Genomic DNA, 72,089 nt, shown 5'->3' with positions numbered 1-72,089 from the left:
TGTTGGGACAACAGACATTGGGTAATGTCCTAGAACTGAAGAAAGATCTGAACGAGCAGTCCTCAAGAAGGACAGGAAAGAAACAGTTCCAAGAATTTCAGTCAGTATCTCACAGATGAAAGAAGAATGACTCAGCTCCAGCCACCACTCGCCACTGAAGACTAAACTCCCAGGGAAGAGTCTGATGGAGCTAACCCAGGTCATGTGCTTGCCACCTCTTGGATAAGAGAGTTGAAGGCCAAAGAGTACTTAGACCAATAGGTTAACCACATTAAAGAGGGGACAGAGGGTTCCCCTAAAAGAAAGCAGATTGCTGCTACCAAATGGAACGAACACCAAGTTTGCAAGATGACCAGTGACCACCATAGACAGAAGAAAGCCTTTCCAAGTAACAAGCTGCCAGGGGCAGGGCATCGTGTGTGGAGGACAGCAAAACATCCTCGCCATAATAATGACATCTGATACTTAAAATGAACCTGGAGAACCATTGCAGATGCAAAAACCAAGAGCTGGATGAAGAAAAATAGTACAAATATTAATATGAGGAAATAATCACCCCACACCAGACTGTGTAGGAAGAGATAAGAATAAGCCACACCCTGTAGGATCAGGCTATTTGGAAACAGTTGGAAAAGAAATTTACAGAACAGACCAAAAAGAGTACTATTTTCTTAAGAATAAATATTTTACCATTTATCTTGAAAGAAGCAACTTGAAATTTATTCAAGAATATCACTCCAAAAACATATGTCATTGCTATATAAAAGTATGTCTAGGCTACCCATGTAGAAAAATATACATAATTCTCAATTATATGTGAGTTCATCTATTGTCAACTAATTTCTTTATGGTCTTCACAATGTCCCCAGTTAAAGAATCCATCCTGCTATTACTAAATATTGATACCTTGACTGGATATCATTCCAGGGAAGATTCCGAGCACCAACATGGGGAAACCAGCTAAGCATGGACACTTAGAGATGGTGTGTCAAGACTTATTTCTCTGTATGTGCACTGCATGTGCATAAAAACTGAAATGTAGAGATTTAAAAACAAAAAAAAAGCTATGTCAGGGCGGTATTTCTCAAACTAGTATCCTACATATTAGCTCTCTGGGATTTTCTTGAGGGAAGGGGAAAGAACGGGGTTTTATGAATTAAAGGAAACAGAGCCTAGAAATCAGAAGTCTCCCATTAGAAGACCACTGAGATAGCTCACTGGCCAGGTCTTGAGGACCATGATAAGAAAAGTGACTGAAAACAAAACAGAAACAAAAAGCTATACAACAGCTGAGTGAGGTATCCCATATAGGAAGCAAATCATCAAAGGAGTGGGTAGTAGTGACCTAGGGCCTACAGGTCATATCCCTTTGTTCAACCATAAGCTTATCTTTCCTTTTCAAGAGTAACTCATTCAGCAATGATACGGATAAATCTCAGAATAATTACGCTGAGTGAAAGAAGCCAGACAAAAACAAGTATATGATTCCATTTAAATAAAATTCTAGAATATGCAAACTAATTAAGAGTGACAGAAGGCAAGCCAGCGGTTCACTGGGTAGAAGAGGGTGGGGTGGGTGGAAAGCAGAGGGCTAACTTACAAAACTACAGGGAAAACTTTTGGTGGTGATGGATATGTTTGTTTTCTTCATTGTGGCGATGGTTTCACATGTAGTGATGTCAAACACATCAAACTGTACACTTTAAATATATCTATGTTCCTGTATATCAATTAGACCTTGATAAGGCTCTTTTTAAAAAAAGAATATGTGAGCTTTAATATATAACAGAATTTCTCAGCCTCAACTATTTGGGGCCAGACAATTCTTGGGGGTGGGGGGCTGTCTTATATCATTGGTATTTGGCATCATCCTTGGCCTCTACCCACTACTATGATAACCAAAAATTACTCCAGAAATTGCCCAGTGTCCTCTGCTGGGAAGGGAGGAAGGGGGAGAAACACCCCCGGTTGAGAACCACATGTCTGTAAGGATTCAGCAGTTTACAAAGGAGGTAAAGGAAGAGACCAACCCCAGGGAATCCATTCAGACCGAGCCATCGGTGCTGTGGGTTGCACAGAGCTGCAAGTCAGAGGGCAGAGCAGGGGTGGCTGGAAGACCGTGAGGCTCCTACTGGCAATGCTATGAGATGCCAAAGCCAGTGCTAGAGGAGCAGAGAAGCCTTGGATGATAGCAAAGACTCAATGGAAAAGTGAGAAGGATGTTAATATTAACTTGAGCTTGTTCATATTTCCCCGAGTTATTTTATTCATATTATCTTATGGGTCTTTGCAAGGTGCATGCAAGGAGAAGAGAGGCGAATATTACTCTCCTCATTTTCCAGACCTAGAAAGAGTGTCCATCAGTCTCTGAGCTCCTAGGTCGCTGAGCACAGTGTTAGCAAAGGAGGATTAGATGACCCCTCACCTAGTTAGAGTTGCCAGATAAAAATTCTGAAGGGCTATGATTAAGGATTCTTAATCTCTGATGGCAATCCAACAAGTAAAAGGCTGTGAAATTGCAGGTGAGGAATTTAGTTTAGAAAGTTTAGCTTAAGGAAGCATTTCTGGGGTGAGTCTTACCACACAAGGAATGTATGATTGAGAGATGTTGAAGAACATCCTCTTCTGGTTCTTAAAAATAGGAGGAACTTACTTTACTGGGATGACTTAAAGTTACTGACAGAGGCAGAACGATAAATCAGAGGGCCCTGCCCAGCCCTTCCAGCTCTGCGCATCTTTGTACAATGTAAGAGGAGGGGAGAGAATTCAGGAGTGAGGGACTGGAGGTCGTTTGAATTGAGATGCTAGATTCATCCTCAGCATGTTTAGGAAGACGTTAGATTTCAGTGCATCCAGAACCACCCCTGTTTTCTGCACTCTTTCTTCACAGATATTGAAACCTTTCCTTTGGAAAAACATAATCATTTATATGTAGTGGAAGGTCACAGTGCCCCGCCTTGAACAGAAGAAAGCATTGCTCCCCAGAAGAACTGCAGACCTGTGCAGGAGGTAGAGAGAGATTTGGGGAAGAGGCCTTCATGAACCACCCAGGTGATACCACGTATTCCACGCCTCCCACAGCTCCAAAAACCCTGTTCATCCTCATCGCAGGCTGACCATTGCAAGCAGTACAGTGCTGATCACAGCAAGAGGATTCACTTCACCACACCAACATTCTGGCTGGAACCTAGTTATCAGAATTTAATGATGCTCCTTGGGTGTGTTTATGATGGGCGAATATGTTGATGACCATGCTTTCATTTTTGGAGTGCCTTTCTTCTCAAATAGTTCAAGGAATATTCCATGTGGGCTTTTTAATATTTTAATTACATAGTAACAACTTTATGATGAAATATAAGCAGAATCATAAAAAAAGAAAAATCCCAGCCCTTTTCACCGTAAAACCTAAATGAATGTCAAGATACAATGGTCTCTCCTTCCTTTAAAACTGTACACATATAATTTTTTGCAATTGCAGTCAATGCACCCATATTATTTTAAGATTTTACAGGGGTTCGTGCATAGCAAAGCCATTCCCTCACTGTGATCTATTGAAAGTCAGCCCTCAACATGAGGGTGAAAAACAAAAAAAGACAAACAACAAAAAAAAGATTTTATTTTAGTTAACATTACAGAATCTAGATTTTTTTTTTTGCCTCCCTACCTCATTTACGTATTTTAAAAGCCATGTGGTATTCAGTTTGTTAATACACCAGATCATTTAAACAAAGTGCCATGGTTTGGTCATTCATGTTGTTTTCCATAAAAGAAAGAAAAGTCCTAATGAGAATATTATCACTATCTCCCAATACTTTGACCATTCATTCATTCATGGAGCAAGATGGCACAGAAAGATGGAAAAACCTTGAGTCTTTGGCAGCATCTTATTGCTGTCATACTGGCTCTGGGCTGCCTACCACCTAAATCCCTACTTCTTGAAGCCACGTAATGAAGTTTTTAGTTGCAACTAAAAGCAATCCTAACTGATACATCCCTTAACCATTTCTTTATGTCCACCCCTCCCTCCTTCCTTTGCTCAAGTCTCTGAGGGGGAGGCACTGCTCTTGCTATTGGAACTAGCCCTCTATGTGCATTCTTGGTCCCCATCCCCTCCCCTGCCTCCACTTAGACCATGTTCATGATGTCCTTTCTTATTTGCATCCTCTATCTCTCCCTCCACTCTGGCTCCTTTTTATGTCTACTAAGGAACCTGTTAGGATCTCCCTTCCCTTTACCCAGCTCACTCCTAAAGTAATGCTCTCTTCCTCTTCTTCCTTTTGCCACCTAACTTCTTGACCAACTTGTCTGTGCACACCCAATCTCATAGTCTCTTCCATGCTGTCACCCCCAAAACTGTGGAACCAGCAATAAGTTCACCAATGACTTTCTAGTTAGCAAGTCCCACAGCCTTTTCAGTCTCTATCCTCTCCAGCTTTCTGCATATGGCCCTTCAGATCACCTTTTCCTTCTTCTTTAAACTTTCTTTGAAAGTATAAATACATTATGTAGATTTTGAAGAGAGTTATTTTAAATGATTGAAAAAAAATGAACACAGAACTGCACCCATCTATTTCCTTTCCTTTCCTAGAAGCCACTACAATGTAGCAAGTTCTTTTTTTAAATACACTCTCTCCACCTTCCTCCAAAAAAAGGAACCATCCAAAGGATAAACACAATGAGAGAGGAAATAGTTTCTGGTAGCCATGAGACAGCTCAGGCCTCCATCTATAGGAGTGTAATTGACCAAGGGCCCCCTGCTGGGTTTTGAAACCCACCTCCACAGCTGAGTTGCCCAGGTCGTGCTTCCCCAAGGCGGCTGTCAACTTACGAATGAGCATGGCATTCCCAGGAGACATAGGACCTCTACAACAGTCACCTTTGGCTCACGTGTTTCTGCCAGTCTAGCTGACCAGCCTTACACTACACTATGGTCTAGGGTGCTTCCACCCAGCCTCCTTTCCTTCTCTCCCTCATTGCCATCTCTCTGCGATGCTCTCTCAGCCTTTTCTGGCTCCCTCCTCACTTTCTCTCACTCAGATGATTTCCTAACAAAATCCCTGATCGTCAGGGATCATCTTGGAATCTGTCTCTTGGAAGACCCATACTAATTCATAACTGCAGGTGAAAGATTTCAACAAATATTTGGAAGATAACAAGCAGACGGAAGAGCAGTAGCTGATGTAAGCAGTGTGACCCAAAAGCCCAGCGGGAAGGAATGCCGATAAGCATTAAGCTAATTCCACTTGTAGATCCACAGAGTCTCAGGACTTAAAAATGTAACTTATTGCAGAAGCTGAGGGGTGGCTGTGGCAGGGGGTTGGGGGGGGAAAGTGGGGCTAAAACCAGCTGTATTCGTAGAAAATCTATATCCAGAGAGATTAGGCCATTAGATCCTCTCCCCAACCTTGCCCACCCTCTAACGGTTAACCCATGCCCAAACTCCTGACCCATAGAAACTTATAATAACAACTATGTGTTGTTTTTAGGGTGCTTAATTTGTGGTAATTTATTATACATTAATAGAAAATTAAAACAGCAAAAAAACATGTATTATTTAGAAATGAAGCCAATGCCAGGGTTTTAGGTGAAGGAAAGATGATGAGAAAGTATTCTACTTTTCAATATTAGGTATGGCTTTATATTTGGATAGTTCTAGCAGGGATATTACTTTGATGGGAAAAAATTGTTTATTTTTGAGGGAAAGAGGGGATTTGGGGGAAGGGGCAGAGAGAGAGTGGGACAGAGGATCCAAAGCAGGCTCCACATGGGGCTCAAACCCACAACCCGAGATCATGACCTGAGCCGAAGTTGGACGCTCAACCACCTGAGCCACTCAGGTGCCCCAATGCAAAAAAAAAAAAAAAAAAAAAATTTGTTTAAGTAAAATCTTAAACATACTATTAAGTGACTGTTAAGGTGGGTGCTACTACCTGAGATTGCCTAAAACTGCAAAAGTCAGTCCCAGCAGAGTCTGAGGGGAAGGTGAAAGCCCAGAGCGGGAAAGACCAGACGCGGATATAAAGTGCAAAGGGTCAGAGGTGGTCTCCTAAGCTCCATAAAGAGGCAAGGGGTAGAAGGAAGACTTGGAAATCAAACCAGCGAGGAGGGCAGTTAGGATGTTTACAGAGCTACCCTGGCCACCTGAGATTCACATAACTGCTCAAAACACCAACTGGTATCTGCGACTTGCCTTATACATTGCCAGGCACACAGAGCATGGTGCTGATTTAGACGTGTGGGACTAAGACAGAAAATGACTCCATTCTTCTCTCCTCAAAGGAACATGTTGACATTATTGGACATACAATGTAAATATTGGTTTAGATCCTTTCTTATTTGACATATCCAACTCTCCTATGTTTCTAAATAAGTCAAATTATTACAAATTACTTTTTAATATTTCAGTGATTGTTTCTTTGATTAAGTGAATCATAATTTTTTTAATCACTATAATACTGGTTAATATTCAGGTCATCTCATATAAATACTCCCATACTGAACATCTTCATTCTCATGGCATTTTTATTCTGTTCAATCATTCGCTTTGGAAAAGTCTCAGGTTTAGAATCCCAGGGTTGAGGGGCATATACATATGTCTGGATCTAGATTAGAATTACCATATTGCTTCCCAAAAGGCTTAAATCATTTCAAACGAGTTAGTGTATTTGTTTTACAATTATTACTCACTTGGTGTTTCCTTTAAGTGGCCCTTCTCTTGGCTAATTTAGTGTAAGTCAGGTCATCCATAGGGTTTTAAGTTTTGTATCTTTAATTTCAAGGTAGAATAAACTTTTCTTTTGTGTTGGCCTATCATTTGTCTTACTGCTTGCATGGATGGTCTATTCCCTCTAGTCTACCTTCTGCCTGGCTGTCCTTGAACCCATCTGATGGCTCCCCTGATTCTTCCTCCCTCTGGTAGATATGCCAGGCTGCCCCACTTCTCATCTACCACTCTCTCCCTGGAGTTCATCTGCTATTCTGGAGCAGAGTTTCTCAGAGAGGGGACTGGGGTCCCTTCTCCAAAAAAAAAAAAAAAGGCACTTGAGACACTTTGAAAATGCATATTTCCTGTCATGATGCCAAAGGTACAGAAGCAGACTCTCCCAAAGTACACCCCCTTAAGTCTCCTTCTCAAGCAAATTCTCTAAAGTTTGAGAATCGCTGATGTAAGATCCCCAGTGTGATTCTGCCATTTCAGTTTCCCTTGCCTGGCACCAGGGCAAGTCAGCTGCCTCCTGGATCCCTCCAGTCAGATGCCCTTCAAGCTCTATATATCATCTCCAGCGCTGCCCACCCCTCATGGGCACCCTCCGAGCCTGCTGATCCCCTTTTGCTGAAATCTGTCCTTCCAGTATGTCAGCCCCACATGCACAATTCAGTACGGATGGCTACTTCCAAACTAGTCTCTGAAGGAGAATCCCCTTTTGATACAGGCCTTGCAGACCCTAGAGTAATAACTGACCTCTCTGTTTGTCCACATGCCACATGATGTCCATAAAGCATAATTCAATGTGACAGAAATTATCAGACAGATATTAGCAGCTTCAGGTTGACAGGCGGGCATCTCTAATGGAGTCCTACCAAGTCTCAGCCGCCCGAGCCCCACACCGAGCCCCCTAGGGCAGGATGAACGCAGGAAGGGAAGAGAAGAGGGCTGCTGCCTCCACACAAAGAAGCCTGGAGTTTCCTTCACTCCCCAGCCTCCAGGCTCTGTTCTGGATGCATCTGAGAGCAAATCCAAGGTCCTGATCCTGGCATAGGTCTGATGGGAGGAAGCTTCCTGCAGACACTCCCTGCCCTCAGTGAGGTGCACCTAAGCTCTACACACCCAGCGTCTTCACACCACCTCGGGCCTTCAGAAACTATTCTGCAAGTATATAATCGAATGAAGATATAATGAATCAGATGAAGATATAATCGAATCAATGTGCTCCCACCCTGTGCTTTATTTTCATTTTTAAAAACAGACAGGGTAATATTTAACCTACAGAGATATACTGATAACATTGGGATTTATAAACCCTGAATATCCACATTGAAAGATGGAGGGAGAGGGGCACCTGGGTGGCTCAGTCGGTTAAGTGTCAGACTTCCACTCAGGTCATGATCTCATGGGTTCATGTGTTTGAGCTTCACACGGGGCTCTGTGCTGACAGCTCAGAGCCTGGAGCCTGCTTCGGATTCTGTGTCTCCTTCTCTTTCTCTCTCTCCCTCTCTCCCTCTCTGCCCCTCCTGCTCGCTCTCTCTCTCTCTCTCTCTCTCTCTCTCTCTCACACACACACACACACACACACATACACACTGTCTGTCTCTCTCTCCCAAAGCTGGATAAGCATTAAAAAAAAAAAAAGATGGAGGGAGAAGAAGATGGATCCATGCAATCTCTCCTCTCACTACTAAATCCACACATTATATCCTTCCAGTTCAGTGAGGCGGTTCTTTGCCATAAAGTCAGACACCTGAAAATTTGTGAATAAATCCTTTTTCTCAACATGGATTCCCAAGTCAGTATTCTCAAAGTGTGTCCTGAAGAAACATCTGTCCCCGTCTATACTACAGCCTCTTAGAGCTTCAGAATACATGTTAAAAGTTCTCAGAAACTGTCTAGTAAAAAACTTTAACTTTTTTAACCCAATTTTTCCCAAATTGCTTCAGTTTGGACACCTTTTCCCTAAATACTGCCAATGAGCATGGCAGGCAACCAGTATCCTGTGGTGTATACATTTTGATAAATTCTACATCCATTTTTTAAAATTCAAATCCTGTTTCCTTGTTGATTTATTGCATCATTTCAGAAAGTTTTCTTTCCTTCCTTCTGTTGGCTCTACCTAATATTTTAGCTTGAAATTTGATTTCTATACCAAGGTCACAAGTTTACTAGGAGGCCTTCTCTAAAATGGAAAGAAAATGCTTGGTGAATTATTTAGTGAAGTGCAGCTTCTCTAAAAAGAAGAATAACGTGGCTCTATGCCACTACCTCTTTGTGCACTCATTCAGCATTCATTCATTTGTTCATTCGCTCCTGCCTCCAGCCCATTCCCAGAAGCACAGTGATAGATACTGTCAATGCAAAGGAGAAAAATTCACTTTGCTTGTGACGAGTCCTATGACGGAGGTAAGAACAGAAAAGCCCCATTTCTTTCCTGAGAGTGGGTGGGGGAAGTAGCGAGTCAAAGAAAGGTCAGAGATAGTAGAGAGAGTAGAGATTAGAAGTTTGGGTTGCAGGTAAGAGGCTCAACTCCAATGAACTTGATTCAGCAAAAGAGGGAAGTGTGGGCTCATTACTTGGTAAGTCCAGGGGAGGAGCTGGCCTAAGACTATTTGCCCACATAGGTCTCTCATCTCCATTTTTCTCCCTGTAGCTTTAGCCACTGTCAGAGAGGCATTTTTTTCATGAGACAAGGAGGACAGCAGCCCCCAATTCATTCACATCACTTCCAGTCACATGATGACCAAAAGGGCAAAGCCCCTTCTCTAACCCTCTCTGTGGGTCAGCCTTAGAGGAGTCTCATGCCCAAGGAACAAGGAACGTCTCACCTACCACTCCCAGACCTACCCTCAGGGCCAGGGCCAGGGCCCCCATCAGCCTGCAGCTTCTAGTTAGTTCCCCCTAAGGCCACACTGGTGGTGGCACATCCAATCACATCTCTGATTCCACACCATGTAGGCAGTGAAATGGAAGATGAAATTTCCAAGCAAACTACAAGGCGGGTTGCACAAAATTTCTGAGTGTAACTTTCAGGGATCACCTTTTTTCTTCTGTTCTGTTTTGTTTTGTTCCAGGTGGTAAGGTGAGAAGCTCACAGGTGTAACTGTATTTTTCTTTTCTTACACATTTTTTTCCCTCTGCCCTACATTCACCTTTTCTTCTGAGGGAAAGGTAAAACTACTGCTTTTAAGAGGAACAAGTATCTGTTATGGTACTTACAAACAGGACATATGTTCAAGAACCAGAAAATCTTGCCTATTCCACTTGAGGTTTTTTTTATTATTTTGTCCACTTCCTCCAACTCCAATGTCTTAGCATGACATCAAGTGTTACTGAGTTCTGATCTAGTCAGGCATAAAAACAGGATCCATAATCTTGTGAAATTGCTCACCCCCTCCCCCCAAAATTAAAATAAATTTAAATTTAAAAATTAAAATAAACTGATAGCTACTTAAAAAAAAACACATCTGGGGATGCCTGGGGGGCTCAGTCAGTTACACATCCAACTCTTGATTTCTGTTCGGTTCATGATCTCACAGTCATGGGACCAAGCCCCACATCAGGCTCAGTGTTGATCTCAGAGCTTGCTTGGTATTCTCTCTCTCTCCCTCTTTCTCTGCCCCCTTCCCTGCTTGTGCTCTCTCGCTCTCGCTCTCAAAATAAATAAACTTAAAAAAAAAAAAAGCGCCTCAGCATTACAACCAGTTGAGCAATGTTACACACACTCGTTCACACACACACACACACACACACACACACACACACACACTCTACTACTACCACTATTTGTATGCATGTGCTTACATACACCAGGTTTCTTTAGCAATGCACCAAATTCTTAGGCTTCTCTCAGAGTCCTCAGTAAGGATTCTGGAGCTTTGTCTTCCTAAGGCAAATTTAATTCTAAAATTGCTACTTTAGCATTTCACCAATTATGCTCTGGGTACCTTATGAATCAGAATTACACGGCGGGAATCTTGTTAAAGTGCAGACTCCTGGGCCCCTCTCCATTCCAACCAAATCAGAATCTCTCTAGGGAGGATGTTCCAGGAGTCTTTGTTTTTAAAATTTCCCAAATGATACTTCTGCACCCTAAAATGTAAGAAGCCCTGTTCCAGAATTTTGGAGAGGTTTTTTTTAGGATTCCTGAGTTGTGCTGTCAGATACTTCTGTAGCTCTAAGGATAAACTTCTTATGAATTCCATGAACTCTAGTTTGTCAGTAAAATATAATAGCAATCCTCATGGGCCATGCTTTTTTGAAGTTCTATAACAGAAGTAACTATAAGCATAGTTATAGTACACAGAATTCCTTCAGATTTAAAAATATCTACTCTGGGGTGCCTGGGTGACTTGGTCAGTTAAGTGTCCAACTCTTGATTTTGACTCAGTTCATGATCTCACAGGCTCTATGCTAACAGCAGGCTCCATGCTTGGGATATTCTCTCTCTTTCTCTCTCTCTCTCTCAGAATAAATAAACTTAAAAAATCTACTCTAAATAAGTCACATATTAATGAGTAGGATAGGCCAATTCCATTGTAACAAACTTTTGTGATTGATGAACAATTCAATGTAATTTTGTTAAAATAGGTACATTACAAGAACTGACATAATTAAAATCCAACTGAAATTAATCACAGAAAAATTTTATGAAAACTCATTAAGGTTGTGAGTTTTCTTTGAAATGAACAACTTCCCCTGTTCATAAACAGGCCTTTATCTCCAATCCAAGACAAGCAATAAGAGGTCAATATACACAATCTGACTCCATCCACCATGAATACAGTAGGAGCTGTCCACAAAGTCCTTGGCATTTTAAAGCTAGAAGAGACTTGGGGTGCCTGGGTGGCTCAGTCGGTTAAGCATCTGGCTTCAGCTCAGGTCATGATCTTGTGGTTTGGGAGTTCAAGCCCCGCGTCAGGCTCTGTGCTGACAGCTCAGAGCCTGGAGCCTATTTCGGATTCTGGGTCTCCCTTTCCCTGTCCCTCCCCCGCTCATGCTGTCTCTCTCCCAAAAATAAGTAAACATTAAAAAAATTTTTTTGTAATAAATAAAGCTAGAAGAACCTTGGGGATTGTGCACTCCAACCCCCTCTCAGATGAAGAAACTGAAGACCAAATCACACTGTCAATGACAGAACAGAAAAAAAAAAAAAAATCCAGATGTCCTGATGGCCCAGCCCCCAACGATACCCAAGCACAAAATCAAATGGTTCTTCAGGGGTGAGTGGAAGCAACCATTCTTTTTACATAGCAGATATGCTTTGAAGTTAAAAAAAAAAAAGCCACATAAGATGTAAGATTTAAAATAAATACCACTGAGGCACCTTGAGTTATTCATTCCTTCTCTCCTGTAATTCAAGCTACATGGTAGAAAGGCTTGAAAAAACCTGGTGCTATTCCAACTTCCCTACCAAAATCTGATAAATTAAAAGAGGAGAGAAGATGTGACCCCAAAGTAGTCATGAGTAATCACCTGATACCTATCCAGACTGATCCAGTGTGGTTGAGAATAAATCAAGCAAGGCTGTTTAAGCACTTCTCAGATGATTTACTAAACATAGGCTATAGGTCTGTACTTGGGTTTCATTTTTTCATTCTATTATTCAATAGATATCGACTGAGTACCTACCTACTAGGTGCTAGAATCTATGACATGTTCTAGCAATACTAAGATGAACAGACAGGGGGAAGGACAACTAAAGCTATATCATTACAATGTGTTATATTACAGACTATAGAATCAGGTGTCATGGGCACAGACTCAGGTTGTGTCAAAGAAGGTGTTACAGTGAAAATGACATTGAGCTAAGTCTTAAAGGACAAGCAGGGGTTTCATTAATGGAATATGCAAAAGGAAGAGAAAATCATTCCAGGCAAATGGGTAGCATATGCAGAGGTATGAAAGAGAGGTATGAAGAGAACAAGTAAGCAGTTGGAGAGAGGGGTCCAAAAAAGAAAGACAGTATTATAGACATTAGCTTTGTTTTTTGTGCCATCTAGCACAACATGGAAAAGCCAATTTTTTTTTAATAATAATTTTTAAAAATCTACCTTCCTTGGGCCAAAAACTCACAAGAGACTGCATACTGGTGACTGAGACATCTGACCTTGAGAGCTGGTTTCAAACAAGAAAGAAGGATATCTGTTCTTTCTTTTCCTGTCTCTAGAGTCTTAGACACTTTCCAGGCTCTCAAAGTCCACCTCTTCCAGAAAGACTTCCAGGATTTCTAGAGTCTAAACAGAGTCATTGTAAGACAGGGCACGGTGGGGGGGGGGGGGGGGGGGGGGATACAGGGGAGGGGGGGAGTGCTTTAATGATGAAATTAAATAAGGGAAATTATGCATCCCATAGTTAACCGTAAAATTGTCTCCTTTCTAAATCCTTGGTATGCAGATCATACAGTAATTTTTTGCACTGGTAAAAGAAAGTGGGTGATAGACCTAAGTTCAAACAAGTTTCCACTACTTAATAACTGTGTGACTTTGGGGAAGTCGCATAACATCATTTTTCTGGTTGCAAACACCCTGCTAGTTTGTTGTGAAGCTTAGACATGACTTGAGGGAGGGCACCTGTCACAGGGTCTACCCTGTAAGGGCCTCTCCGTGGGGCAGTCACTGTACATTATCATAGCATTTTCATTCATTCAACAAATCTTCATTAGAGACTTAACATGTAGAAGCCAGGAACAGACAAATAAATCTGAACTGGATTTTGTTCTCTAGGATGTCACAATCTATAGTGGATATATAGATATAGAACGGGCTCAAATGACTATAAGGAAGAAAGTGCTTACTACCAAGAAAAATACAGAGAAATTGCTTGGTAAGTTGAGAGGTCAGAAATTACTTGTGTGGAGAGAGCTGGTGGGGGAGAAGGGAAAAGAATTTGGGGCTGAGAAGGAAGAAGCATCTGGGCAGAGCAAAGTATCCATCTGCCCCTTTCACAGATGAAATAAGAGACGTTCCTGGAAGTGACAGCATTCACCCAACGTCACACTCCGTTACAGCAGAGTCAGGGTGAGGACTCAGAGCTCCCTACCCCTCGTCCAAAGTAGTCACCATTACCACACTACTTCCTATAATTGGGCCATTCGCAGATGTAGAGGACAAGGCCGACCAGGGAAAGCAGCAGGGAAAGGAGGGGATGGGGTCGCAGGCCACTACCCCCAGGTTGAGGCAGAGCACAGTCTCAGCAGTGGAGGGCGGGCGGGCACGGGAGAAGGGGGAGGGCAGGCCAAGGGGCGGGGAGAGGGGCGCGGGCGGCACTCCGGGGCTGGTCAGGGCACCCGCCCAGCCGCAACAGCCCGCGCTCAGGCTCCGCCAGCCATGGGGCGGCGGTTCCACGCGCTGCGGCCGCTGCTGGCGCCGCTGTTGCTGCCGCTGCTGCTGCCGCCGCGGGCGCTTCCCCGGGCGCACTGCCCCAAGCCCTGCAGCTGCCCGCCAGACGGCGCCCTGCGCTGCCCCGGCCCACAGGCCGGCCTCACCCTACTGTGAGTACGCGGCGCCCCGCTCCAGAACCCTCGCTCCCTCCTCGCTCCGGGCCACTCTGCTTCCCTACTCTTTGGCTCCTTTAACCTGGAAGCTTGGGAAAAAAGGCTGCGCCCTGTCAAACTCCACCACCTTTTAGAGTGATGAGAATGCAAAGCTTGGGGACTGTCTCTGCCATCCCGTCCCAAGCCGCGCCTTGGGTTAGGGCCCCTCCTGCTGGCACCCCCTGCAGCCCCTGGCGGCCCCAGGGCCGTGATTTCCCCCACCGGGGCTGCGGCAAGGGGCGTGGAATTGCCCAGAAGCCACAAGGGAAGGCCTGCTCCCTGCCACTGCTGGAAGTCGAAAGTGGCCTTGACCTTTGTGCTAGCCAGGTCGGTGAAGGTTACTGTGACCTCTGACACCCTGTGCTCCACTAGGAATGGGGTGGTCAGGCCCTACGGCAAGGGGTGACCTGGTCACTCGCCTGGGATTGCTGGTTCGCCCGCCGCCTCCCTAGTGTACCGCTTAGTAGGCATACGAGTCACGGCCCTACCCTTTCTCAGACGTACTTGCATTTCAATCTGCTGGTCTGATCAAGGTGTGCCTTATGTCACGCCTCCCACACGCGACCCAGCCCTCCACGTTTACAGAGCGGGTTGCAAAGGAGGTTAAAAGAATTGCATACATCAGCAAGTAGGGGCAGGAAGAGGTTTGCTGAAGTGATGGGGTGAAGAGAGGAGGGGCCTTCTGTACTAGTGTATCAGAGTGTCCCCTGTCTCCTTTCTTCGATTTAGGAAAAGTACCACACATTATATGATTCTATTATATGAAATGTCCAGACCAACAGAAAGCAGATTAACAGCTGCCAGGTAGGGGTGAAGGCCCAGTGACTGCTAATGGCTGTGGCTTCTGGGGGTAACAAAAATTATTTAAAATTAGATTGTGGTGATGATTGCACAACTCCTCCCTAGACATACTAAAAACCATTGCACTGTATACTTTAAATGGGTGAATATTATAGTATATGAATTATATCTCAATAAAGTTGTTAAAAGAAGAAAAGGAAAGAAGAGTACCATAAAAGTAGGTTTTGGTTATGTCCTAACCATTGGCAGTGATGGAATCTCATTCTTGGGGAAGAAAGAGGCAACCCCCCCTCCCCACTTCCATGGGCTGAAACAGTCTGTCAGGGATCCCCCCCCCCCTCCTGAGGGGCTGAGCCTCTCCCCTGAAAGAGTTAGTGGCCTACAGGGAATGTTTGAAGCTGAGAGATACAGTTTAAAGGCTGAGGGGTTTATATTAATTAGTTTCCATTAATTATCTTGTCAGCTCAATTCCCTGAAGGTGAGGACCATGCTGAAAGAATTTGTTTCAATCAATCAACAGATTCATGGAAGCTGCCTTCCTAGTCCCAGCCCTTGTCCTTCCCTGACAAACCTCCCTTCTTGCTCTTATGAATGATGGTGCCACTAACAGCCTTTCTCACTCGCTCAGTACTTATCATAGAGATTTCAAGAAACTAAGATCCAAAGACATGGAATAACTTGGCCGTGGTCCCCTTTTGCTATTGAGTAGCAAAGACAGGACTTCATCTGTTAATTGTGTTTTTATATTTGCTTGTCTTTGTATTTAGGAAATTACCTTTTCCTAAATACACACACACACACACACACACATGTAAATGTACACACATACACATACATACATATATACATTCCCAGGTCCTCTCAGATTCAGCTCTTCACTGAGCTCTCTCAACAATTCCTGCTGCCAAACCATGTTGGCCTCAGGAGACTACCTCTTCCCTGGAGAAAGCTGAAGTGTAAAGTACAAAACAAAAAAAATTCTCCCACTGCCCCATAGCACAGTTTAGAGAAGCCTAGAACCCCTCAAAAAGATTTTAGGGGTTTGGGGGTAGAGGTGGGAGGCAAGCACAATAGAAGAAATGCTAGCATGCTGAAGCTGGCTAGTCCCACTCCCAAAAAGGAGCTAGTCGTCCCGGCTCTGACACCTTTGGCCATCCCTGAGGGATTCTGGAGAACCCTCAACTTCCTCCCTTCACATGCACTATCTTGGCATCCACACCAAGAGTATCTTCTAGACATTTAGACAAGTAAGGTTGGCAAGCATGCTGACCCTCACAAGGTAAGGCTTCCTGAGAATCAGTTAATTGAGAGATGACCTCCTCCTTTAGGTGAGAACCCTATGGGCACAATAAGGTGACCTCAACATCCATGTGCCAAGAGAAATACATAAGAAGGGATAGGAAGATAGTCACTTTAAGGCAGTGTTACTCAAAGTGTGGTCCTAGGCCAGCAGCGTTAGCATCACCTGGGATGTTAGACATGCATACTCTTGGGCCCCATCCCCAATCTACTGCATCAGAAGCTGTGAGGATGTAGTGCAACAGCTGGTGTTTTAACAAGATCCCCAAGTGGTCTGGTGCATGCAAACGTTTGAGAACCAAGATATTGCTCTCCATGAAGGATATAATCTTGTAGAAAGCAAAAGTGTGTTTTAAACTTCCTGTGCCATATACTTCCCCTCTCCATATGCCTCCTCACACACATACATACATACACAAAATACCTATTTATTGCAAAAGGCACCTATGATCAAATTAAAGCCCCAAACTCTGCTACATATGGAAAAAATACAGGATTGAGAAAAAGTTTTGCTTTTGTCTTCAAAGAGGAATAAGGGAAGGAATCCATGGAGAAGGACAGACTGAAGACATAAGGGAGGGGGAAGAATGATATTTGGTGAAGTAAGGTCTCAGTGAGGGTGGGAGGACAGTGTCAGTCTCAGATCATAGAAGAAGGGTTAATCCTAGGGAGAGGGATGCTTCTGAGTCCTAGGGAAGAAGACAAATGGATAAAGGTGTAACTTAACATTGAGGCAGAAGACAGGAAAAGTGAACAGCATCATACTGAAATCCTCTTGATGATGAATGAATGAAATGGTAAACACTAATCACAAGATAGAAAAAAAATGCTATGGATAACACATTATCAGGAGTTCATAAAGAAGAGAGAGCTGAAATTATGAAATAAGGCACCCAGAGAGATGTGGTCTTGCATGAAGTCATGCACAGGGTCTGGCTCTGAAGAAAGAAGGGGAGCACTCATGTTTCTGGGGGTTGGAGGAGACAAGTACAGCACAGCATTTTAGACTTCATCATTGGCCCCTCAGTAGATGCTAATTTACATTTTAATCATTCCAGGCCTTGGTAGTCCTGCCTTGTAAGATTTCATGTAAAGTCCACTATTTGGTTTCAACAAGGGGAAAAAAAAGGAACATGGAGTGTAATTGTTTGTCATTGACAAGCCCACTGTTTGCACATTTTGAAAATGGCACAGTTCCATCATTCATATCTTTCTATACTTTCCATGTTTTATTAAAAACTGAGGTATTTAAAAACTAAAATATGATACAGAAAATAGCCTCCCACATGCTCACTCATTTTAATTGAGGGGAAAAAGGTAAAAGAAAAAAATTGATTTAAAACATTTCCTTTTCCTTGTCTTATTAGTTCCAGACAAGTGGAAGAAGAGGGGGAAAAAAATTCTCACCTTGCCCATGGTTATATAAAGATCTTTGTCTCTATGACAACAGAAAGGTTGATCTTCTTGATATGGAAACAGCTTCTAAAAAATCTGTTAGTAAGAAAATGCTAATAATAATAATGGGAATTTATTTTTTGCATGTTGTGCCTACTGAACAGAGATTAAACTTTAAGCTTTATTATAAGACACAGGCCAGAGACTGAAAAGATAAAATTTGCTGTATCTATCAATCCAGTGTTACAGGAAGATATTAGTCTCCTGACATTGTTCCTGAATGTCCTTCTCCCTCTCTCACCTTCAGTGAAAATCAGGGTCCAGGACGGTGTTCAATGATGCAGAGGAATTAACAGGAGGAGGGCATGGCCCCAGTCCTTGAGAAACCCACAATCTAGGTAGAAACATATGCAAGAGACCAGTGTGGGCAGGGAAAGAGGCAACAAGGGTCTAGGAATTCAGGACGCAGAGCGATTACTATGGACTGAAATGTGCAAGGGAAGGTACCTTGGGCAAATGGTTATGGGGCTGAACCTTTAAGGAGAGATAAGAAGAAGAGTCTTGGTGGAAGAAACACAGATTAGAGTAGATTCAGATTCCTGGCTGGGTAGAAAAGAATAAAATTGAATGGATCCTTCCTTGTTGAAGCCGCTCCCAGGCTTTTGGGGAATTTTTTTTTTAAGGGAACACATACAAGTCATCAGAAATACTTACATTACCTAGAGGGTTGTGCAAAAAGAAAAAAAAAATGCCAGTGTATAATTCTTGACTGATAGGTTTCCCACCAGAGTCATTCTTGGACAGCTGATTACAAAGGCATTCAATAAAAATCATGACTTGGAGTCACTTCCCCATGAAGCTCTCCCCAGCGTCTCCCACTCCCATACACACATCATTTGATACGCTGTACTGACCTATATTTTTGCATATACCCTGCCATAAGGTAACCATTTATTCAAAATAAACCTCTTCGGCCAGAGCAGATATTTCAACCACAGCACACTTGACAACTGGGGCGAAATAATTACATGTTGTGGAGGGCTGTCGTGTACCCTACGGGATGCTTTGCAGCAGCCCTGGCCTTCACCCACTAGATGCCAGTAGCACTGCCCTCCCAAATTATGACCACCAAAAATGACTCTAGACATTTGCCAAATGCTCCTATGGGAGCAAAATCCACCCCCCACCCTTGGTTTTGAATCACTGTGCTAAAGTGAGAACCACTTGAAGAGGTCTTATTCAACTGGGGAATCCCCAAATTTCATGGGTATTATGGTCAAAGTGTTTCTTGAACTACTATGATATCAAACTGAGCAGATAGCTGAATAGGAACAATAAACCAATGCAAAAAAAAAAAAAATGTGTATTAGTTGGGATGTACCGCATCTAAATGTCATTTTAAAAATCTCCATCCTAGAGGATGGGGAGGTGAGGAGGTGCTATGGGTAGCGGAGGGAGTTGTGTTAAATCGGCATCTATGCTACAGATTTTGCAGACCCCCAGTCTATCCTTTGAACGGGCATAGTACACATATCAGCTTCAGAGAAGCCAGAATGGAAGCTTACCCATATTGGTATGTCCCATCCAAATTGTTTTAGTTTTTGTTATTTGTCTGTTTTAACTCACTCATTAGAGAAAAATCCATCCTTAGCCCAGGATCCATTAAAACAAACCAAAGAGAGAGACCACCACCCAGAGAGCCTGGAGTGAGACCCATGGGTTCCCAGTCCAGGGCACAAGGTAAGAGTTCACAGGACATAGAGAAGCCTACCAAGTTCTTGAAGGTACAACAGCTTGGCCCTGCCCTCAGCTTCCATGCAGATGGGCCAGATGACAATAAACCAATCAATCAATCAATCAATCAGTCTCAGAATTCATAAAGCTCTTGTCCTACCTCCCAACGCCACTTCTCCCACACACCCAACCAAAGCAAAGGCCCAAGATAGAGGTTGATCTTGAACCTCAGTTCTGACTCAGCATTCCCAGCTATACCTGCAAGCAATTCTTAAACCTGGCTGTGCCTGTAAACAGACTCCTTGGGGAAAGCTTTGCAAGGACCAGATTTTATTAGTTTAAAAATCATCCTTCTGGGGACAGTGAATGATGGCCCCTAGCAAGACACTAAAAAAGCAAGCAACAGAGTTCCCAAAATCTCAGTGGAAATGTAGAGCCAAAAAGGTTCACACACCAATTCCTCTGGCATCAGACCCAGCTCCCCCCTTGGAAAGCAATAATTCCTTGAGTTTTTTTTCTGCCTTATTTTTTTTTTAATTTCAAAAGCAGTAAGTCCGATTAATTTAGGGCTCCATTTCTTCTCCTTCACCCCCTCTATCTTCTTCCCAAGCCTCTCAGTTTGGCTTATTTTCCATGTCTTGAACTGAGGTACAAAAGCTTTTTTTCCAAAATGTAATCTCTCATTGTAGCTGCACCAGACGGTGTCTTGGCCATGTATAACTGTGATCTTACAGATGGGATTTTAAAGCCCCGTGAGTCATGGTGATAGAGGGAGACCCTGCTGCTCACTTCCAGACCCAAAGGGGCTGGCTCCATGGGAACATATGTATTCTGTTCTGGAAGCTTCCCTTTGGTGTGCAAAAAATCATATTTAATGCAGATTTTAGCAAATTTCTCACCAGCTATTTTTTAAGAGGGGAATTAAAATAATCCCACCCACCAGACAGGTGGGCTTTCTGACTTGGTGGGTAGCTTCTAGCAGCTTCTCTACATGGTCCTCATTTACTCCTACCTTCTGCTGCACAGGGAGATGACACCCCCTCCCAGCCAGCAAACCACACACAGCTGCCCTCTGTGTGGTCATGAACCACAGCTCTTTAATGCCACTTGAGCCAAACTCAGAAAAGTCCAATTTATAAGTAAAACTCAACTTTCAGAATGAAGGGTTTGTTTTGTTTTCCCCTGCTGCCGTTACATTTCTCCTTGACTCTGATGAAATCAGGTGACTCCTGGGTTCCTAATTCTATCTCATGAGCAACAGCAGACACCATTCCTGAGCCCACAGGGGTAGTGGCTGCTCTGGTATGACAAGGTAGGGTCCAACACAGCCCTCAAACTATGTGAATTGATCAACAGGACAAAGACCGGGCAGACCTGAGTTCTAGCACAAGGTCCCCTTTCCCTAATTTGCACTGTGGGTTCATGCTAGTGATAAAACCTCTGTGCTGTCTATAAAAGGGACATGACTGAGTGGGGCTGACTGTGGTGAAGATACACAAGATGGCAGAGCCAAAAGTACTGGGAAATAAAGGTTCCACATAACTACAAAGTATGATTGTAACAATCTGATGCTACAGAGAAGACTACAAACCCACAGCTGGTGCATGAGGTTGAACAGAAACTACCTATCATCCAAGGGGCAGGCCTGATGGAATAGTTTTCTTCCTGGGAGGTGTTAATTAGAGAAAATGACCCACTAGCTCTTCTCAACTTGGAAGGTGAATAAGTTAGAATCCCAAAATAGCAGAGCTCATTATTGCCTGGAGTCTGATAGGCTAGTCGTGTCAGGCCAGGCTGAATTGCCTTTCAAACATGCCACCTAACACCTGATTATAGGCTGTTTTCTATCATTCCACTGGATTAGTCGTGTCTCTCCAGCTAAAGCGTCTGAGCCTTTTCTGTTCCCCATTCCCCATCCTCAGCCTCAGGCTGACACACAGAAAACCCTCAGGTCAAACCTGTTTGCCATTGAGGAACTCCATACTGAAATGTACAGGACAACTTGTAGAATCCGTAGACACCGCCCCTGCCCTCCAAGAGCTCCCAGTCTTCAGCCATGGGAGAGAGAGGTCTAATTCTCAGATGACTGCAGGGAAATGCAGAAGGTGATAAAGTCTTGTAGGAGTTCAGAAGAAGGAGCCATCCCTTCTAGTCTGAGTAATGAAGAAACCTCAGTGGAGGCATCACTTGAGCTGTAGATCTTTACACCTTGCAGTGTACCACCTGCAAGACCACCTCTACAGTGGCAGCCAGGCCAACGTGGTCATCCCAAAAGCTCAGTCCTGGTCTTTGACACCAACTTAGGCCACTGGGGACTCACGATTAAGAGCCTTCAGCTCTCTCACTGACCACCAGCACACACCCTATGTTATGGATCCCCAATGGAACAGGATTACTTCCCCCAGGAAATCTTAGGTGGGACTCTGATTAAGGTTTTTCTCATTTGTAAGGACCAGAAATCAACTCTGACATATTTAATCATGATAGAAGAACAAGGAGGTAGAAGGATGTGGGCAAGATCCAGAGAGAATGTGGCATTTTAGCAGCAAGAGGTCAGTTCCTTTTTCCCAAGATTCCACCTTTACAGTGAATCAGCTCCATGGAGTCCTGCCTATGACAAGTGTTAAATTCCTAAGAAAGAGAATCTGATTGCCTCAGTCCCCACCCCTAAGGCAAAAGCATAGGGACACAGTCAATGAGACACTCCACCCAGAGGCAACCAGCCAGGAGGTGACTCTAAAGAAGGGATATTGTGGGGACACCTGAGTGGTTCCGTCAGTTGAGCATCCAACTTCGGCTCAGGTCATGATCTCACAATTCATGAGTTCGCTGCTGTCAGTGAAGAGCCCACTTCAGCTCCTCTGCCCCCCTCTCTCTCTGCCCCTCCCCTGCTTGAGCTCTCTCTCAAAAATAAATAAACATTTCAAAAAGAGGGGGGGCAGTTTTGAGCCAGGCAACCACACAAATTGGTGTCCACCAGAGAGCTGAGGAGTTAGCGAAAATTGAAGGCACACATGCCAGTAATTTCAGGCACTTCAAATCCATCCTTAGATTAATTAGAAGTATGTAGTATTTTAGTTGCAACCAGCTTTTATGGGCTCATTTAAAAAAAGAGTTTTGGGGTGCCTGGGTGGCTCAGTCAGTTAAGGGCCGACTTTGGCTCAGGTCATGATCTCACGGTTTGTGGGTTCAAGCCCCACGTCGGGTTCTGTGCTGACAGCTCAGCGCCTGGAGCCTGCTTCCGATTCTGTGTGTCCCGGTCTCTCTCTGCCTCTCCCCCACTCGTGCATGCTCGGGCATGCTCTCTCTCATACTCTCTCTCAAAAATAAATTATAAACATTTTAAAAAAGGTTTTTAAATGTCTAGAACAGGAGCTTGTAATGGAAGAGTTTCCTGAAGCATATCTGCATTGTCACTGTCCTGACAACATAATATTCTCTGCTTCTAAAAAATACTTTTGAGAAATCATTACAGATAATGCAGACATTCCCTGGGGAGAATTCAACATGTAGTTTTATTTATCAGAGTTAGTCTTGTCATGTTATGTTATTGCTAGAAGAATTCAGTTTAGGGGGTAAAGATTGGGTTATTTTGCTTGTGTCTTTAGAAAACTTTAAATGGGTTTTGAGTAAGGGCTTAGATGTGTTTACCATTTTCCTCTGAGGCTTTATATTTTTAATTTAGTTGTTGCACAAATGACTTGGAAAATCCATTATCTAGGGAATCTTCTTGAAAATCTTGGTTCACAGTATAATTCATAAACTCCTCACAACTTCTTAGGTGCTCTGGAAAGTCTGTCTGGGAGGAGAGTCTCTCAAGTTGCACTTTCCAATTGGAGGGTTCCAACTGAATGAGCAAATGAGAACTCTGCAGGGTGGCTCTCTAGAGTTGCTATATATATATATATATATATATATATTTAAACATTTATTTGTGAGAGACAGAGAGAGACAGAGTATGAGCGGGGGAGGGACAAAGAGAGAAGGAGACACAGAATCCAAAGCAGGCTCCAGGCTCAGAACAAGCTGTCAGCACAGAGCCCAATGCAGGGCTCGAACCCATGAACTGTGAGATCATGACCTGAGCTGAAGTTGGACCCTCAACCGACTGAGCCATTCAGGGGCCCCTAGATTTGCAATATTTAATGGGAGGTTGTTCTTTATCATTTTTTTTAAAGGGCTATCAGGTGACACCTGTAAGAGATACCTGAGCCCAAAAGAAAGGTACCATGTAGGAATGCCTACCATCCCTCTCAGGTGTCTTATCTATAATCAGCAGAGAGTCAAGAGTCAGGGACAAGTCACAGATATTTTATAAAGTGTGACCCCTGACAAATAGAAGAGTCCATTTCAAAGTACTGAACCCACCCTACCCCACCCCCACTAATCCTCTACCCTTGACAAGGAAGTTAAAGTTGTCACTAGAAGCAACAGGGGTAGCTTGAATCTTTCACATTAAGTGAATTATAAGTACTTACTGTGCTCTTATCTTGTGCTAGATGCTGTATTATAATTGTATAAACATTTCCTTATTCAGTCTCAAAAATCTCTGGGGTAGTTAGTGTCATTATTTTATAGATGTGCTATGATTTGAACCCAGGCATTCTGGCTCCAGAGTCTGTACTCTTCACTGTCCCACTGTGCTGCTTCTAAAGAGAAGGCATATGCAATTGGTGATGAAGGCATGTTCTATAAAGTATATAGCACCTGAAAGAGACCTTTAGCCAAGGGTAGAATTTGACCTGCAGAGAAGGGTATATGTGCCAGATGGTGTCTGAATGTGAAAGGGTGAATGAAGACAGAAAAGGGTGGGGCAAGTTCAGGAAGTACAGTAGTCTGATTTATCCAGATGGCACTGTCCAGTAAAAATATAATGCCAGTCACATGTGTAGTTTTCATTTTCTAATAGCCACACTTAAAAAGTTTTTAAATGGCACAATTTTAACAAAATGTTTCATTTAATGCAACTGTACAAAATATTATCATTTCAATATTTAATCAGCATAAAAGCTATTAAGGAGATACTTTATATTCCTTCTTCTTGCCAAGTCTTCAACATCTGGTGTGTATGGTACATGTACAGTGCATCTTGATTCGAACTGTATTTCAAGCACTCAATGGCCACTTGTGGCTGATGGCTGCCTGATTGAACTGCACAAGTTTAGTGTATGGGTTATGTGAGAGGAATAGTGGGTGGTAAATGAAGTTTGAGGCTTTATTTGCAGGGCCTGAATGCAGGGCTGAGGCATTTGTAGATAATGGACAGGCAAAGGGGAGGCATAGAAGATTAAGTGAAAGAAGAGTAACATGGTAGGAGTTATCAGGAAGATTAATCTGGCCCAGTTAGGGGAAAGCCAGGATAGGCTCAGAGGAAACCAACTCAAGCACTATGGAACAGTCTGGGGTGGAGAAAAGAATGCCTGAGAAAAATGGCAGTGAGAAAGAAATAAAGGCTGGAAGCAAGAGACAGTATGAAGGTAGAGTCCACCAGAGACTGGGTGTTCAATGGTGGAACAGAGGAAACATTCATACAGGGTACCTGGTAAATTCTCAAATAACAGTACAAGAAAAAGAAAACTGAGTAGTCATTCTTGCTGAGGAAGACAGGGGAAAGAAAGAAAACCCACTCAGGTAGTCCCACGGAGGAACAAGAATTTGAGCAGCATCTTTGAAGTTTAAGACTGTGATCACATCCCTCAAGAAACTGATGGTTCTATCAGAAGGCTGGGTTTTCACCAGAAAACCAGAGGATTGTGTAGCAGAGTGTATCAACAAACCCCCAAAGAAACAGCACTGATGTGCTTTGTTTGGTGAAGGACACAGCACAGGAACGAAGCGACCTATGTTCTAGTCCAGATTTGCCACTGAATTGCCACGTGGTTTCAGGGAAATCATTTCAGTTTTCTTAAGATTCTTCATCTATCAAGTGAGGAGCCTTTCACCCTGAGTACTTGAGTCTAAAACAGTGTTTAAAGGAGTAGCCAAACAATGAAAACCACCTGGATGATTTTTTTTTAATGTTTATTTATTTTTGAGACAGAAAGAGAGAGAGAGAGTGCACACAAGCAGGGGAGGGGCAGAGAGAGAGGGAGACAGAGAATCTGAAGTGGGCTCTGAGCTGTCAGCGCAGAGCCTGACTTGGGGTTCAAACTCACCAACTGTGAGATCATGACCTGAGCCAAAGTCCAATGCTTAACCCGCTGAGACACCCAGGAGCCCCTGGATGTACTTTTAAGAAACATTCCAAATTTTCTGATGTAAAACTGAACAAATTGCACGTCCATCTATACTGACTTAGTATTTCAGGTAACATTGACATCTCAGCTCCCTCTAGGTAAATGCTGAAGACAAGAGGCCAATAAAGGAAGACATACCCAGTAATGAAGTTACCAAGTAGATCAATGCATTTGAAAATGCAATGATTTAAAATCATTTGGAATGGGGAAAGCCATTTTTATTTCATTCCAAGATGAAAGCAGGGTAATTATAATTATTGAGCAGCTTTGAAAACAACACAGAAATTCTTAAGTCTCTATTCTATTTAGAACAAGTTCTTATGTAAAAAATACAAAAACATTAATATTCTTTTTAAATAAAGCAATGCTTCCCTCTCCCATTTCAATGAGTTCATTAGGCAAAAAGGCTTTGAGTGTCTCTGATTTCTGTCTTTTTTCCCTCCTTCTGATTTTATAGCATTTTAAAATTCAGGGTGTATAGCTCTAGCAATAAACTAATTGTCTGTGAAAGATGGATGGATGTTTGTAGCTTTCTTAAATCGATAATATAGATGGCTTTTCTAAACAATTAGGGGGAAGTGAATAAAAATATTTCACTTCTGCTGTGCTGGGCAGAAGGATAGGTAAAGGCTCTGTCTGACAAGATGACCTAGAACTCCACCCAGTCTTTGGGGAGTCCAGACTGCTGCAGGACATTTTCCCTGGCTCTCATCTTCCTCTGGCCCTGCTCAGCCTGTGTGCTTCATAAGGTGGTCCTGCCCTGGAAATCCTTATGCAATCCGAGCTCTTAAAAACCAAGGGGAGGTAGGGAACCTACAGTCGTAATTGGCTTCATGCAATACCTATCTTTAAAAGGAGAGAGTATGTCAATTGAACTCTATTTTCCCTTCACCTAGGGAGTTTGCTATTTAAAGGTACCTTCCATGGAATCATTTTGTAGAACAAAGAATCTTTTGAAAATGCAAATGTATCCCAATTGATAGGTTTTTATAAGCAAGGATTTCTAAATCTTGTGTTTCACTGAAGGAGGACACAACCCTCCAGACTGAAATTCTCCAGCTAACTTTATTTGAGGGTTCATTAACAAGCCAGTGAGTAGACAAACGGGCTCCTACCAAGGTCATCTGTGTTATTAAACTCAGAAGAAAAAAGTCAGAGGGTGTCAAGCCCCACCCTTGAGTATTCCAGAGGCCCTAGGAACAATTAAGGAGGACCTGATAATGTGGCATTATCCCTCTTCAAGGTGACTGAGTTTATGTGAGTGCTATTTGCTTATCTGTAAACTGTCCCCTGGTGCTGATTTCTGACACAGAGTGCATTGGTGACTTGGTAATTGGGGTTGGCTGGGAAGGGGAGTGAGTCTGGGGCCCAGGTGAAAGAGTGGATGGGAAGGAGCTCTGAAAGTGGGATGGCCCTTCTGACCAGTCCCACCTTGAGGCAAAGAGGCCAAGCCTGGACCCTGCATTGGCCAGTCACTGGATGCATGCTGCCCAGGAGAGAAAATGTGATCTTGGGTGACGTGGCAATCTTTGGCTGAGGGTAATTCCAGGGGAGCAACTCAGCCAGGAACTTCAAGCTGCCCCCTCTCCCAGCCTCTGGGGGAATAAGTGCCTCAGTCCTGAAGGGTGATTTTGGCAGCCCACCACAGCATCCTCTACAAGAACTAACCCAAATGTACTGGCAGCCTCAGCACAGAGTCTCCATCTGTGCCAGGGGCCCAGTTTGAAAGTCAGAACCTAGCAGTGAGAGATACCAGGTTGAACCTAACCAGATAGCAACTAGGAACAGTTCTGGGTTAGCAGTGTCTTCTAAGAGTCAGGAATGTAGGAATCAGGATCTGATGACTAAGGAGAAGGGTGGTCAGGGGCTCCGCTTCTAGATGGACTCTGAGGAGACCAGACAGGCTGCAGGATAAGGAATCAAGGAAAAAATAAGGACCAACATGAGGTCAGGGGGAACAAATGTAACTCAAGATACTGCAGGTGTACTCCTGCCCTCTAAATATTGTTAGGTTTAGTGTAGACAATGCAGAAAGACACAGGACTTCACCAGAGTCATGATCAATCACAGGATCCCAGAACTAGAGTGAGTGCTTAGTTCCAATGCTAAAGGGTTGTAAAGAATGCTTCTATGTTAACTTTAACCTATAACCAGAAGGGTTGGGGGCTTGCAGACAGGATTCATGAATAAATGGAGTTTTCATAATGGATGAAACTAAGGCACACTTTGCCATCTTGTCTAAGTATTTGTTTCAACATCTGTGGCACAGGTGCTTGAGCAAAATGGGATCTGGCCATAATCCAGGTGTCACCATGTTGTATCATCCATTCATTTAAAAATCAAAATTTTAAATGGTAAAAAGAAAAGACAGGAAGGGAGGGAGGGAGGGAAGGAGGGAGGGAGGGAGGAAAGGGAGAGAGAGAAAGCAAGAAAGCAAGCTGTGATATGTAAAAAATACAAGTATCTGGATTGGTCCACACATACATGAACTTCCTTCTCATTCACTATTTAGGAGGCAGAGAAAACTTTCTATCCCGCAAGTTCAACCTCACATTTGCCCAAGAAGCCTGGCTCTTTACCACCATCTGAGCTGCATCATTTGGAAGTGTCACACTCTTTGTCTGAGACAGAAAAGGCTCTGCCCCTTTTATTTGTCTTTGCTTTATGAATAGCTTTCATTCCCTTTTTTGACCCTGGACAGCAGAGCCGCTGAATTGTCCTTGCCTTTGGTCTTTTTTTCCCAGTTCTCTCTGGCTGCTGCTCTATATCAAATCATATTGACTAGGCCTTTCCACAAGAGTTCCTGAAGTTCACACAATTCTTGGAATACATATAGGCCTAACTTCAAACACAGAAAAAAAGAAGGAAGTGGGGAGGGAAGGGAAAAAAAGGGAACTCGATACATCAAAACAAAAAACTTTTCTTTTTTTGTCTCTCAGATGCAGACGGTTAAGTCAATCACACTTCTTCCTTCAAGCAACATTATCACCCGTCCATTCAAAGTCACTGTTTTCAGTTATTTATTTTACCCCCTTCTCTCATTTCCTTTCAACTCGCCATAGGCAACCATCCTAATATGTGCTTAGGTGTTTTCCCTTAAAATGTCTAATGTTTAGTGTGCATGTATTTTAATTCTGCAAGTAGGATTTCATATCATTACTTTCTTATTGCTCTCAGCACCATGATTCTAAGGTCCACACAGGCTGTTCTCTGTGCCTTTAGACTCCTGCTTCTAACTGCTGACCTGTTAGTTAGGTATGCACTGTCCCCACTACCATTCTCTCACTCAGTAACGGACACTCGGTTTGCATCCACACCCCGCCCTCCCCCCACCATGCCACAGTGCCATGAAGAAAATCCTTACATAGGTTACCGTAAGTATCAGTGTCAGAATTTCTCTGGGGTGTATACAGGAATAGAACTGCAGGGTTATGGAGGCAGTTGTTCACATTGCTAAAAGTTTCTGGCCTCATAAAAGCACCCATCAGAGAAAGAAGCACCTTCAAAGGGAGTACATTCAAATGGTTATTGGCAACCACAGGCCACATGAACAAACGTTTAAATGCAGGAGACAGGCCTTTGAATGCTTAGAAACTGCTGCCAACTGAAGATGAATCAGGAATAAAGACATGACATCTACAAAATAAAAATATAAGTCAGTGGGAAAAACAGCTTTGAATTCATGGAACCACATTCTGCATCTCACTTCATGAGAACACATCTAGCGTCAAAAGCTCAGTACACCTGCGTCACCTCACCTGTCTCCCCATTCCCTGGCCCCCAGGCCCCTTCCTCCCCCCAGTCACATCCACACAGCTACCCACTGTTTGCTCAGTGGCTCCTTTCTGGTAGGAACTTTATTTTTACTCTCATCACTACTGCCTTTCCTGAGCTGCAGCATCAACGTCAACTGCAAAATTTCATCTTGCACCAGGGCTGTTCTGTAGTCACTGGGGACGGTCAGTGCATGAGCTACAGCTTCTCTCACTTCTGTCCAGCCTTTGCTCCTCATCCCTCATCCCTACATCAATCAAAAGCTCAGGCAACCTCCCTGGTCAAATCTGAGCCAAGTGCTCTCCTGGGAACCACACCATACTCCCTTTTGGATGGGGAGGCTGCCTGCTGAGAGGCTCCAGCTTCTGGCTTCCATTTGCATGAATAAACAGCTCTGAAGGGTTCGTTTTAAGCTTTTATGTAAACACTCTCCAAAATATGTTCTGCACTGCATTATCCCTAGCAATAAAGATTCTGGAATCAGAATTTGGCTGTCAGTTTTATTGATGTTGCATGGGGTACAGTAGAATACAGCTTTCTCTTCTGGAAATTTATTGACTTGGCAGGGCAGAGAGCAATAAAACTGTGTTTTTAATCAGTAAGCCAAGCGGACATGATTCCAGAAGAAATATAGGAAGCAAACATGCCATCGTAAGAAGATTTCTCCCCCCACTGTCCCTGTTCTTCTTGGATGCCCTGTTAAATAAGTTTGGGTATTGAACAATGTGCTTGGTGGGACCCAGTTTGGATTACTTCCTCTAGGTTGCACCATCTCTAAGAGACTGTTGAGCAAAAGTATTTTTCTGAAATGAAGTTTCTTTGCATTAGCCCCTGGAGAGGAACTGTTGGTAAGCTGTTTTGCAGGAGAAATTGTGAGAGTGTGGCATTTCTCCTCTCAAGAGAAACAAGGTCACAATGCCTGTCCCTCCACCTTGCTCACTGAGAGAGAATAGATTACCTGGGTATATATCAGAAGGAAATAAAATCATGAACTCTACGAGATCTCTGTATCCCATGTTCATTGTAGTAGTATTCATAATAGCCAAGATGCGGAAACAACCTGAGTGTCCTTCAATGGATGAATGGTAAATACACACACACACACACACACACACACACACACAGAGGAATATTTTTCAGCCATAAAAAAGAAGGAAATCCTGCCATTTGTGACAGCATAGACCAACTTGGAGGGCATTATGCCAAGTGAAATAAGCCAGACAAAGACAAATACTGTATGATATCATTTATATGAAATCTAAAACAAAACAAACAAACAAACAAACCAAAAAAAGTCAATTTCCTAGAAACAAAGAAGAGAATCATGGTTTCCAGGGGCTAGGGTGGGGGAAATGAAATATAAATCAAAGGGCACAAACTTTGGGGCACCAGGGTGGCTCAGTTGGTTAAGCATCTGACTACGGCTCAGGTCACAATCTCTCAGTCTGTAGGATCGAGCCCCGCATTGGGTTCTGTGCTGACAGCTCAGAGCCTGGAGCCTGCTTCAGATTCTAGGTCTCACTCTCTCTCTCTCTGCCCTCACCCGCTTATACTCTCTCAATCTCTCCTCAAAAAATAAATAAACATTAAAAAAATGTTTTTCTAAAAGGACACAAACTTTGAGTTATAAGACTATGATCTGATTATCTAACGTACAGCATGGTAACTATAGTTAACAATATGGTTTTATATATATGAAAGCTGCTGACAGTAGATTTTAAGTTTTTTCACCTCCTGCCCCCCAAAAAAGAAGAGTTAACTACGTGAGGTGACAGATACGTTAATTATTTTGATCTCTGTAATGATTCCACAATGCATCTGTATATCAAATCATCACATTGTACACTTTCAATATATACAATTATATTTGTCAGTTATTCCTCAGTAAAGTTGGGAGGTAGAAAGGGACTGGGTTAGGAATCACATACTTCGGCCCAATATCTCACCATAGAAAGAACATTTTGGGCTCAGTCTACTTGCTCGTGTTACTTTGTTTGGGCTACTGAATCTCTTTGTGATCTAGTTCTTCTGCTATCGAAGGGAAATACCCAACTCATACCATTGTGTGCCTGTAAGGTTATAGGCAGGTGTGCACAGCTCATATAGCACCTTATACCATAGCAAGTCCCTTCCAAGACTGTAAGACAGCTCACTGATTAAATGCACTCATGATACAGAAGATGTTCTTTCCTGGCAACTAAGACAGTGTGCTTCATAGACACATGAAAAGCAAGGCAGCATCTCCCACCTCCACTCTCATACTCCTGACATTGACTTCCCACCTGAAATGTCCTGGTCCCCTCACCTCCTCTCTGCCAATGCTTGGACCAAAACACTCAACCATTGTAGATGCTTGATAAATATCAGTTGAACATTCATTCCTGCTTTGCAGACATTTTCTTCTGAGCTATCTGAACACGGGGTTCCTTTAGCGCACATACATCATCCTGTTCTGCTTTTGCTATTGCTGAATAATTGCTCTTTTCTCAACTTTTAGGTAACATATAACTTTTATCTCTATTCCAGAATGCTTAGATTGTTCCTCTGGATATAGGCAAGTGCCTGAAGGAAATGCTCTATAGATGTTCTCCCAAAATGGCATGAGATGCCCATGTGATTGAACCATAGCAGCCAACTGCTCTGGTTGGGAGGAAACTGAAATTGGCTACCTGGGGAAGATGGTATGGATCAAAATAGGAACATGTTCCTAGTGAATCTTTCCTTCTGTTGCCTGCCTGGTGTCCAATTGTATTTTCACCAGTAATTTCTTTACTTTACCCAAGACAGTTTCTTTTCCATCTTCCCAACCAGGCCAGTGGGGCCACCCTAGAACTATTTATCAACTATTTACTTGGTGTCAAGCCCTATTCTTTACATGGCTTATCTTGATTAATTGTAACAACCCTGTGAAGCTGGAATTATTATTCCAATTTTATAGATGAAGAAACTGAAATAGAGGGCTTAAATAACATCCTCAGGATCACCTGTGGAGATATGAACTCCGGTGTGTCTGATCCCAAAGTTGAGCATCTTAATACAAAGTAAATATCTTTGATAAAGACCAAGAGTGAGTTATGGCACATCTCTTTATTGATGTAAGTTAGAATTCTCCACCTGAAACCAGTGTCTGGAACTCTGTAGACACACACATACACACACACACACACACACACACACACACACACACACACACACACATATATTCATGAACTTGAAAGGTACCCAGTCTTAAATATTAAACTCTTGGCTTTCCTTTTTTCTTTTCTAGATCACTCACCTATCTCCCTATCAAACTAATCCCATCTCAAGCTTTCAGAGGACTTAATGAGGTGGTAAAAATGTAAGTAAGATACTATATACCAAAAGACATTCATAATTGGAATAATTAAAACTTTTGTAAGAGAAAACATAGTTGAAAGGGGATAATTCTTCTAGAAGAGAAATTGTGTTCAAGAAACCCCAGTATTTTTATCTTTATAATACAAATAATATCTAGGGACCTTTGAAGAAAAGTACGATTTCCAAGAGTCATTAAGTTCCAGATAATTAACCTTGCTTCAATGAACTGAATGCATTTTGATAAGTGATGATAAATTTCTCACATAGAAAAGAAAATAGATTCCAATCATAAAAATCCTCCTTCTGCTACAGCAGTTATTCCCTTGTGTCACATTTTTAGATAACACCCACACAGAAGAAAATGTGTTGGAGGTTTATTGTGCATCAGAAGACAATCTTTATACCTAAAATAGAAGATGTGTATGACAGACACACAGTATTTAGAGCTGTATTGATAAAAGGCCTTTATCAAAAGTATAAAGCAACCTGATAATACAGTGTGATCGCATATTTCTGTCAGATGTCAATTCAACCCATTCTCCCTGGCTCTTAGCTGCCAGGGCATAAGACACCATGCATGAGAGGGAACTTTCTCAGGAATCCAGTATTCCAGCATCCTCCTTAACGTTAGTCTGAGTGAAAGGACCTCAAAGGCCATTTAGTTCCTAAAGAGCATCTCTGATCTTAACAATTCACTGGGCTTTTGAAGCAGATTTACATCTGTAAAGAAGATGAAGATACTGCATCATCAATCCTAGCTCCTTGGGGAAACTTGGACTGCTCTTTAGGGTACCAATACGCAACGGGGATATTAAAAATAATTCCTCAAGACATAGATGTCAGTCTCCTTGAGCCTAACCCTTATTCTTCTGCTCCCAAGTTTAAATGTTGAGCTTTGATAACTTAATGCATTAAGACCTCCTCATGAGAAAAGTAGCCACAGCTAAATAAACAAACCATTAGGTAGGAATGAAATGAATCCGTCCAGCAACAATCCATTACTGTGTTGCTCATAAAAGACATTAACTGCCTTAGGCTCAGCCTTTCTGTGGGCTAAAGCTCTCAAGTCTGAAGGCTTCAGTGAATGTTAACCTTAGAAACACTCAAATGTACAATTTGTGAATTTGAGACTTTATTCTCAGCTGGTAGCAAATGGTAGCTTATGGTGGAATTTTAGGGTAACATTGATATTACCTGCATGCTTGAGATGGTATATGGCAAAGCTGGGCCCTTTATGTTCATGTCTTTAAAAAAAAAAAAGCCATCCATTAATCCATTCATTCATTGATACTCTACGTACCAGGCAATATCAAGTTGCCACAGATTCAGAAGTGAGCAAGACATACTCCTTGTCCTCAATTTGCTGAAACAATGAGAAGAACAGCCAAAGAAATAGACACAACCTAAAAAGGACACTACGTGCGGAAGTTGACCACCTTGCAATTACCTCAGAGCAGGATTTTGGGAAAAGCGTAAAGAGTTATGAAACAATGAATGTAACCCAAATTAAAACCTCACTAGAATGATGGAATTGGGAATCCAGACATCCAGATCCCAGTCCTGAGCCTTCCCATAAGCACTATTTGCCTGTCCTCTGAGTCTCAATTTCCAAAGCTGTAACGCAAGGGAATCTGACTAGATTTCCTCAAAAGACCTGTCCACTTCTAACAAACTGTGACTCTTGAGTCATAAGATAAACAAGAAAAAAAAACCTGTCACATAAACGGGGTTACTGAAACCCGCATTTCAACAGCACCTGGGTTACAGATGCCCATCAGTGCTTCTAAAGGGAGATGGCAGCACTTGATGATAGGAGGACAACTTAAGGCATCCCACTGGAGCCCCCAGTTGTTAGGTCACACCCATAGCTTATTATTATGCAGACATGGTCATTTCTTTCATGTTTCTTCCCTTTTTTTCTCTCCCCTAGTGAAATCTCTCAGAGTGATTCTCTGGAAAAGATAGAAGCTAATGCCTTTGACAACCTCCTCAATTTGTCTGAAATGTAAGCATCAGCTAACATAGTTTATTGCTGTACACTATTACCCTCGCTGGCTGGAGCCTACTCGGTATTTGTATTCAAGCATCCACTGCTAGGAATCCAAGAGGAAAAGACTGCAGCAATTACTAGGTCTGGGCAGGCACTAATTTCTCTCACTGCAGTGGCCTGAAGGTTGCCATGGTGACAACTGCTTCTCCCTGGGAGCTGTATAAACTCTGAAACATCAGAACACAAAGTTGGAAATTAAAATTGACATTGTGGAGTCCTGCCAAGTAGCTCTTACCTTATGGAAGGGAGGGTATGAAGTACTTGGGGTAGTGGGAAAATCTGAAAGGGAGCTTAGAGATCATGAATTAGTACATTGGGGACTGTTTGGACATCTTCATTTAATCAGTAAATGATTCTTGGAAACCAACCATGTAAAAGCCCTGTGTGGGACATGTGTATGTGTTTGTTATTCTTACTGTGATGTGTTAGAATTGATTCTTAAAAAGAGTTCTTTCCAAATTATCATTTTCCTCCAATTTACAAAAAAAGATGGGTGAAGACTGGCTCAATTCAGTTTTCAGGTGATGAACCTACAACCCAGAGTTTAACTGACTTGTCTGATGTCACACAGCAAGTTAGTGCTAGAGCTGGGGCTAGAAATTGGTTCGTGTAACTCCTAAGCCAGGCTTCTTACTGCTGCCTTGTTTGGCTCAAACCTGAGCTTGTACAAACTTCACCTGCACAGGAGTTTTGAAAGTTAAGGGAAGGGGAAGGATGTTAGCAACAAACATTTTCTGCACACTTGTGCCTGGCATTTATTTCCTCAAGGTTGTATGAATCCTCACAGCTACCCTGCAAAGTAGGGTAATTATCCCTTTTGTTCAGGGGGAGGAATGGAGGTTCAGAGGGTCAGTAATTTGACCAGTGTGGCACCGTAGACAATGGCAGAGATGAGATTCCACCCCAGCCTCTCTTTCTCCAAAGCTTATGTACTTTCCACTACACTACAAGGCCTCCCTATGAATGGTCCAATTAGCAATTATCTGAAGAGAATAATTGATTGATAAGTATGTGAGTACCCGCCACATGTCCAACCAAGGGTCACATGCTGCTGGAATACAGAGGAGGTAAAATACAAATCTTCCCCAGAAGATGACATTATAGTCAGGGAGGTGAGACTAACTCACCAACCAATTATGGGGAAATCTAAAATAGTGGGTATTCAAATGTAGATTTATAGTCTGGGCTTGGCTATGAAGTAGAATTGGGGGTTGGGGGAGGAGAGAGGAGGTCATTACCATTATAGATGACAGTCCTATCCCAGACCTCAAAATCTGTAGTTTTAACAGACTTCCCAAGTGATACAGAAGCACAGCTTATACTGTGAACCACCAGAACAGTTAAGATAAATAAATTGCTTGTGATACAACAGAAAGAAAAATAAAATGCTCTAACGGAAAATTTATGGACTTTTCCCAGGGAAGGCCCTGAGACTAAGATGTTAGCTCCATACAGGCTCTTTTTGTTCACAGCTGTATCCCCAGTACCTAAAACAATGCCTGACACATGTAGGTGCTTAGTAAATGTTTGTTGAATGAGTGGTTTAAGGTCAGACCACCAAAAATCTTTAAGAGATAAAAGTTCCTTCCATCCTACCCACATGGCCCATGACTGCTTGACTAAGTTGTTGTAAAAATAATTACAACAAAACATTACTCACCTCTAAAGAAATTGAATAGACATAAAAGTTGGAAACAGGCACCAATGGTGGGTAACTATAGTAAGGGTTAAAGTAATGAACACTAGTCTCAGAGTCAGAAAAACTGAGTTCACTTCCAAGTTGTACTACTTCTCAACTGTGTGACTAGATACAAATCATTCAATACCCTGATTTCACCAACTATAATAATAACTGTTAACACTGGTTAACAATTACTGTTAACCAGTAATTGTGAACAAGACACACACACATTTACTCCTCAAAAACTACCCTATGAGGAAACCGAGCTTTAAATGATGCAACCAAGGTCATATAATCAGTAAAACCAAGATAAAACCAGGCTGACTCCAGAGCCCATCTACCTAACCAATACACTATATTTTCTCTATAGAACTAGAGCAATTATCATTTCTTTGAGTGGTCATTGCATGGGGAAAGAGAATCAAAGGCATTGACTAGCCTTTTATTTAATCCAAAGTAGACAGGCAACTGTGGCTACTTCTCAAAGGGTCAAAGTCACTGGAGAAGTAGGGAGAAGGGCAACCACACCACCGTGGAGTTATGGCTGTACTTACATACTGTACAAGGCCTAGCCTCATACATTATCTCTACCTATTCTATTACTCACTACGTAGCAACCTCTGAGGTAGGAAGAACGCATATTATTATTCTAGTTTTATGGAAGGGCACACTAGCTCAGGAAAGTTAGGAGGCTGGGCATCACCACACAACAAATTATTTATAGAAGGGGTATAAAATCCCCAAATCCAAGCCCCTGGATTGATCCAAAGACTGAATGCCCATCTGGATAACTGGCAGTGCACCTGACAGCCCAACACGAAGAGGACCAGTCTGCCTGTAAGGGAGAGTAGCCAATTTACTCATCTGTCCTGGGAGTGGAATCTCCCATCACCCCCTAGTGCGTGAGCTCCACTGTAGGGCAGGACCTACTTGGCCAGGAGTCCTGGAAGTTGGTGCTGCTTCATAGAGTGGGGTGGAACAGACTGCCAGCTATGGTATTTACACCTGCCCCAGCAAGAGGATGAGAGCAGAGCTTCCTGGCAAGAACCATTTGGGTTCCACCATGCAGTTTCCATCCCCAGGCTCTTAGGAGCTCCTCTCAAACCTATGAAAGTCACTTGATTTTTGTTGGTGCCATTTTCAGCCAGCATCCTCTGGTGACCATGGTCTTGTGCATTCCAAACAATACACATCTGTTAAACTGCTGCCTCTCTCTTTACAGACTGATCCAGAACACCAAAAACCTGGTGTACATCGAGCCTGGAGCATTTAGAAATCTGCCCCGGTTAAAATACCTGTGAGGATTTCTCCTTTTTGAGAAACTGGGAGGGAAGTTGGGCATCTGATGAAAATCAAAACAATTAAAAGATTGGAGAGAATTTTCTTAACTATATACTTAGCAGTATTTGCGTGTCTGCTTTCAGCCTTCTGATTAAGATTTAATCAGCATTTCTTGTCAGCCACCAGGCTGGGTGCTTCCAAATCCATTTAACTGGCTCCTGACCTTTTCACTCTCCAAAAAACACACGAGAAGAATATCACCCCCTTTGCAATGGTTTTCAAAACTAACAGTGGGGTTGGGGGGTCATGACACTTTAGAGAAAAGGATAAATCAGAAACTCTAAGGCGAGGTGATGATGGAGACAGAGCTCAGATGAAAGTGGAAAAGGCAATTCTAATTTGACACCCATCCCTAGTGAAGAATTATTGATTCCTTCACCTCATTTGTTCATTTATTCAATAAGTAAAAAACTTTTTAAGTATTGCCTTGAAGTAGGCGTTGTGCCATGTAAATGAAATCATTATGTTCTATTTCTATTTCCCTTTAAATCTTATTAAGTCTACTAGTTACAATTATAAATTGAGTACCACTATAACCCAGCAGACTCACTGCCTTGCCAGCAAAATCAAAATTCCTGAAACTTGATACAATCTATAAGTTGATCACTATGGATCTTCTCACATGCCAACCAATCACTTGTTCACACAGAAAAATTTAAAGCCCTCTAACATAGATGTTCTCTCACTCTTTTTCCTGATAAGTTAAATTTCATAAAATCTTCAGAAGATGGAAGTTCACAACCCCCACCACCTCAAAAAAAAAAAATTGGAGAGGGAGGAAGGACATCTCTCTGGGTCTGTGTTCCATGCCATCTGTACAGTCTCGCCCTGGGGCCTCCTCCAGGAGCTGCTGCAGGCACTAGCATGGCTCCTTTGGCAGTTCGAACACTGGATGATTCCCAGCCCAGGTGTTCTGCTTTTCCAGGCCTCTGATGGTCTGCAGGAGACATAAGCATCTGCAGTATCAACCACGTTGGGAAAAACATAAGAAAATCCCAGAACCAAATTTGCCCACTATAGTCCCTTTTTTACCCCCCCTGAAGAGTGATATTCCCCCAACCCCAGTACACATTGCTGTCTAAGCTGCACTGCCATCACTAGCCATAAACAGGGCAAGAATTCAGTGCAGTTTGGAATTACAGATAAGAAGGAGAATCAGAAAGAACCAAAAAGAAACCTGGCTCCCTTTCTTCCATTGCCACCAGAGTGCCAGGAAGCTCATATCAGTTTCTTCAGTCTGTGATGGGTGAATTTAAAACTTGTTAAGGGGAGGGGTGCCTGGGTGGCTCAGTCAATTAAGCATCCAAGTTTGAGCCCCGCAGCCCAAAAAAAAAAAACTCAGGGGCAATCCAGATTCCTGGATTCCTCTAAAGGAGTCCCACTCTTGTGTAGTAAAATATCCTTCAATTTAACCTATCACTAAACCCTCTCTCTTCTTTGAAGTTTAAACAAAAGGTAGGAGGAAGAAGAGTCTTGAGTAGCTCCAATAACCAAAAGAATGTTCAATGATTTCGATAAGTTATAAGAAAAAACTCCATGAACCAGTAGGTAGCTAAATAAAAAACAAAGATTTTTAATAATGAGGGATATGGATCTCTCACATGGAGATTAATATTCCTAAAATCTTTGAGTTAAAACCTATTCAAAAGTAGAGGGATGCTTTCCAGAACTATCAAGAACAAATTACCGAAAAGGAATGGAATGGAATACAATAGAAAAATGCAACTGATACAATAGGAAAAGACAGGCTGGAAACATAAATGTAAATGAAAAAGAAAATGTAAATGAAAAACATAAATGTAAAAGTATAGTCCCAGCCCCTAGATCTTTAAATAGGAGCCTTACAGCAACTTCTCCCATAGTGTTAGGGGCTTTAAAATTCTGACAACCTTCAACAGCTAAAAGTGCTACCAATAAAGTCAAACTCAATATTTTTTTAATTTAAAAATAGTCTTTGCAAAGTGCCTTTCTACTGCTTTTACCTTTATGCCTTAATAACAATCACTTTTATTCATTCTCTGCCCACATCCCCACCCTGCCCCCAATCACAGGAGCATCTGTAACACAGGCATCCAAGAGCTTCCAGATGTTACGAAGATCTTCTCCTCCGAATTTAATTTCATTCTGTAAGTACCAGGCTGATTGCTATGCATAGCAGTTTCCTATTTGAAGCTAAAATTTGGAAAGTAAATATTTCTCATTTTATTCCTCAAGGGAAATTTGTGATAACTTACACATAACCACCATACCAGGAAATGCTTTTCAAGGGATGAATAACGAATCCATAACACTGTGAGTAAACTCCCAGATTCACGTTCTGCCATACAGGCTCCTGCTATTCTCACTTCTAGCTTGAGGTAAGCTCTTTCTCATCTTTTACCACATTCCTCATTCACTGGTAAGTCTTTATGACCTAAAATGCTAAGGGTGAGAGTAGTTGCATGGGATTACAGCTGGGTCATGTGTTCACACAACAACCAACTGACCCGTTCAGTTTAAAGTTAATGAGATGACCCTGAGGACTTACAGTGACCAAATTTCCAACTGATGAAATTGTTCATCGCATCATTGGAATGCTCTGAAGCTGGGAAGAGACAGCCTGGAGGGAAATGGCTGCCCTCATGCAAAGAGCACAGAAATTTCAAGTTTCAAATGAGAAGAGTTTGGAAAGATATTCTCCAAGTAGGTAGAATAGTTGATCGAGAGAGCCTGCATTCACTCACTCACTCTCTCTCTCTTTCTCTCTCTCCAATGTTTTACTTTGCTTCTGAGGAGCACCATCTATACCCATTCCCTACATCCCTTAATACTTGAAAATAATGTCTTTTTATTTGACAATCACGCATCAGGTTACCAGGCTCACAGGCCCTATACCTTTGATGCTGTTTCCTAAGGCATTGTTATTCAAAGTATGATTCATGGACCAGCATCTACTGCATCTTCTAAGAGCCAATTAGACATGCAGACTCTCATGACTCAGAACTACAGACTTGGAATCTGCAAGTTCCCAAGTGATATGCATGCACATAAAGTTTAAACGGTACTGCACTAAGATAACCCAACTTATTATCTTCCACTGTTCATCTGCCTGACTTCCTTCCCTCTGGGATCCCTGCCATCTTCTCCTAGGGCACTCACCTTTGCCCCACCATTCAGAAGAAGAAATCTGGGCACCACATCTCCCTTATATTCAAAGCCCAGTGACCCATATTCAGTTCTTCTCCCCACATCCATATCCCTCTCACTTTTTCTGCTTTGGTTACAGCCCAAAGCAGGGCTATACTGAGTCAATAAATGAGCTTTCCCTTAAAGAAAGAACATGCATTGGATGACCCCAAAATGAGGAGGTAGTTGTGAAGCAAGAGAAAAAACATCTCAAAGGAGTCTCTTTTATATCATGGATTCTAAATATTGGTATCAATGTACATTGCATTTGTATAGAACTTTTTACTTTGTGTAGATATAATTCCACACATATAATTGTCATATTACAAAGCTGTAGCCAATGCAGCTCCAACTCAGAGTATTCAGAGTACTGCAATCAAAGAATACAGAGCAAAAACCAAAAAAAAAATTTTTTTCAAGATAAATTCTTTATGTGCAGCCCTTGAATGCCAGGGAAGAGACAGGAGATAGGAAATCCTAGAAAATCTTCTCTATAGTCTTTCTGCTCCTCCACTTTCCTCACATACTACAGCTCTTACAGCTCTTTATAAAGTATTTCCAACTCACTGCTGAATGTATCAAGAAGTATTCATTTATCGTGTCCCCTGTGAGAGACCAACCAAAAACTGAGTGGGGAGTTACTACATGTCTCAGGATTTAGGGTCTTCCTATGTCTTTATTTAGAACACAAAAGATGTAAGATCCATGTCCCCAAGAAGCTCAGAATCTCAACTATGAGGAAAAGGAGAAAATATGGGGCAAACATGAAATAAGGAAAAAATAATACAAACTAGTAGATATTCACTGTGAGAGTTTGTATTACACAGAAATGAGAAGTCTTGGAGAAGTCCTCTTGGGCTGGAGAAATCAGAGACAGCTGCATGGTGGAGATGAGACTTGAGTTAGACCTCATAGTATCAGTAACAATTATATGGGTAAATGTGACAATAGCAGCTAATATTTATACAGCACTTAGTAAATACCTGCACTGTTTTTAACTACTTCTTAAAAACTCATTTGGGGTGCCTGGGTGGCTCGGTCGGTTAAGCGTCCGACTTCAGCTCAGGTCATGATCTCACGGTCCGTGAGTTTGAGCCCCGCGTCAGGCTCTGTGCTGACGGCTCAGAGCCTGGAGCCTGCTTCAGATTCTGTGTCTCCCTCTCTCTCTGCCTCTCCCTTGTTCATGCTCTGTCTCTCTCTGTCTCAAAAATAAATAAACATTAAAAAATTTTTAAAAAAAAACTCATTTACATCTCACAACAACCCTATGAGGTAGGGCTTTTAGGTGTGGAAACCAAGGCACTATGAGGTTAAGTGATTTGCCCAAGGTCAAGACTTAGACCCAGTCTGTCTTCAGAATCACAATCTTAACCATTATGTGGTCCCACATACCAAGAAAAGGGGAGCGAGTGGTCCCAGTGAGGAGATAGCATGAGCAAAAGCACGGCTGTGGAAAAAAAGGAAAACAAGATGAGTCTTACTTATTGGGAATAAATGTCCAGCTAAAGAAACAGGAAATAGGTTTAGATAAATGGCAGGGGTGGAAGGGAAATTGGATTACTGAGTCTTGAAAGCTGGGATACAGGATTAAAAGCTAAGAAGTAACTCTGATAAAAGTAGTAAGAAGAAGAAACCACCCAACAGAGTAGCCTTTATTCAAACATCACAAATGTTCAAGACTCCCTTTGAGTTTGACCTAAATCTAAAAATAATCAGGAACCAATTGGCACTCCTTCCAAGTAAACATGCAGCCATTGGAATGAAGTGGAAATGGAATGAAAGGTCAGAAGATGTGGAGAATGATCAACACGGAAACAAATGTTAGGATGATCCACAGGATTCTGTGAGCTCCTAGGATGGGACCACCCTACCAAACTCAAGAAACAACCAAAGATTCCTTTCACACATCACATTTCAGCATGTGCACATGAGAGCTGCACAGTATTTTTATTATGGGGCCATTAACTTATGTTAGTTATGATTTTAAGAAGAATAGTGCCTACCAGCAGGGCATAATTGCCCCACCTCTGAAGTTAATGAGGATTGCAGATCCACCTCTCCTAGGTGGCCCCAGAGGGAGGGGGCATTGTGCTTCCATTCCTTCCTCACTCTCAGCCCTTCATCTGGAAGGGGAGCAATTAGTCATTTGCTTGGCACTTGTTCTCAGCTGAATGGGCCCTTCTGTAAGTGAAGGATCCCGTGGAGCACCCTGCTGGAAAAAGGGTATTGCACTTAAAGAGGAAAGCCTTATTTTCTCAGCTATAAAGTTCAACTCCCTAATTAGAAAATAATGAAAGCAGGCCTTATCTCTTCATTATTAGTAGTATTTGAAATTTTGCTTTTTGTGGAACCTTTCCTGCCCTCCCCCCACCTAAATCTTTACCAACTGTGAGCTCATTTAATGAAAACAGAACACTTTACTTGATGCTAGAGAGGCTCAGTGGGGCTAATGCTAAAACTATGCATTATACTCTTATGTCCCTTTATAGCTACTTTGGCTTTTCATTAAATCTCCTCAAGAGGCCACCTTGAAATGTACCACCCCGAGTGAGCAGGATTTGGCTGCATTGCACCACCTTTAAAATATTCTAGGTGACTGGTCATACCAGTCTCAAAAAGAGACAACTTTGATTCATGTCTGAACTCTATGAAGAGAAGGAAAGGTCATGGCAACTAATTCCCTAAGGCCCTTCAGAGAAAGAATGCATGGCAAAGGATGACAAGATTCCAGGTTGCACCTGTCATAAGTCACACTCAAGAGGCTGCTGGGCGTTAAGACAGAAAGCCTGGATTCTAGTCCCGGCTCTGTGTCTATGAACCTTAGTCAATTATACCACCCAGACATGCCTCTGTCTCTGTGTATCCAGTGGGATTATTAATACCTTTGGTGCAAATCCAATCGTGTCGTGTCAACTACACAGCATCGCCATGATTAAAAGCTAATATTCAGCAAGCCACTTGTTTTAGACCATCCTGTTTCATCTTTTTTTTTAATATTATTTATTTGAAAATTTTTAATGGAAAAACAGAGTCACTTTCCATTTGTCTTTCCAATGATACCCCTTTACATCTTACCTAGATTTACCACCAATTAACAGCTTGCCACGCCCACCCCATCTCTATGTATCTTAAGTATACACAACACATTTCCTTGTGGCCAAACCATCCAAAAGAAGTTTATAGATATTATGATGCTTCATACCTTAAACATTTCAGCATGTATCTCCCAAAAACAGGGACATTCTACATAACTACACCATTATACCTAAAAAAATGAACTTGAATTTAATGGCATCCTCCAACCCATACTCCACATTCCAATGAAAAAGTCCTTTATAGATTGTTTTTAAACTCAGACTCCAATTAAAGTTTATGCATTGCATTTTCACTATTATGTCTCTTTAGTCCTCCCAACCTCACCTCCACCCCAAGATCCGCTCCCCTGCCTTCCTCTGTTCTGTATGACACCAATTCCTTGAAGGAGCCCAGGCCAGTTATCTGGATTCATTTGACTGTATTGTCAGGATTAGATTTAGGTCAACTTTTCTGCAAGAACATTGCAAAGGGCATGCTGTATCTCTCCCAGTGCATCAAACCAGAAAGCATGTCGTGCCATGCTCCTTGGCCATTTGGTTAAAGTGGTGACTGCCAGACATCTTCATTGTAAGAGCACATGTTTCCCTTTGTCATTAACAATAAAGCATGGTGGGAGACTTTGAGTTGATGCCGCTAGCCTGTTGGCCAATAACCCTTCATCTGATGGTTTCAGCATCTGCTGATTATTCAGTTATGTAGGGTATTACAAAATGGAAGTTTTAAATCTCATCATTCTTCCACATTTATTACCAATGCTCTTCCATAAAAGAAGAATCCTCTCTCTCTCAATCTCACTCTTTTTAAATATCACTGTGGAAGTAGATTTTTCAAAAATTTTATTCAATATATTATAATCCATTATAATAATAATCCACATGAACTTGGCTGAGGGCAACTTGAGGGGGAACATAACAACTCCATGCTGCCAAAATACAGGAGGTATGCCCGCTTCAGAGAGAGGGTTCCCTTGCCATTGGGAATGTGAGACCCACAGAAGTGGGGGAATTCTGATGAACATTCAAAACCAGGGTCATGGCAGCATATAGAGACTGGCCTGATGACAGTGACTGGTGACAGTTATCCATACAACCACTGCCAGGACATCCACTAAAGAAGTGTCTCCATATACTTCATACACAAGAATTATTCATACATAAAAGGACTGCAGAAAAATACCACAGGGAGAAGAAAGAGGTGAATTTAGGATCCCTGTTCTTTAGGTAGGTATTTGTATAGTCATTTGATAAAAATTTGCTTATAGATATACCACCATAGGGAATATTTTCTAAAATAGAAACCCTGAGGCCACTTTTTGAGACACTGCAGATCTGCAAACATAAATTAAGCTTTCTTCTTTAAAATCATCCAAAAACTAGGTGGTTATATGATCTAAAAGGGAACTATGGAAGACCATCTAATACTGTTAAAACGCCAGAAAATGCTTTTAGAGCCCCAGGAATATTAGGAGTTTGTTTTAAGGCAGCATTCACAATTAGAGTATCATCTGTGATTAAGTTCTAAAGCCTGAATCTTATTTTGAATAAAAAGGTGACATTCTCTCTTTTTGAGTCACAATTACTGACATTTGAATAGAGAACACAGACAATGCTTTAAAGTAAGGTGCAGCTATTGTAATACAGGAGAGGGGGAGAAACCATTTCCGTGCCTGTGACTGCATCCCCAAGGCAAGGGAAGCTGTCCTCATTTAATTCTGACACCATGAAGTCTTGGGAAAAAAGTTATCTGAAGTGACTCTCCAGCTGTTTTAAGGGGCATTTTAAAGCATTGTGCAGGCCTGACAGCATGAGGCCTCCCACTCACATTTGTAACTTCTCCAAAGTAAGGAAGCCACTCTTTTAATCAAAACAAGGCAACACATTCTATTGTGCGCGACTGCTAAGAACAAAGCTGAAGAGCAACAACTAAAAAGGAAACGGTGAGCTCCATTCTCTGGGAAGTCAGGACAAGTAGGACCCAAGCTATTAAAAAAGACATGAAAAAATGTCCCAATACAAAAATGTCAATGATGCCAACACAGACCAAAGGTGTCGGCGGACCTTTGGAGAGTGAGTACATGTTGGGGCAGCCCAGGCCACTAAAATGACCTCCTCCACCAGGAGCAGGAACACCTCTACCCCATTGAACAGTTCATTTAAACAGACTGCTGCATTTCACAGAAATCCTGTCCAGAGCAGGACAAGGGAAACCCCTGCCCTCTATTCTGGACAGAGAGACGGAGGCTACTACAAGATATAATAATAATAATTAATAATAATAATAATGGCAACACATTAAGCATTTACTGTGTTCCAGGGCTTCTTTCAAAGTGTTTAACATATGTTATGCATTTTAATCCACACAACAGTCTTTTGGGGTCAATACTATTATTATCATCCCTATTTTCAGACTTGGAAATTAAGACACAGAGAGGTGAGATGACTGAATAAAGTAACTCAGCTAATAAGTAGTGGAGCTGGGATTCAAGCCCAGGCAGTTGGATTGAATACTTGCAACCTTAACCATGAAGCTTCACTTAGAACAATGGCATTGTAAGCCCCACCAAAAAAAAAAAAAAAAAAAAAAGTACAAAATGCTAATATATATCAAAACTAGGATAAGAACAGCACATAAAAATGACAGAGAATGGGTATCCAGACAACTGCTGGCAGCTTTGCTTTGCTCAAAACAGAGTAGGGGCTACTTTTTTTTAAATTCACTATACATGTAACTCCATCACTTAGAAGGTAGAGACAGTGGTAAGGGGACCGACTCTGGACTCAGTTCTGTCCAGCAGACCATCTGATCTGTATACGGAAATGGTGAGAGCTATATCATCCAATGCTGTAACCTAGGGCAAAGGCCCCAAAGTGGGATCCCCAAGGCTCACTGGGAGAGCTTGTTATAAGAGTGCAAATTCCTGGATACCACCACCAGATTCTGATTCCACAGATCTGCAGTGCACCTGGTCAGTAGGTCTGAGTCTGCATTTCTGGCAAGCAGCTCCGGTTGATTCTGAGTCAGGAGATGAAGGGAAATGCTTTGGCAAATATTGGCTTGGACTCCAAGAAATCCAATTTCAAAGAAGTTCTGAGAAAAGAACAATATGATTCCTTTATCTACAAGAGATTGCTATAAAGGAATTCAAACTCCCAAATGATAAAGGACTGCCAAAGAATAATATTCTAAATGTAAAATAAAAAAAGAATTCCAGTGGGATTGAGCTGCTAAGGAGGCAAGAAGATTGTGTGTAACTGCACAAGGCAACAGGCATAAACCAAGAAAGTACCTAGCCCCTCCAATTCTATCATATACATGAGGAAAGAAAACTACTGAAAAAAATGGCAGCCAGTAATCCTGGCTGAGAGCTCATATGTGAAGTTGTAAATTCAGAATTCTAGAAGAAAGCACATGAGAGCAGGAGAAGCCAGAGAAGGCTCTTCCTCACGTGGAAGGGTGAGGCCACTGCTCCACCCAGCCTTTTGACTAAGCTTCTGCTAGGGAGCAAGCATTATGAGACACCCGGGGGTTTTACAAAATGAATTAAATACACTTTCCCTGTTCGATCTGAACTAAAATTAATAAGGAGACCTTATGAATTATTCTGTAATCTCTGTATTTTCTGAATTCCAGTGTTCAAACATCATGCTTCAACCCTGAGTCCTGCTTATTTATATGCTGGTTTGTCTCAGATGTGCTGTGGATTGATGGAAAGAGACCCCCACCCCCAAATATACACCACACACACACACACCACAAGACAGAATTCCATGTTTGTTTTCTTTAACAAAGGCTAGAGAAACCTTGCAGTCAACAGCCATGTGGAACAGGGTTTCTCAAGTCACACCCACCAGCCCACCCATGACATGGCCATGCAACTACCAGCAACCCCTTAAAGGGAAGCTAGGGTCTTGCCAGATGCTGGAGTTTAATTTGATGTTATACTATATAGCTCTTTCTCACTTGAGTATTACATCATTGTGCATGAAGGACTTACATAAATATTTCTAAGACTGTGCCTTTCAAACTTACCCGGTTGGCTATGATTAGAAATTCACCTTACATACACCCATTTGTTCATCCAGTTCATTTAACATATACTTATTGTAATCCTCCCAAGTGCCAGGCACTACTCTAGATACAGGGGATTCTGCAAGGAACAGAACAGTTTCAAATCCTTGTGCTCATGAAGCTAACTGCTGGGGAAGGTAGATGATAAACAAGTATGTTATAATCCAGGGTCAGATGCTGATAAAGCCACAGAGGAAAAACAACTCAACAAAGGGGGATGGGAATGCAGGAATGCTGGGAGAAGGGAGGATGGTAGTTTAAATGAGCAGCCAGGAAGGGCCACACACGAACATGGTATTTAAGCATAGCCCCCCAGGAAGAGGAAGAGGGGCCGTTTGGATATCTCAGGGTAGAAAAGTAGTAGCAAGCAGTGAAACTGACATGCTGGAAGTAGCCCCAGACACCATGTGCTCTCTGGTCCCATTTCTGCCTCTTGTGAGCTTTGGACAAGCCATTTTCCTTTCCGAGACTCTTCCCTTCTTTATAAAATAAAAGCGTGCCACTTGATCCTCTCCAAGTTTGTTGCAGGCTCCAACATTTCCCGACATCTGTCTTCTGAGGAGCCTCTTGTGTCTTACTCTGAACAGATGTAGGTGTTTCTATGTATATGTGTACGTATACTTTTAAGTATGTAACATACAAAAATGGTTGAACAAAATTCCATAAGTAGTACTACCCTAATTACATGCAACACACTCCAGTATCTTCCATTTTGTCCCATTCTGTTCTATCTCATTTTGCGAAATGCCGATTGCACCCGACTAAATTGATTTCGCTATCCACTAATTCGTCTTAAAGAACTGTTTACAGGCACTGAAATCTTCTTGGTTATGGAGCCAAATATGGCAGCAACCAAAACACATACTCATCCAAGAAAAGGAAAAGCTAACTCCATTCCAGAGCCTTCCTCTGCCGTCCGCTTTCAGCCTCCCAGAAAGCACACATGCCCACACAGGCCTGAGGAGGCAGAGGCAAGACTTGAGCATTGGACAGTTCCGGCCATTTCTGCTTCCGCCGCTGCTTTCTTTAAGCTTGAGCAGACAGCACGACGACAGTGAGACATCGCTTTCTCATCAGTAAAATGGAAATGGCAATGAGGATTAAGTCATAAAATCAATGTCGAATAGCTGGTCAAGTATCTGGCACTTAATAAACACGTAATAAATTGGTGCTGCTGCTGCCAAACTAGAGTGGTGGAGGTGAAGCCAAACTAGAGCAAGAAGAAAAAAAAGAGAAAAACCCAGCTCCCTCTCACCAGGTCCTCAGAATCTAAAATGTTAGACAGAGGTGAATGTTGCATACGCCAGTAATTATCTTAGTAGTAAATGTCACAGAAGGAAGAATGTGTGATTCCAAAATGTGCTGCTTTCACTGCTAAATCCTCTCTCCTCTCCCTTCAGCAAACTATATGGAAATGGGTTTGAAGAAATACAAAGTCATGCCTTCAACGGGACGACGCTGATTTCCCTGTAAGTATGTGCTATTTCCCCAGCTCATGAATAAAAATGAAATATTACTCTGGCTACCAGATCACATTCAATCTTCAGCAACTAACTCAGGACAAAAATAAACTTTCAAGTGGCTAGTCCTCAGTGTTTCATGCATGTTACTAGGCAACTGGCTGGCTAGAAACCCCAGAGCACCCTGATTTCAAAGACAGATGCAGCCCGGAGACATTCAAGTTGACAGTTTGCTAAAATATTCAACACCCTACTTTTAGTTTCATCTCACAGCCTCCCTCTCTAGCCCCTTCACTCAGGTTGATGGCATGTTAGAGTCAGCACGATTTCAGTGAAGAAATTCTTCCCCCAGCCCCCCTGCAGAGAAAACTGGCAATCCCATTTACCCGCCTAATCAGCCACAACAAGCACCCATCCCCCTACTGCTGGGGTGGGGCGGGTATGGGGAGCATTTTCCACAGGGTGAGGGGCCCTTGTGCTTACACCAACTTGCACCCAGTCCCCAGCGTTAACAGCATTTAACTCAAGGAGAGCATCCCTACTAACTATCCTTCATTGTTTCCCACCTCTCTTTCCTTCTATGGCTTCTTTACTAAAAGAGTGGCTCATTTACAAAGCCTACTGGGGCTGGGGCCATTTGAACCCTAACAGGTAGGAGTAAGGTAACAATCACCCTACAGTTGGATATAATAAAAACTAAGCAAACTATTGACAACTTGAGCCTGAAAAGCTCAACTGAAGCCAAAATTAAGGAAAACAAATGAAAAGACTTTTATGATACGTTGTATCAACCGTAGTCTATACCAGCGCTTCTCATACTTTAACACACACAAGAATAAGGTGCAGATTGTTAAAACACAGATTCCTAGGCCCCACCTCCAGAGACTTTGCTTCATTGCAGCTAGGGTAGAGCTTGAGAATTTGTAATTTGAGCAAGCTTCCAGGAGATGCTGAGGCTGCCAAGTTGGGTAACATAAGTCTTTACAACATACTATTTATTTTAACTATACATATTAATTAAATACTCTAGTATATTGGTACCATGCTACAGAGCTTGGTGGTTATGAGAACAGATCTAAGAGTCACTAACTGGGTCTTAAACTCCAATGCCAGTATTTATCAGCTTGATCACGAGCAAGTTACTTAACCTATCCCAGCCACAGTGTTCTCATCCATGAAATAGAGCTATTAATAGGCTTATTTTGAGGATATCCCCACCAAAATGAAAAGGTCTGTTTTGTATCCTCAGTACTTAACACAGTGCCTAGCATAGAGTGGGTGCTCATTTATCATTTATTACATTGCACAGCTAATTAATTACAAATGAATGAAGGAAGGAAAAATAATTATATTTTTATGGTCTTAGCCTGAGTCTGGCACGTACCAAGTGCTCAAGAGATGATAGCTTCCTATCATGGAGAAAAATTTCCCTCATTTTCTTGTTGACTTGAATCTAATGAAGAGTTCACTCTAGCCAATTGAATCTGTTTCTGCCAAATTTAAATCAGAGGCATATCCTCTCCTGGCACAGTACTTTCAGATGCCTCATGCAGTTATTCACTCAACAAGGGTTTGCCAAGCATCAGCTATGTTTGAAGGAATATGCTACATTTGGGGTGGAAATGAAAATGAGTAAGGCCTGGTGTTTGCCCCACAGGAGCTTACGGCCTAGGAAGAAGCATTGCCAAATGGTATATAAACTGTATACTAAGTAGTAACTAAAACAGAAGGCAAAGTGTGATGCCTCCCCTGAGAGAAGTAAAGTCTTCTGGGATTTCAAAGGCAGAAAAGAAGGAAATTAGAGAAAGCCTCCTGAGAGATGTAGACTCTGAGCTGGGCCTCAGTTGGACAGGTAAAGACAGAAGGAAAATGCATCCCAAGCAGAGGACAACAAAGAGAATGGCCCAGAGGGGGAAGCATGTGTTCACAGAACAGCAAACAGTACCTTTTAGAAAGAACTAGATGTGGGTTAGGGACAAAGCAGGAAGGGCCTTAGATGCCACAGTAAAGGATTAGGACTCTCTTTTATAGAAAATGAGAGGCCGTTGAAAGTTCTGGGATGGGAATGAAGTATGAGGGTGCTTAAAGAAGGTTCATCTGTTGGCAGAAAGGACAGCGGTTGGGGTGGGGGTTGTACAGGCTAGAGACAGATATCGGCTATCTGAATAGAGGGGGTAACTGAAGGCCTTTGTGGCTGAGGTAACCTGGATGAGGGGGCAGAGTAAGAGAACTGAATATAAAATTGGGGGACACCAAGAGAGAAGGAAGAGAAGCAGAGCAAAAGCAAACAGAGTGGGAGGAAAACCAGCAGAAAACATCCTTGGGAGGTCAGAGAAAACAGGACGTCAGTCAAGAGGGCCTTCATCAGCAGTGTCCCAGCTGCATCAGGGATGCCAAAATGGGATGTGTACCTCAAAAAGTTCAACTAGTCAAGATTCTGTATCCCCCACATCTTACTGTTGCAAGAAAGAGGAAACCAAGAACACAAATCAGTTTGCCAAGAAAACAAATCAATTTCATTCATTTATTCATTCAACAAACATTAAGCATCGCCAGTATATATTAGGCACCATGTTAGGGAGCTGGGTCTGCAATGGCAGAGTGGAAAGAGTCCTTGTCCTCATGAAGCTTCTGTTCTAGCAGAAGAGACAGACAAAAAGGCAAGTAAATAAATGAACTTACTGCAGATAGGAATACATACTATGAAGGAAATAACCCATTACTGAGATCTATGAGAGTACAGGGGCTGTCTGGCTTTAGGTTAGGTGTCCAGGGATAGCCTGGCCATGGATGTAGGCTATCCCTGGGCCATGAAACGTAGGCTGAACCCAGAAGATGACAAAGAGTGCACTATGGCAATAGTGAGGGGAAGCGTGTCATGGGAAGGGGGAACAGGATGTGCAAAGGTCCTGAAGTGGCAAAGAAAAGTAGTTGTAAGCTCCAGGAATTAAGAGGAGGCCAGTGTGGCTGGAGGGTCATCAACAATGGGAAACCAGTATGAGACAAACCTAGAGATGGAGAGCGAGCAAACCACGCAGAACTCAGGGGCAATGGAAAAGATTCTAAATTCTCTTCTAAGGGCAAGGAGGTCCCCTGAAGGATTGAAGGGGGGAGTAGGTTTCAAAACTGTCAAGCAAAATTTTCAAAGTGTACCTTCAACCCAGTTTCTACACCTTCCTCACAAATGGGCCTGTCCAAAGTTGTTCAGAATGATGACACCAAAGCCCTACAAAGTTCTTGAATTTTCTACCTAAGTTAGGACAGGGTGGAGAGACACAGTACCAGAGGGTCGCCCTCAGATGCCTCCAGGGTTCTGAGAGTCACCCCTTGTCATTCTCAGAGCACCCCACTTGTGAAAATTTTGGGTGGGGCTCAGGGGTTCTCCCACTGTGCTTCAAGAGGTTATCCTGTGTGTGCTTCTCATACCTGGAAGGCTGTGTCACTTGAGAACCTGAAAGTGACCCCTAGGAAAACGTGGTAGACGAATCTGATTTGTTTTTAACCGAGTTACATACTGCGGAGTTATCAGTACACAGAAAGATCTTTTAATAAAACACGTGAAAAGTTCTGTCATGAAATTTGGGCAATTAATTTGACCTGGCTGACATGACGATTATTTGCTCACAGAGCCCCATTTCGATGATTTATGACCATAACAGAACATAATTAAAACAAACCAAATCAGGGAGAAGAGCCATGGAGGTTTGGGAAGGAAATTTTCTTTTGATTTAGATCTTAAACAGCAATTGACTCTGACAACCTCATCTCTTTGAAAGTAGAAATACACCCAGGGGATAGGACTGTGTGAGACTGACGGGTGCATTCTGATGGAAGGGCTGAGGATTTCTGAGGAGAACGCTTAGTAGAAGCATGTGGAAAACAGCCACCCAGGGAGTGAGATGCAGGGGGGGGTTGCAGTTTTTAAATGGCAGGCGTGATGTGGAGACATGCAGGAAGACAATGAAGAAGATGGAGAGCTAGGAGATGAACCAGGTAATTGCCTATGCCTCCTGCAAGGGAGGGGAGAGTGAGTGTTGGTCTATTTGTTTTGCCATGTAACACTGTAACAGTGATGCAGGAGAATCCTGCTATACTTCAAATCATCACATCGACAATGGATGCATTTTCCAGAATGCCCTGAGTCACCACTCTTCTGTTGTAGAAAGAAAGTGCTCAAAAGAAGGCTGGCAAGCCTGAGCCCAGGGACCCCGCTCCCAGCTCCCTCGTCCACCCAGAGAGGGGCCTGGGCTTGGAGACACCAGCATGAGGGCCCAGAGCAGGCTGCTCAGTAGCACCAAGCTGAGCTATTCCTGAACAGTTCACCCTGAGCTGCTTGGAGCTCAAGGAACAGAAGCCTCAGGTAGCTACTGCGTAGCAGCGTCTGGTCGTGCCACAGCCTTAACAGCAGTGGTCCTCAACACGCACACCTGAGGACTATCATGTACCCAACACGGAACCCCGAGTGGGGCATGCTGGGTGTAGGGCAATTTTCTGCACAGGCTGTCCTTCCTCCCCTTTCCTACCCAGTGGGAATGCATATCTGAAAAGGGTAACTTTGGACCCTACTTTTTCTTTTCAAGTAAGTATTTGCAAACTTCAGCATATTGCTATTAACCAGCTCTGAGGCCTCCAAGGTCAGGGCAGCTGAGCACCTGATACAGAGCAGGCTGCGCCTCCACCCTTCAGCCTTGAACACTGGAGCAGCACTTCCATCCCCGCCCAGCTGTGCGGTAGCAAACTTTCTCGACTCCAGAACAGGAAAGGGTGAGGACTTGAAGCTGCAGGACAAAGCGTTCTACTGAGTGAGGGGGAATCTGCAGGGGAAAGGTGGGCCCAGACACACACGCGGGCAGTTTTACAATAAGCCTGGCACCAGCATGTCTTTTCCCCTTCTTCTACAATCCCCCTTTTCCCTCTACGGCTGAGCACCGCACAGGCAGGCTGCTCCAAACGTGCGCACACGCAGCGGTGACTGTTAACCCACGAAGTGCCAACCCCACTAAGAACACTGTCCTTCCCCACAGGGAGCTCAAGGAAAACACACACCTGGAGAAGATGCACAATGGAGCCTTCTGGGGGGCCACGGGGCCTAGCATCTTGTGAGTACAGGGGTGCTGCCTCCCCTCCCCACCCAGGGGTCCAGCCACACTGTCCCCAGCCCAGTTTGTGGACAGTCAGTCTCTGCATGGGAAAGGGCTGCTGTTAACCAATAACACTAACTGGGGGCACTGAAATGACAGAAATCGACGGTCTCCGTTCTAGAGGCTCAGAGTCTGAAATCAGGGTGTCGGCAGGCTCGTTCCTTCTGAGGGCTGTGAAGACAGGATCTATTCCCGGCCTCTCTCCTTGCTGCTGGTCCTTCTTTCTGGTTGTGACAACATAACTCCAGCCTTAACAAGGCATTCTCTATGTGTATCTATCTGCCTGTCTCTGAATTTCCCTCCTATTATAAGGACACCAGTCATCCTGGATCAGGGCCCATCCCAATGACCTCATTTTAACACGATTACCTCCGTGAAGATTTCATTTCCAAATAAGGTCACATTCTGAAATACTGGGGCATTAGGACTTCCATGTGAATTTTGGGGAGACACAATTCAGTGTGTAATACCAAGTATGGAGGTCCACCTCATGTGCTAGCACAGGGAAGGCTGCCCACCTGGCATCCACTCGTGGGCATCCAAGGCCAGAGATCAGACTTTCCCGTGGCACTTGTCCAAACAGAGCTGAGCTACTGTGCATCAGGCTCCCTGAGGAGGCAAACAACAGAACCAAGTTTCCTCAACTCTTGGTAGTTTCGTGTGAGGACATGCGAGAAAGTGTAAAGGAACAGGAAACTGAATCAAGAGTCTCCTGACAAAGCCTTGGAAAGCCTGAAAATCCCATAGGAAACAACTGTAGCTGTAGTCAGGCCTCGAGGAAAAAGACAACAGGGTTCCAGAGGCTCTGCAACTCTAACCTGGGGTGACCTCATCTTTCTTCCACAGAGGTGCCAGGCCCTTTACTGCCTACTCTAGTATGCTGTTACTCATTCACTCAACAAACACTGATTGAACACATCCCGTTTACCAGGCAGCGTGCCGGAGAGACTGGTGAGCATAATAGCTCTGGTCCCTGCCTTTAAAGAGATTACAGTCACCGAGGGAAGACAGCAATAAATAGGCAAACAAGCGGGTGATTTTGAAATTAGGAAAGTGCTAGAAGGAGAGTGAACAGTGTAATCCAGTTCATTTGCTTGCTTATTCATTCAGTCATTCATCCATTCATTTACCCCATAACGATTTTGTAAGTCCCTACTGTGTGCTAGGTACTGGATTAGGCAGAGAGAGAGAAACAGAGCATAAGAAAAAGATGTCTGCCTTCCTTCACAGAATGGGGGAAGACAGACGAGGATCAAATAAGTAAATAAATTATGTAGTATGCAGATGTAGGCGCTGGTTGTGAGGGAGAAAAATTCAGTTGGCTGAAGGAGGAGTTCTAGGGAGAGAGAGTTACCATTTTGAAAAGGATGGTCAGGGAACACTAACCTGAAAAGTGTCATTTAAGCAAACACCTGAAATAAGTGAGGGAGCAAATTATGTAGGTATGGACAGGAGGGGCATTCTAGGTAGAGGGAAGGGCAAAGCAAAGGTCCAGAGGCAGGAATTTGCCTTGTGTAATGGAAGAAAAGAAAGGAGGCCAGTGTGGCAGAGCAAGCAAAGAGGAGAGTTCTAGAACATAAGGACAAAGAGGTGGCAGACAGCTGGGTCGTGAAGGGCCTTGTGACCATTATAAGGACTTTACCTGTGTTCTGAGATGACATGAGGCTTTACAGTTTTGATCAGGGGAAGGAATGAACCAACCCAGTAATTCTTAATCCTGGAGCTCCTACCAGTATCAACTCATGATTTTGTCTACTTTCCAACTCCCACCATTATTAATCCCAACTCTATTTCTTAGTTCTTGCCCCTATCAACTCCTAAATACTTCTTAACCCTTATTTGCTACTAACTCTTGACTCTGCTTCCTACCCTGCCACTGTCAACCTCTGTGCTACTTCCTAACCCCCACTACTGTCAACCCCAGACGGCATCCAGTTCCTAGCCCACAGCACTGTCAACCCCTGACTTCACCTAATCCCCAGCTCCTGCCAGTATCCATTCTGACTCTACTTCTTAATTCCTGCAACCATCAACCCTTGACTCTGTTTACTTCCTAATTCCTGCCACAAAAAACTCCAGACCTTCTCAATTTCCTAACTTCCATCACTCTCAATCCTCACTCTCTCTCTACTCAACCTCATATTTTTGCTTCCACTACCTCATGGCTCATGCCAAGTGTTTTCTCTGCTGTGTCTCAGCTTCTGCCACCCTACCACACAGGTCCTGTATGTATCATGTTCAAAGTACACCAGATTCATAATCGTACAGGTTGGTTGAAGACTTTGCAGTCTAGCACACCCTGTAGGCAGAGCTCTTAGAGCAAGCTGGCTACCAACCCAGCCACTAGATAGCCAAAGAGAGTTGCCTCTGGGTCAGACACAGTATATGATGAAGTTAGTGTGGTCATAAGACACCCTGCCTGCTAGTCTTTGCCTGAAGAGCTGCTTGGTCCACCTGCTTAGAAATAACTGCGAGTACTGGAGACACCGGCCCTGTCTTGGCCAGAACAGTTGGACCAGACCTAGTCTTATTTCATTAAGCAGCTGTTCTCATTACACCCTTAGAATGTACGTGGTGTCGAGGAGAGTTCCTTCCACCCACAACCCAAAAATACTTCCCCACTGGTCTTCTACTGAGACTGAAAATATATTATCAGAAATTTTACTCCTCCATGATGAGACCTTGCCTTTTCTACAATCCTAATTTAAAATATATACGCCCCTCAAAAAAAAAAACCCATCAGACACACACAAGTTGTGTGCTGTATCCCTAACACATTCAGGATAACTCTATAAAGCAGGATGAGAACACTGGTTACCTAAATCAACGAGTACACAAAAGCAGCAGTAATCTGAAGCCCCTGAGGTAAATTCTGCTGTCTTAACTGTTCCACCAAAGGCCCACACTAGCCATCGCTCCATGTTGTCAAGTTCATCTATCAGTCATCTATTGATCCCCTCCCATGTGCTGGGCACTAAGCATTGGGACAATTTTCTGAGGGGGACTGTGCTGCTGGAAAAGTTTCATGGGGTCAGCAGCAGCAACCACTTAGGAGATGGGCAGGATTTTAAAATTTCCACGGACTCTTCTTCCTCTTCACATTTACCTTGTTCTCAGACATTCTCTCAAGTCTAGAAAAGCCAAAAAGTTTGGGACCTTGTTTACAAAACCTAAGCTTTCCACACAGTTCTGCTTGCCCGGCCAAGTGCTTGCTTGCTTGCTTTGGACTGGTGAATCCAGTTTGCCTTTAGAGAAGGTGCAGTCTGCATCCCAGGCAGATGACAGCTAAGGCCATAAGCAGCTCCTAGCAGTATAAGCAATCTGTGCTTCATGAAAACCTACCTTGTGGGGCTTGAACAAAGACGGAGGCATCTGAAGCCCTGAGTATTTCCCCCTGGGATACAGCACAAAAGCTGATGTCACTGCATGTGTCTACTGTCTCACAAAGCAACTAGTTATTTCATGCCTGCTAAGTGGAGAGAGGAAGGAAGGGGGGTGGGGGAGAAATGCTAATGAACGTATGACAGGTGTAAGGAGTTACACTCAACCTTGAAAGGAATAATGGAGTGCATATGAGGAAAAAAACACAGCATAGATTTTGAATTTTTATCTTAATGAGAGTAACTGAATGGAGAATTAGGGGGAAGGCAAGATGGAGAAAAGATTCCTCAGAACCTAGAACAGTACTATTGCTGAGAGGAGGTTTCATCCTATACAGTAAACAAAAAGGCTTGCTCCTTTCTATTTTTCAGGGATATTTCATCCACCAAATTGCAAGCCCTGCCTAGCTATGGGCTGGAGTCCATCCATACACTCATTGCCACATCATCCTATTCTCTAAAAAAAACTGCCATCAAGGGAAAAATTCACCAACCTCCTGGATGCCACACTGACTTACCCCAGCCACTGCTGTGCTTTTAGAAACTTGCCAACAAAAGAGTAAGTAAAAAAAGAAAAAAAAAAGGTAGTGCCTGCCAACCTGTGGCAGAAACAAATTTCAAAACAGTCAACTGGTCGACAGCTTCCTGCCCCTTCACTCCCTGCTCTAGATCAGCTCCAAAGCCATGGGGTCACTTTCAGAGACACAAGAAGAAAATGAGCCATCCTGTTTCTTCCCGAAAACTGATTCCAGTCAATTCACCCTGCAGCTACAAGACCTTTGTAGCCTATTCCAGGATAACTGAATTATAATAACCTTAAATTAGGCTATAATTGCAGTTGCAAAATGGAGTATGAAACTGACATCTTAAAGATCAATTAGCTCTAATCCTTATCAGAGAGCATAATTTTTTAAAGAAGGAGGGAAGTAGGCTCAAGAGAGTAAATTTTACCTAATGTGTAAATCCTTAATAATAAAAAAAATGGACACAAAACTCTACAGAGGCTTTTTTCAAAGCTATTTCTCTCCCAGCAAGAAGACCATCTTTCATTTCAGAACAGAATTCTTGCTCTCTAAGGATTAGCTCAGTGCCTGAACAAAAAGGGCACAAGCTCCTGGCTGATTTGAGTCCAGTGGGGGGGGCATCTTACTGATTCCACTGATACATTTCAATCCAGAATGGAATGACAGGGTGTGCAGGATTTCATTCTTTTCTTAAAGATTGTTTTCCAGAATTTTTTTTTACTAAGATGCATAATAAGAAATACCTCTTTTTACGCTGCAAACCAGTACACGTCACATAGGTAACAAATAAAACAATACTTAACTTTTTTACATGTGTGATACACACAGATTTTTCTTATCTATTTTACTCTACTCTATTTCATGTTCGTTTGTGTTTTTAATGCTAGTCTTGTGCACTTTATTGTTTATACGACCCACCAATGGGTCACAACTCACTGTTGGGAAAACATCTGCCCTAAAGTGTTATTACACAGCCTAAGAAGATATTCTCAATTAATTAGATGAGGCACTGGAAGAGTGACACTAGGATGCTGCTGTTTTTGTGTGGAATCAACCTATTTATAATGAATCAACCAACAACATATTACTGTACATCTACTTTGTGCCTTGCAGAGGTATGTGAAGCTAGATCTGAAGCTTTTGATGTAACCAAGAAGACAAAGTACTCGGAGGGCCATGCATCATTAACTGAGCTTCAAAAAAATATTAATTGAGCACTTATCTAGTTCCAGACATTGTGCAAAATTCTGAAGATACAAAAATAACTAAGAGCTCATTCCACCCGGGAAAATCACAAACAGCTGTGTGGTGGTAACACACAAGAGAGCCGATGTTTGTTTAAGTACAATATAGCAAATGTAATGGTAGAGCTGAGAACATTACAGAATACTCTGGGAGCACAAAGGAAGAGTTTCTAAACAGCAACAGAACTTACAGAAGACTTCCTGAGGAAATGACTTCCACTGAGTTTTGGAGAAGGGCTAAGAGGTGGCTAGGCAGGTGTGGGTAAAACCATGCTGAGAAAACAAGATAGCTCATGTGAAAGCACAAAGGCAAGAGACAAAGGATAGAAATCCCTCAGAAAAACTGGAACAAGATGACTTATGGGTACGTGGAGGACACAGAGAGAGACAGTTGTGATGGGCTCTGAGTGCTGGGCCAGGTTGTTCAGAGGATGGGGAACCACTGACGAATTCAAAGCAAAATTACTCAGATTTGCTTTTGTCAAATAACACTCCAGCAGCTCTAGAGGATGGCTTGGAGGTGAGCAAAGCTGGTGAGAGACCGATTAGGAGAACAATACAGACCCTGGTTTATGATAAGGCTGATTCTGGACACCTCAAATTTTGTGGCAAAGAGGGCACATCCCTTCTGAAATTACTGGCATATAAAAAAGCTAGTTCAGGGCTTTTTATTCTAGTACATGAAAGAGACTACCTCTGGGTAAAAAAGGTGGGGAGAGGATTATGCAGTCGTAGGCCAGTATCAAAGTGAGATAGGAATACAGTCACACAGAGGTTGTCTTGATTGGGATTACAAGCTTTAAGTGACTCCCTCTATATCCCTAAAGCTCGAAACCTTGGATGCTAGGGAGATGGGACAGCCTGAAGCTGGGCCAGTGGAATGTTTATGTAAACTCTAAGTCACCCCCCTGCCCTGCAGCTGCTGAGCCTGGATAACACACACAGCTGCCTGGGCAGATGGTCCCAAAGACCTCCTTGGTATCTATGATTAAAATTTTTAAAAAGAGTAGATGGAACTCAGTGCTATGAACTGAAGGCTAAGAACAAACACATTTCCTGTTAACTATAGATTGGTTCACACACAGTATCTCTAGGTATCAGATACAGAGCCAGCATCAAAACACACACACACACACACACACACACACACACACACTTTGTCCAAATTTGAGGATTTATAAGGCTGACTCAAAATAACAAGCTGATTAATTTTTGAAAGTGAGTCCAGTAGGTCAAATAGTTCTGCTATATTATCCACCTTCCTGCTTTGCATACAAAGTTGTGTGTATAAGGAATTATCTTGTTAATGCTGGAGAAGAATAACATAGAAATTTCTAATTTCGACTGCCTCATTTCTCCTTCCTCCTTAGGAAAGGTTGGGTTTCTCACCACCTTCTCTCCTTCCCTCTATTTCTTCATCCAGTTTTCCTGTGTGCCTCCCTTTGGTTTCACCTTAGGAATATAATAAGTATAGGCCCCTTTTAATTTATTGATACTTTTTCCCTTTCCATTAGGCTAAGCTTCTTGCAATGATGGAGGAGTAGAGAACACCCACATATATTTCTGCACATAAGGAAACAAAGCAGAAAATTCACATCATCATGTCAGGTCCAGTATCTTCAAATCCTCACAGAAAATATTTCCTAGTTACAATTCAAAGCCATGAATTCTGAATGGCTATTTGTTCATCACGAGCAATGTGGTAAGGAGAGTGGGGAGGGGCAAACCCTCATATACCATAAGGGTAGTTTTTAATAAGCATCGAAAAAATCTGTGATTCAATATGACCAATTTAAGTTTTTTCATCTCTGGAGCCCACACAAAACACTTAGCATTCAGAAGCATTTTATCTAAGCTGGAAGCCCTCTAATGACAATGCCAAAGCCTTCCCTCTTTCCCGGGAAAATGTTTCAGTCAGGACAATGGTGCAGAACACGACTGGCGTAATGGGCAAAGAATTTGGATGAACAAAGCATAAATAGACATGATCATGTTTAGTTTAAAGACCAAAGGCTCAACTGCTTTTTTTTAAACCTCTTTTCTTTCAGGCAGAATTTTTCATTTTCCATTTTTGAAAACTTTTCCAAACAATGTGAAAGCACAGCAAGGAGACCAAATAATGAAACACTGTAAGTATTTGCATGCAAAGAAACTCAGGAAACCATGTCTTGTTCTGTGTGCACCTTATTATTATCAGTGCCAATGCTTTTCTTTTGATAAAAGTCTTCATTGGAGGGATGTTTGCAAAGCACTTTTTAATAGATTTAAAATGGGATTTTTTCTTTACAAGTGGCATCCAGTTGAACAGACATTTAACTGTTTAAAAAGAAACTCTTTAAAAAAAATGTATCTACACATTCATTCTATAATTAAATTCTCCAAAGAAATTAAAATTTTTATTTGCAGGTATTTTGAGGTCACTTAGGGCTTGTTAAAATGACTTCATTTACAAAAAAAATGACTTCGTTTTTAGGAATTTTCACTAGTCAGTGGTCAGCATTCCACAAAGATTAACTGATTGCAAACACGGCTTCTAGAAGCAGTCACTTCCCTTCAAAGAGATTCAGGCCACCTTGACTACTATGCTCTGGAGCTTAAAATTATTCAACCTCAGTGCTATCACTAACATACACTGGATGGGAGATCCGTTTCTATTCTACTGACTGACATTTTTAACATTTTTCCTGGCTGCCTTGGCATTTCACCTACCTTCAAATGTAAAAGATCATGCCTCAAAAGATACTCCCAGCGTCCCTAGGCCACATTTACTGTGATTTAGAAGTTTTATTATTCCCCCCATGTGTCCTTCAGGCTACAAAACCTGATACCCTTCTACAACACCTTGCCATTCTCCATTCCCTCTTCTACATCTTTTTTCTTTTCTCTTGTTTTTTTTTCCCTATCAATCTGCAAGTTATGTAGAGGCAGCAGGGTGGTATGTTGGAAGGACCTTGGGCTTTGGGGCTTCTCAAAGTTGGATGTGAATCCTTGGCAGTAATGTTCCTGTAACACTGGGTATCCCTGGACAATAATTACCTTTTTTGAGACATTTTCCCTCATCTGCAAGGGACAGCAGAAATATCATTTGGCTTTCAGAGCCATAAAAGTGAAGAGAGTTGTTACAAAATGCAACAGCATCTGGGGTACATTAGAAATACCATACTCTGTATCCTTTTTTCTTTCATTTAGGTCCAACACCAACTGTCCTCCAGTGTTCTTTTTCCTCACCCTCCCTGCTCTTGTCTGGATGGTCTGTCGGTCACCTTCCATTAACTCTTTTGCAACCTGTGGCTTTTTCCTCATCAACAGGAAACGCTTCTGGCTGGAGTCATTGGTAGCCTCAAGGGGTAGTTTTGGGGACAAGAGACGTTAGCCCACTCTCAATCATCCTCATCAGCCCCACCCCAAGCCTTCCCAAAGAAGTCTACAGTCTCGAGTTTCCTATGCTAACACTGCTGTAAAACAAATCCCCTAATGTCCAGCATCCCCAAAACTATGTGAAATTAGTACATAAACTCTAGGTAAAAAGAGTGTGCTCCCTGTGAAATCCCCTTGCCCCCTTTCCCACCACAATGCTATTCCTAAGCCCCTGGAGGTGAGAAATTCTAGAGCCAGTCACTAAGCCCTACCTACTCTCCCCAAGGTATCAGTGTCCTTGCTGTTATTTATGGCTGGTCCCTTTGTTCTCCTACAGTCCCCGTCTTTCCTCCTGTCTTTGTTCATTGGAACTGGAGTGGCCCCTCCTTCCTCTGACTCAGTGTTGTAGGCCTATTCAAGTCCATTCAGACCCTTCAGTACTGAAGACAGCTCCCTGCCGGGTTTTGTCAATAAGCATGAGGCTCCCCTCAGGAGCTGTCCCAGGACACAAACCTAAGTAGCAGGTAGGTATTTGGTCTGAAGGCAAATCACCAAGGAGAAAAATTGCTAGACATATGCTCAGTAGGGAAAAAAGAAAGAAAGAAAGAAAGAAAAGAAAAAGAAAAAAAGAAAGGACAAAGGACCAGAGGAGTGAGACAAGGAACACGTTTGACCTCTTACTGATAGAAATTTATTCAGAAATCATGGCAGAATTTTTCGAAGCTTTGAATTAGTGCTTCTGAAGTAGTTTTACTGGTAGCAGCTAAAGTAGTTTTGATAAGGGGAAAGCAGCAAAGGAAATAAGGCAGAAATAGTTGGAAAGTTTTCACCTGATTTAATAAAGGCTATTATTTTGGAGGAATCCTCCAGGGAACTTGCTTAAAACACAAGTTCCTGGGCTCTGTCCCTAGAGAATTTGATCCAGGGTTTGTAGTCAAGCCAGGAATCTGCACTTTAACAAACAGTCTGGTGATTCTGATGGAAGTGGTCCAAGGACCACACTTTGAAAAGCACTGACAGAGACAGTGACATATAGGAAAGGCCATACACTACGGACATGAAGACCTACTGATGCCACTAGAGCCTAGTGCTGAGGGACCTTGAGCTAATCACTTGCCTTCTTTAATCTTAGTTTCCTTACCAATAAAATGAGGGGTTCGGTGAGATGTCTTTAAGAACAATTCTAATACTGGGGTGCCTGGGTGGCTTAGTCAGTTAAGTGTCCGACTTTGGCTTAGGGCATGATCTCACGGTTCATGGGTTCGAGCCCCACATTGGACTCTGTGCTGACAGTTTGGAGCCTAGAGCCTGGAGCCTGCTTCGGATTCTATGTCTCCCTCTCAGTCTTCCCCTCTTCGCTCGTGCTCTGTGTCTCTCAAAAATAATTAAAATTTTCTTAAAAAGAACTTTTCTAGGGGCGCCTGGGTGGCGCAGTCGGTTAAGCGTCCGGCTTCAGCCAGGTCACGATCTTGCGGTCCGTGAGTTCGAGCCCCGCATCAGGCTCTGGGCTGATGGCTCAGAGCCTGGAGCCTGTTTCCAATTCTGTGTCTCCCTCTCTCTCTGCCCCTCCCCCATTCATGCTCTGTCGTCTCTCTCTGTCCCAAAAATAAATAAACGTTAAAAAAAAATTTATAAAAAAAAAAAAGAACTTTTCTAATGCTAAGAAATAACCTATTTCCTTACATCATTCTTTATAACCACCACATTGTTTTAAATATTAAAAAAACATATTCTTTTAATGGGCATGAGATGAAGACAAATGTACCCATATTTAGTAATAAAGCAGGTGAGTTTCCTGTGCAATGTTCTGTACATAGCAACAATCCTTTGCTAGTTCCAAAGTGGTTTCTAAGAATTTCTAGCATCATCTTGGAGTCCAAGATCATGGATTTCTTTTTATTCTTTTTTTAATCTATGTTATTTCCCTTCAGTAATTGTACTGCTCAAATATGTCATTTCATACACTCACTGAACTAGGTTCACACTTTCCTGTTCAGAACAGGAGTAGCTAAGTTTTGAGAGTAGAGAAAAATACTCTTTTAATGTATGAGGGACCCTAAGGTAAAACACTATTTGTAATGGCCCTGACAGAAAAATTATGCCCATTTCTCTAGCTAGCAAGATTATATTAGCAGACTGTGAGCAAAGAGAAAATTTGTTGAGCCTACATGCATCATACTGTACACACTCATTGTCCCTGTATCTTTTCAATTCCTCTCAGGGCCAGGATCACCCTGGTTTATTCACTCCACAAGCATTTATTGGATAGTCTGAGCCAAAACTGTGTGAGGCACTGAGAGTTCAGAAATAAATAAGACCTAGTACCCTGCCTCCCAAGCTATCAAAGAATAGCTTCACAGACTATTAAAGAAGCCACCCATCATCACACAACGGCAGTACGGTTTGATAATTACAATAGAACTTAAGTGCAGCCATGGCAGAGAGAAGGGGTGATAAACTCCTTAGGGGTGTGAAATCAAGAAAGGCTTCACAGAGGGGCTTACCTTTAAGAGTAAGAAGGAATTCACCAGAGATGAGGAGAAGGCAAGAAGAAGAAATAGCACATACAAAGACAGAAGGATGAAAGAGTAGATTCTGAGAGCCACAGTCATTTCATGTAACCAAAGGGAAGATTGCACAAGCAATCTGCAAGAGATAATTATAAGAATCCCTAACTTTTAGTGAGCACTTAATATGTGCCAAGTATTATTCTAAACATTCTGTAGGTAGTAATATAGTTAATCCTTAGCACAACCTTCCTGAGGGAAGTATGATTAGTATCTCTATTTGGCACATGAAGACCTTGTGGCACAGAGATGGTAAGTAAACCTCCCACCCAGGTTTACACAGCCTGTAAAGTCAGTCTTGCTCCAGAGCCCAGGTTTCGAATTGTGCAGCACTATTGCTTCTTGTAAATGAGACTGGAGGACGAGGCATAACCCAAATCATTCGAGGTTATCACAAGGAGTCTGGATTTTATCCCACAGACAACAAGAACCTAGCAAAAGTTTGAATTAATAGATCTGTACTTAAGAAGGGTCATTCTATGGGGCGCCTGGGTGGCTCAGTCAAGTTAAGCATCCGACTTCAGCTCAGGTCATGATCCTATGGTCTGTGAGTTCGAGCCCTGCATCCGGCTCTGTGCTGACAGTTCAGAGCCTGGAGCCTGCTTTGGATTCTGTGTCTCCCTCTCTCTCTACCTCCCCTCCACTTGCGCACTCTCCCTCAAAAATAAACATTTAAAAAAAAGTAAAGAAAAGCCATCGTAGGAGGAAGGTACAGATGGAGCAAGAGAGGGCCAAAATTAGAGGAAAGATGCTGGGGGGAAACTAATGTAATTGTCCTACAAGGGAGGATGAAAATCTTAACATAATTATTAGCAGTGGGTTTGGGAGGAAGAGGTTAGCAGAGTTGGGATTGTTCCTTCACTAGAGTTGGAACCCCTCTTCAAACTACTCTCTGAATTTGACTCATACCCCTAAGGAGTATCTATTTTCACCATTTCTCCCTGTTGTCCATATCTGTATTTGGCTTCAGCTCCTGGGTTTCTGATTGTCCATCCTTGGTTTCCACTTCTTACCTGGGCTATTTGATTTAATGTTGAAGCTAGTCTACCCACAGCTGATAATCTTCGGCAGTGTGAGCCCTTCAGTCCCATTAGTGTTCTACCAAAGACACATGGCTTGACAGCAGTTTGGCAACTAAATGTGATAAATACCTAGGAAAATGCCAAGAAAGGGTTCTTGTAGACATAGCAAGCATATACTGTGTCTCTAAATTTGTTTTCCAAAGAAAACTCATCCGTTGTAAACAGCTTCATTAAGTTTGTGCATCAACAGGAGATACCTATACATATATACATATATATATATATACACACATATATATATACACATATATATATATTGCTTTTCATTCCTTAAAGAAATTCTTATTTCCATTCAGAATTCTAAGATAATTTAACAAATTGTTTAACAATAATTTAACAAATAATAATTATTTGTTAATAATTTAACAAATAAACATTATTTGTTAATAATTTAACAAACCTAAGACTGAGGCTGTTGTGGCTTTGTTCCCTTTTGTTTCATAGGCTTAAAAAAAAACACTAAGGATGACTCATTTTTTTAAATACAAAGAATCATAGAAAATCTCAAGTTTACATTGAGACAAAATATTCTTCTTACAGTTATTCTGCCATCTTTGCTGAGAGTGAACTGAGTGCCTGGGATTATGACTATGGTTTCTGCTCACCCAAGACACTCCGATGTGCTCCCGAACCAGATGCTTTTAATCCCTGTGAAGATATTATGGGCTATGACTTCCTTAGGGTTCTGATTTGGCTTATTAATATCCTAGCCATCATGGGAAATGTGACTGTCCTCTTTGTTCTCCTGACTAGTCGTTATAAACTAACAGTGCCCCGTTTTCTCATGTGCAATCTCTCCTTTGCAGACTTTTGCATGGGGCTCTATCTGCTGCTCATTGCTTCAGTTGATTCCCAAACCAAAGGACAATATTATAACCATGCCATAGATTGGCAGACAGGGAATGGGTGTAGTGCAGCTGGCTTTTTCACTGTATTTTCAAGTGAGCTTTCTGTCTACACACTCACAGTTATCACACTAGAAAGATGGCACACTATAACCTATGCTATTCAGCTGGACCAAAAGCTGCGTTTAAGACATGCCATTCCTATTATGCTTGTAGGATGGCTCTTTTCTACTCTAGTTGCCATGTTGCCCCTTGTGGGTGTCAGCAATTATATGAAGGTCAGCATTTGTCTCCCCATGGATGTGGAAACCACTCTCTCACAAGTCTACATATTAACCATCCTGATACTCAATGTGGTGGCCTTCATCATCATTTGTGCTTGCTACATTAAAATTTATTTTGCAGTTCAAAATCCAGAGCTGATGGCTACCAACAAAGATAAAAAAATTGCTAAGAAAATGGCGGTCCTCATCTTTACTGATTTCACCTGCATGGCACCTATCTCTTTTTTTGCCATCTCAGCTGCCTTCAAAGTGCCCCTTATCACAGTAACCAATTCTAAAGTTTTACTGGTTCTTTTTTATCCTGTCAATTCTTGCGCCAATCCATTTCTGTATGCGATTTTCACAAAGGCATTCCAAAGGGATTTCTTTCTGTTGCTGAGCAAATTTGGCTGCTGTAAACATCGGGCTGAACTTTATAGAAGGAAGGATTTTTTGGCTTATACCTCTAACTGCAAAAATGGCTTCACTGGATCAAATAAGCCTTCTCAGTCCACCCTGAAGTTGTCTACATTGCACTGTCAATATACAGCTATCCCAGACAAGACTTGCTATAAAGAATGTTAACTGTTTTATCAGTAACCACATTATTGAGTAGTGCTTAAACATGTAAAAAATAATCTGTACCAGTAATTTTAACATAAACAGTTGGTGTTAGGAAACTATTTATTCTCAAGCACATTGAGCAAAAACAAGATATCTACCTAGCTCAAAGTGTTGTCCATGACCATTGCCAATCTAAAAACTACTTGTCATTGGTACATGATGACACAAAATACAAAAACTTAAAGTGTGTAGAAACATTTCTAGCAATTTTGACAGAGTAATTTAATGTCTGTTGAATCTAGTGCTTTTGAATGAGGTGGTATTTTACATATCTTTGCTTCTTTCTCATTTCACCTTTGTAGTAATTTTTACTGCAATTTATAGTCCATTACAGATTTGAAATTTAAAATAACTGGTTCTTTTCCTCAGATAGTTTGAAAAACACACTGCAGAGATGCACTGTCCAATCTGGTAGCCACTAGCCATATGCAGCTAAATTAAAATTAAAATGTAATTTCTCCCATAGAATTTCTAGAAGAAACTATAGGCTGTAATTTCTTTGACATCGGCCTTAGCAATACTTTTCTAGATAGTATCCTCGGGCAAGGAGAGCAAAAGTAAAAATATATGCAAATGATATATCTGATAAGGCATCAATATCCAAATATATACATATATAAAGAAGTCAACATCAAAAAAATCAAATAATCTGATTTTAAAATGGGCAGAGAACCTGAATACACATTTTTCCAAAGAAGATAAAACAGATGGCCAACAGACACATGAATAAATGTTCAACATCACAAATCATAAGGGAAATGCAAATTAAAACCACAGTGGGATACCACCTTACACATGTGTGAATGGCTACATTCAAAAAGACAAGACATAACAAGTGTTGGCGAGGATGTGGAGAAAAGGGAAACCTTGTCCACTGTTGGTAGGAAGGTAAATTGGTGCAACCACTGTGTAAAACAGTATGGGGCTCCTCAAAGAATTCAAAATAGAAATCCCATCCAACCCAATAATTCAACTTCTAGGTATTTATCCAAAAAAAAAAAAAAACACACACTAATTTGAAAAGATATATGACCCCTTTGTTTATTGAAGCATTATTTACAATAACCAAGCTATAGAACCAACCCAAGCATCCACAGACAGATGAATGGATAAAAAAGATTTGGAAAATACATACACACAGTGAAATACTACTCAACCGTAAAAAAGAATGAGGTTTTGTCATCCATGAATGGATGGACCTAGACATGGACCAAAAAGGTACTACGCTAAGTGAAATGAGTCAGACAGAGAAAAGAAATACTATATGACTTCACTTACGTGTGGACTCTAAAAATCAAAACAAACTGAAGAAACTTCCTCATAAATACAAAGAACAAATTGGTTGTTGCCAGAGGGGAGAAGGGTGGCAAAATAAGCAAAATAGGTAAAGAGGATAAAATGGTACATATTTCCAGTTAAAAAATAAATAGGTCACAGGCATAGAAAAGTACAGCGTAGAGAATAGAGTCAATAATATTGTAATAACTTTGTATGATGATAGATGGTAACTACACTTACCTGGTAAGCATTTTGTAATTTATATAACTGTGAAATCACTATGATTTACACCTGAAACTAATATAATGTTATAGGGTCAACTTTACTTCAATTAAAAATTTTTAAAAAATGTTTAAAAACTTTGTGTGATACTATAATGGTGTATACAGGTCATTATACATTTATCCAAATCCATAGAATGAATGCCAGGAGAGAACTCTTATATAAATTATGGACTCCGATGAGTCAAAAGAGGTTCACCAATTGTAGGGTATGTGCCACCCTTGTAGAGAATATTGGTGAGGGGGGAGGCCATGTGTTGTGTGGCAGGGGGAGTGGGTATATGGGAAATCTATGTACCTTCCACCCAATCTTGCTGTGAACCTAAAACTACTCTAAAAAATACATTTTACTACAATTAAAATTTTTGAAAGCAAAAAAATTAGAAATTAAAAAATAAAATAAGTTGCACACATCAGTACTCATCAGCCTATCTATACACTTCAGCATGGTTATCACTAACCAAGGCTCAATATTTATTTACATTTTAGGTGAGACTTACACATAGTAAAATGGACAAATACCAAGCATACCACTTAGTTTTGAGAAGAGCATACATCCATGTGATCCCAAACCTCTATGAAGACATAGAACACTATCACCTTCAGAAAGTTTCCTCATGCCCCTTCTTTGTTAATCCCTCACTCCCACCACCACCCCAGTGGTAACAATGGTTCTGATTTTTTCCCCATAGATTAGTTTTGCCTGTTCTAGAACTTCATATAAATGGAATCATACAGTATATACTCCTGTGTAAGACTTCTCTGACTCAACACAATGTTTCTGCTATTCATTCAGGCTGTTGTTTGAATTAGTAGTTTTCTTTTCATTGTTGAATAGTCCATTCCATTTCATTGCCAAGTTATATGAATATAACACTGTTTTCCACTCTTCCACTAATGGATATCTGGGTTATTTCCAGTTTTTAGCTCTCCTTTGACATTTTATTATATAAATGTATAGTCATAACTAGACTATGTATTTAATCTACCTTCAACCTTTATGTCATTGTGCAAAGTGATCCAAATAGATAAAAGATTTCATAAAATTTACAAAGTATCTCTTCTCTGTATGTTTTTCACATTTCTGACTTTTCTACTATATAACTAGTTACTTCTCTTTACTCTTTACATTTACAGATGCAATCCTCTCTGGTAAGCTAGTGTTCTAGAATTTGTCTCAGTGATATGAGAGAATACTAATTAGTTGTGTGCTACATACATACACAATAAACTTTTTGATTAATTCATAAATCCCAGAACCAAAAGAACTAAGTAAGCAAAAAAAGAAGAAGGTAAAACAAAAAAATAAAATATATCCTTGTGGAGAAACTACTTAAATTATGTCTTCTTAAATACTCTTTGAGCCAAGGTACTTGGACACATACTCTGAAAATAACTTTTATGGCCTTTTCCACAAATATTTTTATTCTCTACATTATAATTTAAGTTACAGCATAGACCTACAGCTTACTATCTCCCTCATCCTCTTATCTTTTCACTCACTAAGACCTGCCAGCTGTTCCTTTCAATTGTCTTCCACATCAATTCTTTATTTTGCATTCTTGCTGTCACACAGACACTTCAGGCCATTCCCCCTTACCTCAGAAGTGCTATCAAATCTCCTTCATTTTTGTTCATATCCTATCTTTGCCACGTCCATACTCTCATATCCACCACTGATTAATCTTCCTAAAATCCTATTTCATCCTATTACTTACATGCCAAAGTCCTGAGCAGCTCATCAGTATGTATAAATTTAAGTTTTAGCTCCTATCCTAACATTCAAAGAGCTCCAGAACTCATTCTCAAAAACCTGCTCAC

The 72,089-nt window shown here is 42.1% G+C and overlaps 1 protein-coding gene across 1 annotated transcript; it reads left to right on the top strand.

Moving 5' to 3' along the window:
• Positions 1-14,013: 14,013 nt before the first annotated feature.
• Positions 14,014-69,338, top strand: LHCGR (luteinizing hormone/choriogonadotropin receptor). The gene is given in 12 exon segments (XM_043603341.1): positions 14,014-14,201; positions 32,751-32,822; positions 34,752-34,826; positions 37,775-37,849; positions 39,945-40,019; positions 40,108-40,185; positions 49,623-49,691; positions 54,707-54,781; positions 58,576-58,663; positions 58,665-58,762; positions 62,020-62,100; positions 67,518-69,338. Coding segments are annotated over 12 exon segments (2,103 nt in total). The 5' UTR covers positions 14,014-14,037; the 3' UTR covers positions 68,671-69,338.
• Positions 69,339-72,089: the final 2,751 nt, after the last annotated feature.

The sequence above is a fragment of the Prionailurus bengalensis genome, chromosome A3 (genome assembly GCF_016509475.1).
Source record: "Prionailurus bengalensis isolate Pbe53 chromosome A3, Fcat_Pben_1.1_paternal_pri, whole genome shotgun sequence".
In the NCBI taxonomy this organism is placed as follows: Eukaryota; Metazoa; Chordata; class Mammalia; order Carnivora; family Felidae; genus Prionailurus; species Prionailurus bengalensis.
The sequence above is the reverse complement of the archived record's forward strand: the minus strand, read 5'-3'. Positions and strand labels throughout refer to the sequence as shown.